This window comes from Electrona antarctica (genome assembly GCF_951216825.1).
Source record: "Electrona antarctica genome assembly, chromosome: 10".
In the NCBI taxonomy this organism is placed as follows: Eukaryota; Metazoa; Chordata; class Actinopteri; order Myctophiformes; family Myctophidae; genus Electrona; species Electrona antarctica.
Genome location: NC_136791.1, coordinates 55641156 through 55713244, shown reverse-complemented (window position 1 = coordinate 55713244; position 72089 = coordinate 55641156). Strand labels below are relative to the sequence as shown.

Here is a 72089-nt window from a genome sequence, read left to right as displayed (position 1 = left end):
CCACCTCCACCCCAGCTACCACCTGTCGTTTTGGATCTACTGTTTAGGTACGGGGGATTCAGAGTCCCTATGGTCGGGACTGATGCGCTTGATCTAAGTACCTAAAAAGCAGATCCAATACATCGCCAAACCATAATAAATATACTGTATTGCTCATCTATATTCAATAAATATATCTTACATCCTTCTTGAGTTGTCTGACTGAACTATCAGTGTGGTAGGACAGAACTGAGCACAATCACAGAACTTGAACAGTACAAAGTGAACACTGCACAACATCCATTGCACATCACTACTATACCTCACAGTGTAGTTGGACTGTCATTGAACTCACTCTCACATCCATCCATATGTGGTTCATATTGGGTTCATTGACTGAAATGTGTGCATTGATGTATACTGTGTTTTGAATTGAAGGTAATTGTAATTTCATTCTGTATTGAGTTCATGGATCCATAGTTCATTAATATTCATACTTACCATACAGTTAAAAGGATATTTACAATTAAAAAGATATCTACAGTTAAAAATATACTAACTAAAAATATACTTACCAGGGTGCACCCAAGGATAAAAACCAGTAGATCATAAAAGTAGATTAAAACCCATAGGTTCAAACCCATAGGACCTGCAGCTAGATTAAAGGGTACTTCACCCAAAATATTTAAAGGGTTTAATTTAAGAGATCATAGTGATCTAATCACTGACGTCAAGAGGTGACTACAAGTTACACATGGTCTGAGCTCATTATTGTTGTTTACTGTTGTCAATCTGTCTGTTGTATGTGTGTTTTTGGTACCATTCCCTTTTATTTACTATTTTCTATAATACAAGCCGGCCGTTCTTTATTACATGCTACATATCTGTCTGGTCTCATAATCATTTACTTTTAAATGCTCCCAGAGCCGAACCTAATACTAGTCCAGATGTAATACTTTATATTGTTAGTGGTCACACGTCCATTATACAAAGGTATTACCGGTAGGCTACACGTGTTAGACGTGGGTTCCACAATACACAGATACAGAAATGAGTTGTAGGTTCGGAAGCTCAAGCAGGCGTTAGACCTGCAGGGGTCCTCTTCCTGTCACTCGAGGTTTGAGTTTGTGGAAACATGTATAGGTATATGCATATGTCTGTAATCTGCTTGCACATCAGTAAACTGACGCAACACTTAGGCCCAATAGTTGCAACACTTCTGCCTCTCTGTCAACCACAGCGCGGCCCACTGTAGATAAGGATCATCATGTTTTAAGTTCTATTATGGCAGGGAATGCAAATAGTCAGTAAAGATGAACTGCATTATATTATTATATAATGTAATGTTAAGTTTACAACAGACTTTTGCTATAAAAGTCTCCCTGCATGGAGACTGGAGCGATGCCCTCTCATCGTTCTAAGGTAAAACAATTACCCAAATACCTACAAAAATGATTTACTATTTGGGGGCTCTGATGGCCTATAGTGGTTAAGGCGCATACAAGGAGAGACAGTGAGATCAGTTGGATCTCGCCCCTCCTGGAGAGATCAGAGCCAGACAACCTTTGCTGCAACTGTGCAGGTTACTATCCAAATAAAGGCAGAAAAGCTAAAATGATATACTGATATAAAAATTATTTACTTTTACATTCAGCTCATCAGACATTTTAACTCATCTGATTGTTCTAATCAGCTAGGACATTTGCTGTGTATAGGCTTGAACTTGTGAGAAGCAACTAATACTATAATGTAACTACTTCCAACTCCTTGCTGCAAGGTGTTTCGACTAGTTGCATTGGTGTGGTCTGGCCTTTTAAGGGCTGAGTTACCAGCTTTCCGTTTCCTGAACAGATATAAGTGTTAACAAACTTGCAGCTGACGATGCAGTCAGCAAGAAAACCTCAGTGATTAAGATGGATTCCTTTTTCATCTTAAGACTCTGCTTCTTCTGTCTTGTAGGCCTACAGACAATACAGGGTCTTCAGTCATCTGGTAATTATGGAATGAATAATACTAACGCTACTACTACTACTACTACTACTAATAGGCCGCCTACTACTACTACTACTACTAATTTATATAGCGCTTTTCAAGGTACCCAAAGTCACCTCATGATAAATGATGTAGTTGGTGATAGTGATATAGTTGGCCGTGTGATGTATCTAAAGTGTATTTTTTATAGCAGGAAATGTATGTCAATAGCAGTCATACCTTGTCATGTGCTTAAAATGATCTATAGTTTAGTAGGCCTAACTTTGCTCACATTAAATGGTTTTATTTATTTTTTATTCAGTTAAAGATAGACTAAGTGATTTTCTTTGGTTAAAATAAGTGTTAAAAAGCTCTATATTGTGTGGCCTACTCATTGCTATAGATAGAGTGTTTGTTCAGTAACAAGAGTCTCCGGGCTCCATCTTGCGCCACTTATCCCTAAACTTATTTGCCATTTTTTACTATTTTGAAAATAATTGTCTCCACCAGGCCGAAGGCATGGGGAGAGAGTATGTTTTGCACTCCGTCCGTCCGTCCGTGTGTCCGTGTGTCCGTCCGTCCGTCCGTGTGTCCCAGGCCGAAGGCATGGGGAGAGAGTATGTTTTGCACTCCGTCCGTCCGTCCGTGTGTCCGTCCGTCCGTCCGTCCGTGTGTCCGTCCGCGTGTCCGTCCGTCCGTCTGTGAACAGCTAATCTCTGGCACTGTTGGCTTGATCGCAGCCATACTCTGCACACACACTCCCTGAATGCCAGAGCTGAACCTCTGCCCCAAAGTTTTCACATTGGCCTGTTATAGCGCCACCAGGAGGCCGCTTTGTGCAAAACAAATGTTTTGACAGTACACCTACAGATTTTGTCCAAACATTACGCAAATTGGTACACAGTCTCTCTAGAGCCATTCAACGAAACGTGTCTTTCAGATTTTTCAAACTCCATCCTGATTGGCTAAGATTGGCTTCCAAAGTTCGCAGGAGTGCTCCGTTTCAAACAAAATGCTGCAAATCATGAACACATGGTGTGATTTCCGTGAAATTTTGCACGCACATTCCCACTAGGTCGAGGAAGAAATGCCACTTGAATATTTTCAACTCAGCCTCATGGTGGCGCTATAACTGGCCGATTTGTGTTTTACCTATAACTGCACCGATCTGTGTAAAACCATGTATGCACACTCCCTAGAGGCCAAGGAAAAACCTTTGCCTGGAATTTTTCACATCTGCTCTTTATAGCGCCACCAGGAGGCCGACATATGTAAAACACATTTTCTAATATTACTCCTTCAGATTTTATCCAAATTTCACGCAAATCGGTACACATGCTCTCCATAGTCATGTAATCATGTGATTTGTTTGATTTCTCATAATTATCCATCCTGATTGCCTACGATTGGCTTCTAAAGTTTTCAGGAGTAGCCCGTTTTGTACCCGTTTTGTACAAATTGCCACAACTGCGCAACGCAGCGTCCGATTGCGGTGAAACTGTGCATGCCTATTCCCACTACTAGGCTGAGGAAGAAATGCCACTTGACAGTTTTCAAATCAGCCTCATGGTGGCGCTACAACAGGCCAAGTCGCGTCACACACACACACACACACACACACACACACACACACACACACACACACACACACACACACACACACACACACACACACGTTTATATTACTCCTAAACATTTTGCCAAACATCACACACAATCCTATCCTCCTGGTGGAGACCTGTGCCCAGAAGGGCACTTTTTCTAGTATAAGATTCTTTTTTTGGCCTCAAACCTTTTAAAAATCCTGGGTGTGTCACTTGAAAGGTTTTCCCTCTTTAGAAAAAGTCCACAAGTGACGTATCCGTTTCCAGGAAGTGTCACTAATTATATAATGGTTAATCCCAGATGGAGCAATACACTGCATGTGTAACTGTGTGGTTTGTTTCACACCATTTTGTAATCTTTATCTTGACACTGTAATTTGTAGTCATCATGGTTGTATATTAACTTAACCAGGATAGGACTTATCTTGATATAATGTGTTCATAATTCACTATCAAACACTCAGGGGTTTTCATCAGGTAGAGATGAGAGGGTGTAAAGCATTATTCATAGTCTGGATTTCCGGTGGTGAGGTGCCCACCGAACTACAACATGACGTCACAAGCCGCGGTGAAGAGCAAACCACCGCCACCGCCCCAGCCCTTCTCTCTGTTTTTACTCACCACCGCTCAACGCTATTTCAGCTCCGGTGGTCAGCTCACCACCAGAGCGGTAAATCCAGACTATGAATGAGCCTTAAGATTTGATATTATGAATTATAGTGACGATCATTAACATCCTCACATGAATGTATTCACAAACAACATGAAAAAGTTGTCTCACTATCGTCCCAGTGTTCCTTTCCACAGTGTTTACTGTTTAGTGACAGTGGGAACATTCTCACACCTCCTCGAACTCGGCTCAAGACAGAAAGAGTGAAAATGCTCTTCAGTCTTATCTTGCCTGTCCTCGTTTACGTTCGCGCAGTTCAGGCATTCAAATGCTAATCTGGTGGTTTTGTTTTAACCTGCCAGGTAGAGGTAGGGTATAAAAGATCGATGCATCTACTATCTACTGCAAATCAGAAAAGGTAGCTACTGTAGTACAGTAGTGTGGTAAATGATCGACTAAATGTAGTCATAGGTCATTAAACCAAACCCTGTATGTATGCAAGATGCATACAGTACTTTACCGTGCTCAGTGCTCACTTGTTCACAATGAAACCACTAACAGCCAAGAAGAGATTTCCCCGCTGCAGGGGGACAATTATAAGAACTCTTTGGCCCTCATTTATCAACCGTGCGTACGCCAAAATATGGGTGTACGCCGAAATTACCGCAATTTTCGGCATTTACGATTTGCGCCAAAGATTGAAAATGATCTTGTGCCAAGACAAAACTCACGTCTGGTCGGGAGCTGTCGTACGCTTTGTCCTCACCTGTTTTTTGTCGTAGAACAGCGGAGCAGCATTGTTTGACCAGCTGAGAGGCTGTCACAGGCATCTAAACATATGTATTCACTCCTAAAATGTTTATATAAAACTGTATGTAGGTATATATGGGCTAAATACATATAAGATGTGTCTTTGTGTCATATGAAATTTGTAGGAGATTTCCAACTTTACAAGTAATTAAAATCGCGCAATTAAAAACAATGTTGCAAGTCAGATGCTTAAGCCATTTAAACAGTGTTTTGCATGAGCGCATACATGCGAGGATTTGGGCTGTCTGTGCTGAAATATTTCCATGACGGGACGTTGGAGAGTATTATAGGCTAGTGCAGTGCTGCAGCTGCGGAGAGTCCCAACGTGGGTAGCCTACTGTAGCCTAATCTACAGCAGGCCGATGTCTTTCTGGAGTTACGGTATGTGCAATCTCCTCCTCGTTTAATAAACCCGACGCGTCGCTCGAATGCCAAATGTACCGTGCCAGCGCACGTGGGAACCGCATCGGAGATATAGGTAGGCTACCCAGCCAGCCCACCACCACCAGTGCCCAGCCACTGCAGCGACTGCGAGGCAATCTAAATAGTCTGTCGAACGTGCGGCCGGTGCATGGTCAGTTGGTCACGGTCACGGACGGACCACAGTGATAGAGAGAGACAGACAGACAGGACAGGAGGAGCACCTATGCAAAACAGCAGCGTGTGTGTGCCTATTTGTTATTTAATTCATGGTTCACAGGTTCAGGTTTTCGTTCACTAATATATCTTGTTGTATATTAAATTAAAAAGACTTTAATAATTTAATATACAACTAACAACACAGTGACAGTTGCTTGCAAATTGCGATATGTGCGTGCGTGCGTGCGGGGGGGGTGATGCGGGCAGCAAGGGAAGCGAAGCGAGAGGAGAAACAGACAGGGTAGTCCTACAGCTTTATTTAATTCATGCAGGTTTATTTATTTAAGATACAACAAGTTGCGTGCGTCTGTGTGTGTGTATGGGAGGGGGCAGCAAGGCAACTTAGGTGACATTCACACCAGAAAGCTTTGCTGCGATTCAAACGAATCCTGCGCATTGTCAGAAAGTGCACTTCGTTTGGCAGGTGAAACTTTTTTTCCCCTGTAACCATGGTTTCCAGGTCGTATTGCAGTTGTTAATGTCGCAAAAACGAGGGCGAGGCTAGATTTTATAGGGCGTGCCAGATTGATTTCAGCCGTCACATTTATTACTGCTAGGAATGAAATTAGGAAGGAACAGCTGTCTGCGATCACTTTGTAAATGCCGACCCGACGTGGGTGTACTACGAATCCTACACTCGAATTTGGGGCAGAATTTACACTCAATTGATAAATGAGGGCCTTTGTCTCTGCTCTCTGTCTCTCTTTGTGATTACCTGGAGGGTATTGGTGAGCGTCTATATGAGCGTGCCGTGTATGTGCACTCACTAGGTGCGGTTCCATTAAGCCTTTGCGAAAAAAGGAAGCGTATGTTCATTAAGTCGAAAAAGAAAAGCGAATTGTCGGTGTTTCCATTAAACTGATAAAATGCGCATATGAAATAAGTTCATTAAATATGCAGTAGTTGGCACTGTTTGCCAGTAAAGTGAGGCTCATGTAAAGTAGTCCTAATCCATGTTCACACCATTGATTTAGGGATTTGATGCGCTTGTGCGTGCTCTCAATTTTCGGACGGGACCCCATATACAGATATACTGCGCTGTAATCTGATCCCTGGTCAGCGGCTGACCGACCGTCAGCAAGTCTACAGCAAGCCAGCGGGCATCTGCTGCTTTCACAGTATTGACACCTATACAGTCAAAGAACGTACAAAGAACGATTTGTTGTGTAATGCTTGTCTTAATATATTCGGGGCACATGTAGCCATGTCGCGGGACTCGATTGGAGCATACTGGTCGTTTATACTGTAAATTGATTGATCGCAGCTGCAAACAGTTGTAAATAACTTAGCCTACACGTTTAGGTTGCTTATCTTATACAATGAATATATAAGAATAGATGAAGCATATGCATGGATCGAAATCGAATAGCCTGCAGGGACCCAGGCAGCTAGGTTATATAAAAGTTTAGTCTACTACACCGTGTGTGTGTGTGTGTGTGTGTGTGTGTGTGTGTGTGTGTGTGTGTGTGTGTGTGTGTGTGTGTGTGTGTGTGTGTGTGTGTGTGTGCATCCATACAGTAGGCCTAGCGATCCAGATATCAAAATGATCGGAGCGCCCCGATCAACTCGGGAGGATTCAGACTTCATATGGAGTCGGGTTGGGGATCTTTGAACACACTACACAATTATTAATCGGACGGGTCGGGTAGTAGTAAATTGGGACCTTATATGTATCCACAACATCACTCCCTCTCCCTCTAGCCACCCTCCCATGCACCGTTCACTCCACTGCCTCCCCATCGGTTTTTATTTTATTTTCCAACTGTTCAAAAGCGATATAATGCGAGTTCAATGCTTTCTAATTAAAAACCTTTTCCGCAAGTGTTTCCATACACTATTTGCGCATTTCCCTTTTTTCGAAAAAGCCTAAATCCGCAACCTCCAAGCGAAAAAGTGTTTTTGCGAAAAATGGAGACTTATTCGCACTTTGATGTGTTTCCATCCAGGAGATTTTGCGCAAGAGCCTTAATGCGCAAAAAAACGGCTTTATGGAAACGCACCTACTGTCATGTACTTACCTTTCATGCTGTGTCGAGGAATGTTCTGTTGAGATTCATGTGTAGACTGAAGCAGTCAAAGAATGTGTTAATCAGGGCCTTAACAGGGTAGGGATCACACAGGGTTATGCAAGGCTTTCCTTGCTTCTGGACTCTGGAGGCAACACTGGAGGCAATGTTTATATGTTTTTAAATTATCTCAGCCTTATGGAGTGAAAATAGTCTGGTACACATACAGTAGGCTATCTGTGTTTTATTGTCTGTTTTGTTTATGGACCTATTGTGAACACTGTATTTTCTTATACATAGATGGAGCAACATGCGACTCACGGCAGTTTCGCTGTGGAAATTCCAAGTGCATCAACAACAGATGGGTGTGTGATGAAAGTGACGACTGTGGCGATGGAACTGATGAGCTGCCTACTAGCTGCTGTAAATATAATGCATACAGTACTTCATTTTGAATTTTAGTTCATTTTGTATTGAAGTGTAAATGCACATTTAAAAAAAGACTGTCCTCCTTTTATTTGAATGTTTGACATAAACAGAACTAGGGCGGAAGCTGTCAGTTGATTAACATAATCATTTGAATGCCAGTCTACTGCAAATCACAAAAGGTAGCTACTGTAGTACAGTAGTGTGTGGTAAATGATCGACTAAATGTACACCCTAAAAGTAGTCATACTGTAGGTCATTAACCCATTTTGACCTGAGATCAGATTCTAAAAATGTCTTCTACATCCTGACAGCTTTCTGAAAAAGCTATGTTTCTATGTCAGTCGTTCTTCGATTTTTCGCTTGTAGATCTGCTATTTTTCAATAGCTAAAGCATAACATAATGCTAACACCTAAAGGGGTTCCCGCCCAAAATGGGTTAAACCAAACCCTGTATGTACAGGGTTTGCCTTATCGGCTCTGCAAATATGTGAAAGAAAAAGCAGAGAAAGGAATTCCGTTATTGATCAATAATGGATGAGTCACGTTTCCTCCTGTTTCTCCCATCAGCGGCCAGGAGCTGTCTGTCTACTGAGTTCAACTGTGGGATGAGCGGGACAACCAGGAGACAGTGCGTTCCAGCAGGCTGGACATGTGATGGCAAGGCTGACTGTCTCAATGCAGCTGATGAACAGAACTGCAGTAAGATATTATTTATTATAGTATCTTATCTACTAGTAGGGTAGAAAGTAATGCACTTAAGCCCTCTTTTAAAAAATAGAACAGCAGATCTCTGAATTTCCTTCTTAAAATATCAAACATTTTCACCTACAGCATAATGACATGCCAACAATAGGGACATCACGTAGTGGTTAATCCAGAAGAAAAGCAAGGGCTCGCAACTCACTTTATAATGCTCCAAGTATTTATTCACAATCACAGCAGGCAGGACATACAGCGTTTCGACCGGTATTGGTCTTTCTCAAGTATATAAGACCAATACCGGTCGAAACGCTGTATGTCCTGCCTGCTGTGATTGTGAATAAATACTTGGAGCATTATACAGTGAGTTGCGAGCCCTTGCTTTTCTGTTACAGTTTGGCTCGGCACCAAGATCGGAGGTTGTGCGCTGTTTATGTTTTATTATGCTTATTCTGTAATCCATGAATCCAATAGATGGATAGTTTATTGATCCCAAAGGTAATTCCAGTGTAGGGGCCAATAAAAAAAGACAAAGATGAATTCTAAATAATGATAAAGGGCAGTTTAAAAAAAAAAAAAAAAATAGGCAGGAGATTCATATATACTCTGTACACCCTCAGCGGCTAAGACATGCTCCCTTGACGAGTTCCGCTGCACCAACGGGCAGTGCGTGTCTTCGTCCTTCGTGTGCGACGAGGACAACGACTGCACGGACGGCTCGGACGAGTCCGCCTGTCCCGCCGCCACCTGCAGCGTGGGCACGTTCCAGTGCAACAACACGGTGTGCGTGTCCGCCCTGTGTGCGTGTCCGCCCTGTGGGCGTGCGATGGAGACCGGGACTGCGCCGACGGCTCCGACGAGTGGCCCGAGAACTGCGTGGGTCGGCCGCAGAAGACGGAGAGGCCGTGTGGCGCCCAAGAGTTCCACTGTGGCAGCGGGGAGTGTGTCCATGGCTCCTGGCGCTGTGACGGCGGCATGGACTGCCGGGATCAGTCGGACGAAGCAAACTGCAGTAAGCAATCCTCGTTTTGAGCATTTACATTTTTTGAGTGGTGCTAGCCACTCCTATACGTATGTGTGTATGTCTGTGTCTGAGCACGGATATGTCTGAGCATGGAAATACACCACCAAGTGTCACTGTTGTGAGACACACACACACACACACACACACACACACACACACACACACACACACACACACACACACACACACACACACACACACACACACACACATATACAGTACACCACCACTCAGTTCCTAAAGGGTCTGATTTTTAGAACCTTTTTCACGACCCCACTGAATTGCTGGTATCGTGGTGACTCTCGAATTCTTGAACTGCATGCAATGAGTTTTCAGTCCATTTTAACTGAAAAGATCTTTCAACAAATACATTAAAACGGCGACAACGTCCTGTTTTTCTTGCAGCTCGTCCTACCTGCCGACCAGATGAGTTCCAGTGCAACGATGGTCACTGTATCCATGGCAGCCGGCAGTGTGACAAAGAATATGACTGCGGCGACCACAGTGACGAGATTGACTGTCGCAATGGTGATTCTCATATCCAACACCGATATATTATAAGCAGTTAAGACCCAGATGAAAGTGCCTGATGCGGTGCCAATGTGTTATGTCTGCGTATGAGGCATCTATCTAACGCAGATGTATCTGTCTACTCTCCTCCTCAGTGAATGTGTGTGAAGGCCCATCTAAGTTCCAGTGTCACAGTGGGGAGTGTATTGGCATCGAGAAGGTGTGCGATAAACGGAGAGACTGTGAAGACTGGTCAGATGAACCTATCAAAGAGTGTAGTAAGTAAAATATCATATTATAACCTTGTATAGGAACACGGCTTTCCTTCCTTTTTTATTTTTTTCCTTACTTGGTTAGTAAATATTGTGTAATTCAAGCACTCTGTATACCCTGTGTGATTTGAGAAGAGTTCCAAGAATTGGGAATACACTCACTCGGTTCTTCTGCTCCACATACCATCATTCGGGGGGAAAAGAAAAAACATATCTTGGCTTGGAAAATATGACAAGAATATAGCAAGCCAAGTAGTCAGGGATTACTGCCCAAGATAGTTAGCGGTTTGAAAGAGGTAGCTGCCATATGGAAAAGGTTTGTCATGAACCCTACCATTGACTGGTCTTATACTTTTATATTTGATTTCTCATAGACAAGAATGAGTGCTCGACTGGCAACGGAGGCTGCTCTCACTTCTGTAACGACCTAAAGCTCGGTTTCAACTGCTCCTGCCCTGCTGGATACAGCCTGACAATGGACAAGAAAACCTGTGAAGGTAAGAGGACTGACTCCATTGTTCATGACCATTTAAACGGGCGGTGAAATGGAGACCCAAATGAGACATGTACACTAGTGGAAGCCCTGTCGCAACACAACAACAAAATTACATGATGTTAATGGTTGTTTGAGGTTTCAACCCATAGTAAAGGGTGTAACTTTTGTTCCACTCTCCTAAACGCCCACACAAGAGGATCCCATTCAAAGGAATGGAAATGTAATTTACTACTAAACGCGGCTACCATTGAGACTTACATTCTGATGATCTTTTCTCCCACTACCTGACAGACATCGACGAGTGCATCGATCCAGATATTTGCAGTCAGATTTGCATCAACCTGCCTGGAAGCTACAAGTGTGACTGCAGGGAGGGCTATGACGTAGACCCTGCTACAAAGACCTGCAAGGCTGAATCAGGTATTGTTTGACTTCATTGTCTTAAACACATGATGCACCCTAGTGTCCCTCCCTGTTCTGGGCGTGTTATAATAGGCAAACTGCAATGGGGAAAACAGCCGATCTACAAGCTCATTGTGAGCTTGCTTCTTTCAGCGAGGAGATTAGGTGTAGACTTTAGAGCAGCTGTGTCCAAAGTGTGGCCTGCGGGCCAAATGTGGCCCTGGAGTGAAATTTTATACGGCCCGCAGCTCCATACCTGAATTGTATTATGAAGGGCCCGCCCAACATTATGGGACATTTTTACATGAACGTTTTTTAACCTGGGCATTTCCCAGAGTATAATTTGTCAGTGTTCCTTGTATTTATTTATATATTTTTTCTTTTTGACCTTGCTTGGTTACATTTGGTAATGTGACATAAGGCTGACAAAAAGGCTGAGATACACTTTTTGTTCACAGCACACACCTGACAAAAAAGAACACTGATATTACAAATGGCTGATAGTTAAATAGAATCGTTTAAATCCGAAGGTACATTATGTAGTTGGCCCTTGGGTGTTTTAATATTTAATAATATGGCCCCCTTTGAAAAAAGTTTGGACACCCCTGGATAAAAGGAGGGACCCAAACTTAAACTTAAAAGGCACGGTATAATTAGCTTTTTGTCTCCACCAGGACGAAGGCATGGGGAGAGAGTATGTTTTTTTCCTCAACGGCCTGTTATAGCGCCACCATGAGGCCGATTTAGGCAAAACACATTTCTGTAGATTACTCGGACACATTTTATCCATACATCACACAATTCGGTATACACTATCTAGTGTATCATGTGATCAACACGGATCTGCACCATTTCCCATCTTCCATCCTGATTGGCTAAGATTGCCTTCCAAAGCTCACATGATTGGTCCGTTTCGAACAAAATGCCACAAATCACAAACACAGTGTGCAATTTCCGTGAAATTATACACGCACATTTCCACTAGGCCGAGGACGACATGCCACTCATTTCTTCCCCAAATCAGCCTCAAGGTGGCGCTATAACAGGCCAATTCCTGTTTTTAGCTATAACTGCATCGATCTGTATACAACTTATGTATGCGCACTCCCTAGAGGCCATGGAAAAACATTGTCCCTGCATCCCTCCACATCTGCCGGTTATAGCGCCACCATGAGGCCGATTTCTGCAAAACACATTGCTTATGTTAGTCGCACAGATCTCATCCAAATGTCACGCAAATCGGTACACATGATCTCTGTAGTCATGTGATCAAGACGAGTCTGTTGGATTTCTCAGATTCTACACTGATTGGCTAACATTGCCTTCCTAAGTTTTCAGGAGTGACCCGTTTTGTACGAAATGCTGCACATGTCCTGCTCATCCAGAATTCTATCCTCATGCTATGAGTGATCTGGCTCTGCATTTCCTCAACAAAATGAAGAAAATTGTTGCAAAAAAATAACAAACAAAAAAACATGTTTATATTACTCCTAAACATTTTGCCAAACATCTCACACAGTCCTATCCTACTGGTGGAGACCTGTGCCCAGAAGGGCACTTTTTCTAGTTTAAGATAGTTCTCAACTAGCCGATCTACATCGAGACATTGTGAGCTTGTAGATCGGCTATTTGAACTATTTTAAAATGTTTTTTAAAATAGTAAAAAAAATGGCAAATAAGTTTAGGGATAAGGTTTAAGGGGTGGCGCAAGATATAGCAGCATTTTACTGAAACACTAGAAAAATGAAGCTGATAAATGTAAATTTCTCCTGATTGGCTGAAGATGTGTCACCTATCCTGAAAATGTAATTTCTGTTTATTAAAGAGCTGGAGAGACAGGGAAACCCCTGTTATAGAATAAACACTATAGCAATAATTACTATCATGATATAGTGATTTAACCTTTTAACGGAAAAAAACTTGTGTTTTAATCAAACAAATATCACTTTAATACCCATGCCTTTAACTATATTTAAGGTTTCTGGTTTTACATACTGATTAGGTATTTTGGCACTCAACCATGAGTGACAAACACAAACATCTCTGACAGATCTCTGTCAGCGTATGCACAAAGTTAGACAAATGAGAAACTAACACAAATCAAATGCAAAAAAATAAACTGCAGGCTTAAAATATTTAAACCGTTTCAATTTGGATTTGTTGTTATAAAAAAAAAATACCCCACTACTCCGGGTTAACACTAGCTGTTGTTCTTGTATAGTGCTAGTTCTTGTTTGTTTTACTGTAATATCACAATGCTGCTTTCATTCATTCATAACTTTACCCATATGTTTGAGTATATGATTTCAGGGAGGGCAAGTCTAAAAGACAAAGGATTCATCCAATTTAGTGCTGTCAGTATCAACCAATTCAATATTTTGATCAAATTAAGTGTGATTATGATTTATCATAGAACAATCCCGCGTTTTACATACAGGACTCTACAAAATAGATTAAATTTTTAATTGAGCAGAGTATATGCCTACTAGCTGTCTAGCTCTCTTTTTAGAGTAGGCCTGTAGCTGAAGAAGTGATGTAGGCCTGCACTGTTTTCCTAATGAGTTGTGGGGAACAATTAGTCATGGTGATGTAACATCCACAATGACCTCTGAAATCTACAACACAGCAGCAACAGCTGTGTCCCAATTCCAAACCAGTAGTTCTCTAACCTTTTCAGGCCGCAACACCCCAACATATTAATAGGCTATATGTGAACGGGGAAGTGGAACCCCCACCCTGATAAACACGATCGGAATTGTAGGAGTTCCGGTATTACATTTAGTTTGATTCGGTTCCGCAGATAAATATTGTCAAAATAGCTGATACATGCCCACGTAAATCAGCTATTTTCTAAAAAGAATAAAGAATAAAGAATAAAATAAAAATACAAAATATAAAAAAAAGTCCTTAAATTGTCACTTTAGAAATGTGCAGATAACCATAGCCGTCTACCATAACCATAGCAGATAACCATAGAGTGAGAAAAAATGTGTAAGCCAATCACCTGGAGACGCCCCAAAATAATTTACATGTTGAGAACCGCTGTCCTAAACTATACGGGTAAGCTATACGATGTTGGCTGTACAGGCAGTGAATCAGAGCTTGCACGGTGCACACATAGAGGGTTGGCATCCCACAACTGTGATCACAAAGAAGATGCTGGTGTCATCTGTGGTGAAGGTAAACATGAATACAAAATGTGTCTTGAACAATCCTCCTCTCTCTCTCTCTCTCTCTCTCTCTCTCTCTCTCTCTCTCTCTCTCTCAGGAGAAGTCTAAAAGTCCACTGTCCTTGTTGTGTGTGTGAGTGTCTCTGTAGTTAATTAGATGTTATAGTTTTTGGTTGGCCCGACGTGAAATTGTATACAATACATCATTGTACCTTTCTTTTTGAGGGGCTAGCCTCTCCTATGCCCAGCGTTGAAGTTTTGTGTGAACACAAACATTGGCTGATGATTGGCTGATCATCCCATAGCGATGATTTGATTGGCTGAGCAAAGTACATATTGAGGATAAAAGTGAGGGCAGAAAAGTGAAGACGCCAAAAGAGATTTGCCGGAATGACATTTGTGATGATTCGATTGGCTCATGTGATGCATATGATAAGAGCGCCCATCACTTCACACAAGTATAATTATTTAAGATGTTTAAAGATGCGTTAAAAATCAGACCCTTCTGAACTGAGTGGTACTGTACTGTACTGTACTGTACTGTACTGTACTGTACTGTACTGTACTGTACTGTACTGTACTGTACTGTACTGTACTGTACTGTACTGTACTAGCCCTCTTCCCTGGCCTTTTTAATATATATATATCTTTTATTTTATTAATATTATTATTATATATATTTTTGTATTATTATTATATATATATTTTAGAGGCCCGGCCCAGTTCCGTCAAGTCTTCTCGCGTCCGAAACTGTCGAGAAATGGCAGAGTTTCCGTGTTGCAGCTTTCCGTGCTTGGACAGACATACACGTACACAGAAATACACGTACACATAGGGACACACATTGCTGGGCATTGGAGTGGCAGTGGCTGCACCACTCAAAAAACAGGGAACTGACACGTGATGGACAGTCCAGCAGACTGGTAGAGGAATTTTTCCTTTCATAGTCCAGTGTAGGCTGCATAGTAAAGTCCTCAGTGTTAAGGCCCAGTCACACCTGTACCTCAGACACATCAGACATTTGCCGTCTTCACTTCCATCCTTTAGTATTATATTATAACAAAGTTTGTTTTTGTTGAAGGTCTGAATGCTGTTTGTCCACTTTCTGCAGTAAACTCCATGACATTTCCAACACCACACATCACCACCACCACATCCCTTCCATGGTGGTTGACCGCTATGACCACTGCCATGACCACTGCCACCAGGACCACTGACATTCGACTGGTAAATGGAGGGAACACCTGCTCTGGCAGAGTGGAGATCTACTTCCGTAGACAGTGGGGGACAGTGTGTGATGATGACTGGGCCATGAATGATGCCAAGGTGGTGTGTAGACAGTTAGGATGTGGCGAAGCGCTGTCAGCACCACTCAGAGCACATTTTGGACCAGGCAGTGTGCAGATCTGGTTGGATGATGTCGGCTGCACAGGCAGTGAATCAGAGCTTGCACGGTGCACACACAGAGGGTTGGCATCCCACAACTGTCATCATGGTGAAGATGCTGGTGTTGTCTGTGATGAAGGTAAACATGAATTCATTATGCACCACCATATGTTCCTCTGGGCTATAGTGATTTTGTTTTTAATACTTAAAAATGTATATATAATCACTTTCTTTCTTTGTGTGTGTGTGTGTGTGTGTGTGTGTGTGTGTGATTGTGAAATGTGAATGAGTGAATGTAATGCACAATCATTGTAAAGAACATTGGACGTAGATGCCATATAAATGCACCATTTACCATGTAACTACTCCTCCATTCCTGTAATCATTGTTTTTAAAGTGTTTCCTATACCCTGATCTTCTCTCTTTGTCTCTGTCTGTCTGTGTCTGTCTCTCTCTCTCTCTCTCTCTGCCTGTCAGTCTCAGAAGATCAGAAGAAGTACTATGACGCCCGGAAGAAGTACTTCCTTGTGGTTGCGGTTTTGGTTGCGAGTTTGTGTGTAGCTGTGTTCTTGGTGTGTGCACTGCTCATGTACATATGGAAGACAAGGAGACATACTCGAGGTGAGTTAACAAACGTCATACAGAATTACACATGTACAGTATGTGTGTTGTTTAAGTCCATGCATGTGTTCTGTACCACTGTCATCATAGAGGTTGGTGTTAGTGTTTGGACTGGTAGAGTTGACATTCACATAGTGGCTCAAATGCCTAATATCTCCCCCTACCCTATTTCACTAAGAGTGACTTAGTTTAACTCTTTATGTGTGTGTTCCACAGGTTCCTACACCAGAGCAGACACCGGGAATTCTCTGCAGGTCTGTGTACTCTCAAACAACTATGGTTAATGCATTATTACTACTATTGATAGATAGATGGAGCACTTATACCACAGTTACTACTAGTGCTGATAGTAGTAGTTATCACTACAACTATACTATTACTAATGCAGGCAAATGAAGAGACAGAGGAGAGGAGGGGCTTTTTTGAATTGTTTTCTTTTGCTGTTGAAACGTAGAATGAAAACACGGATATATAACTACGTTGTATGTTTCCTCAGCTGCAGGTAAGCGTTGGCTATTCTGTGTGGCGTCCGCATGTGATCAATATACATATTATAAATGAATACCACGACGCAAATGGAGGCAGATAGGTGCTTGCAGCAAATGCATTTAGGCCTACGTGAAACTTTATTTGGCTGAGTCTCTGTCAACATGCTGATCAGCGAGTTACAGTGGTAATAATAATCATCATCAACAGCCTTTCTTGTCTGTCTGTCCGTCATGTTTGTGAACAAGCGCGAGTGGAGGTGAGCTGGCTTAAAACTATGATATGACTGGCCGACTTTCAAACACGCTGATGCCATTCATTCAAATAGGCTAATGTGGTCTTCTATTTTTTATATAGGGCTAATCCCCCCCCCCCCACACACACACACACACACACGCACCGGCAGTCAGACTGACTCAAAGGAGCTCCATAACGAAACAATTTAAATAGGCCTATACTGCAGACATTACTACACTAAACAACGTTGGATTCGTACAGTGCAGAATGCAGATAAGTGTATGTTCTTATTATAATTGTGAGTTTGTTTTTTAACATGCAGCGCGAGTCCGCGAGACTGCGAGAGCCGATCTACAAGCTCACAGCGCGTTGCACTGCGAGTAGAAAGCTGTCAAGTGAGCAGCGCAATCGCGAATGCTATAAATATCCTAATAAATCAATAAAAAAGGTGTCGGGCTTGCAGGGAAAGTTTCTGTATGGCACTCTAGGCTAACCTGCAGAATGCATGCATTTAGGCATACAAGTGATACTTGGCTTTTATATAGGCTATAATTTTTTTATGTGCGACATATGTTGGGGACACATGCCTACATATTTTATCTGAGATTTGGGGACTTTTAATTGATTCAGCATGAAGACTAAAGCCTTCTTAATAAATCTACGCAAGCCGTACACGACCATGAGAGGTGGCGCAGCTTTCAGCGGAATTTCCGACCAACCCACGTCACCGTCAAGTTCACGTTCAAGTTCATGAATTCCCACGTAATGTGGGAATCCACGTAAATGCCTGTCCGCTCACGCTCCGCTCACGTAACGTCACTTTATGAGCGTAAACGCCGTTGTGAATGAGGACCCTAGTGTACACTATGTACACACTGTGCTGTACAGTCATACCAACACACACATAGTGTACACTATGTACACACTGTGCTCTACAGTCATACCAACACACACATAGTGTACACTATGTACACACTGTGCTCTACAGTCATACCAACACACACACACACACACACACACACACACATAGTGTACACTATGTACACACTGTACTCTACAGTCATACCAACACACACATAGTGTACACTATATGTACACACTGCTCTACAGTCATACCAACACACACATAGTGTACACTAACTAAGTGCATACTGTACTCTTCAGTCATACCAACACACACACATAGTGTACACTATGTACATACTGTACTCTACAGTCATACCAACACACACTATGTACATTGTACAGTGTTGCTCATATAATAGAGTCTTCATTGATCTCCAACAACATTGAAAACGTACATCTTGATCATTTGTATTTTTATAGCCTTTCTACACCACTTATTGTACTTTTTAACAGACCTGCTGAGGGAAGTTATCCTTGCTCTTATTTCTTTGGGTGTGGACAACTTGTTTCTAAAGTCAGAGCTTCCTTTTCATACTTAGATAACACCTCCATGGTACAGTATGCACTAAGACAATTTACAATTTAAGCATTTAGCAGACGCTCTTAATCCAGAGCGATTTACATTAAGCAAGAACAAAAGCATGACAATATATCATATACATAAAAAAGTAACAGTGGAATATCTATATAATGAAACTATGCATATATACTATATAGTGCTATGTCTACATACAATGCTATAAGTCTACATAAAATGCTATCTAAGTTCAGCCTTTGCATACACCTGTAAGGTCGTCGGGGCTAGGGCCAAGACTACAGGCTCTGTGCATTGTTCATTATTATCTCAATACTGTTCAATATAGTGTGATAGTGTATATGCCTTACATATATATGTCTTACATACGTAAATAGTTTATTTTTACATAGTAATGTTGAATTACTGATATAATATATTGATAGTCACATTTAAGCTTGATTATTGTATCACCACTTACCTGTACGTCGATCACATCAGTATATTTAATATTTAATTCTTTAATGCCTTCTTTACTGTATCCTAACAAAATAGCCCTCAACTATCTTTGAAATATTACATATTTGGTTTAATATAACATGTAATTACCTCAAAAAAGATCCTCATATTCATCATAATGTGTGTGTATTCAGTGTAATCCTTTTTTACAGAGTCTGTATGTTGTGTTGCACTGTTGGCTCATAGGAGAAATGTGCTATTCTTGCATCCAGGTCGGAAGCATAACGTTTTGGTTGTTTGATTGATTATAAAACTTGTCAATAGGCCCGATTCTCTGTTTGAAGTGATGTAAACCACTCATACCCTGAAGAAGGCAGTTGTACTGCCGAAACGTTGGTTTTTACTCTTTTGTCTTTTTTTAAGACTTAACTCTTTTGAAGTGATGTAAACGTCAGGTGGTTGTGGGCGAGAGTCTTCGTAGCTGACACAATTATCCCAAGTCCAAGGGAAACCAGTGGACAGGTCCTTAACGAGACACACATACTGTATAGCTGTGTTATTATTTTAGGAACTTTTCTGAACACTGAACACTTTTCTATATTTATTATAGTTTAGATACCAATCTCTTCACTTTTTAAACTTTTTTTTTTACATGAATATTTATTAGAAACCTAATCTTCTTGTGCAACACTTATTCCAAAATAAAAAGCACTTTGTAGCTTTTTAATTATGGAAATACACTGAATTGCACTGCCGCTGTTTACAATGTGCTGTATGTTAATCCTACAGCGAATATTGTAATCTAAACACCCCATTCTGGTTTTAATAACGATTTATTTTAAATAATGTGTATATTGGTTTTTGAGCGGTATTGCCTTATAGAGGAGTAACATTGTTATGCCTTCATGAGACAATGACAGGTCTTGGTTTTTCATAAATAAACAAAATCAAACACCTTTGGAAGTGATGGGTCATAAACAAATAAAATAATGAAACAGTGCCCACACCCGAGGCGGGGTTGGCGAAAGGGCATTTCTGTGTGGAGTTTGCATGTTCTCCCCGTGTCCCCTAGGGTAGGTATACCCTCACAACAAACATGCAGTAATCCTGGTCTCTAAACTACCTCTCCCTGGCTAGCCTGATGGAGGGAAAAGGTGAAAAAATGAGTTGCAAAGATGAGTTGCAAACATTAGTAACTTCCTCCTGGGGGATCCTGAGGCATTCCGAGGCCAGTGAGTTGATGTGATTCCTCCAACTGCGCCTTGGTCTGCCTCGGGGTCTCCTCCCAGTGGGACGTGCCTCGAGGACCTCCCTAGGGAAACGCCCGAGAGGCATCCTAACCAGATACCCGAACCACCTAAGCTGGCTCCTTTCCTAGTGAAGAAGTAGGACTCTACTCCGAGTCTCTCTTGTGTGACTGAACTTCTCACCCTATCTCTAAGGGAGATGCCAGCCACCCGTTGAAGAACACTCATTTCGGCCGCTTGTATTCGCGACCTTATTCTTTCGGTCATGACCCACACTTCATGACCATAGGTAAGAGTAGGAACAAAGATTGCTCGGTAGACAGAGACCTTTTGCCTTCTGGCTCAGCTCTCTTTTTGTCACAACATTGCGGTACATGGACTGCTGCTCCGATTTTCCGGCTGATCTCCTTCTCCGTCCTCCCCTCACTCGTGAACAAGAGCCCGAGATAATTACACTCCTTCACCTGCATGGGGCAATGTATACCCGGACTGCACAATCCATCGGTTTCCTGCTGAGAACCATGGCCTCAGATTTGGAGATGCTGATTAGTTTTCGTGCATAGTTAAGATCATAATTTTTAAAGATATTTTGTTTTTGGCTTTCGCCTTTTTATTGATAGAGGGATAGATGAAAGTAGGCTGACAGGAAATGGGGAGAGAGATGGGGAGGTGACACGCAGTACAGGCCGTCGGGATCGGGAGTCAAACCCGCGGCACACTGCCAGACTGGATTACCAGCCAAGGTGCCCAGACAAGCCACCCGGGCCAAGATCATCAGTTTTGTCATGTGTTCGCACAGCAACAACTGATTATGAGAGCTAAGATTTGGGTTTTTGGAACTGAGAAATTATAATACTATAGATGTCAAACTTGTTTTATACATTTTACCACTTGTATAAGTCACTTTGTGACTATTTCCCCCCTACCATTCCAGTTGACCAGCTGCGGTGACACTTGAAAGAATGTGAGAAACTATTTATAGACCAGAATGCAATGAAAGAGTAAAGTTTTACAGAGCTATATTAGGATGGGATGCATGGATCAAAATAGAGCTGTCATGAAGAGCTGACAGGGTCATATTCATGACACTGAGACGTAGAAGTGTGTGGGAGTTGCCTGCTTGTCATTTCCTGAATATACTGTAAGTGTTAAAAAAAGACAACCTTCAGTAAATTAAGATGGATTCCTTTCCTGTCTTAGGACTCTGTTTCTTCTGTCTTGTACAGGTGATACTTGGACTTCAGCCATCTGGTAATTATGAAAAACAATTGTTTGTTTGTTTGTTTGTTTGTTTGTTTGTTTGTTTGTTTATTTTCACTTACAAAATATTTAAAAATGTTACAAAGTCATTAAAACATGTGAAGGAGAAAGCCTAAAAACCCTCCAAGGGGCTTAAGAAGTGTCATTCTCCAAGAACATCTAAGATTACATCAACATTGGAAATGCAGATCTGTTACAAATAATAAAATAAAACACATCACACAGAGAAAAATAAAATAATGTAAGGACAAAATAAACAAGAAAACAGCAGAAGAAAATCTAAGTCACAAAACAGGTTAAATTGGCAGACCGTAAGGGAAGTATGTGGTGTTTAAGAGAAGTACGTGGTTTAGACCGTTCTTGAATTGATGATATGACAACTCCCTTAGATGTAGGCCTACAGGCAGACCATTCCATATTTTTATTAATAATAATGTAATAATATGAATATCATGTGATAGTTCGTAATATGTATTTATGTATGGTTTTCTACAGTGTGTATGCCGTCTCATATGTCTCTGTCTGAACTTAACTCCTAAACTAGTTTAGTTTCTGATTAGGTGTTTTGGTTTTCATGGTCAATGGAATTATTTGACCATTTCCACATCTCTGTACACATACAGCTTATAAGAATCACGTGTTTGTGGACAGTAGGTGACATGTCAAATTACATAGATGCATTAGGAATCAATGTGCTCCAGATTTATGTTGTTTACAAGTTAATAAGATAGTAGTCATGACCTGACAAAACATTGATAGACTACAATGAATGTTAATAGAGTAATGAGCAGTATGAGTTATTAACATTGTAGTCTATCAATGTCATTACTGTCATTCCCTCAATAATTCAGTTTTGCACCTGCATTACCATTTCCAGTTTGGTCTCCAGAGAAAATGTTTGACACTCCAATTCACAAGGAATGTTGAAACTGGATGTTTTTTGTACCCCCAAAATGTTGTGTCAGAGTTTCTACATGCTGACTATGTTGACTCAGACAGTCCTATAGATTTTGATGATGTGGCTCTGAAGTACATGGTGTTCTTGGTCTATGTACTTCAGCGCCACATCATAAACATGTATACTGTCATGGTCTGCCACTCCACAGACCATGTCTCCTCCCTGGCCACTCCCACTTTCCATTCCTTCACACTGCAGTCCCTGTTACTCACCTGTCTCCAACTCCCTCATCAGCCCAGCAGTGCTTCCCATTACAAACCTGTGAACACTTTGCCATTAACCACCCTCCCTATATAACTGGACTCCTTGCTTACACTCTTTGTCAGTACATATGTTGTTTTTCCCTGAGATGTCCTGTATGTTCCTGGTTCTTGGTTTTTGTGCTCCAGTCCTCTGAAGGTTTGATTTTTGGACTTTATGTTTTTCTGCACTTTGCATTGTGCTTGAAGTTCTAATGTTTTTGCAGTTTGGCATTTTGAGCATTTGGACATTTTTGGTTTTCCTGAGCTTGAAGCTAAGTCCTTGTTTGTCAGCTGCCTCATGCTTTAATAAATAAGTTTATTTTGAATCTACTGTCTTGAGACTCTGCATTTTGGGTTCAGTCATCCTAGGATCGTGACAGTATACAATACAACTGAGAATGTATTATTTTACTATTCTGTCAATATCGGTATGCAACTCAAATGGCTCTGAGTCAGCAGCAGAAGGCTTCACAGTCACATCATTTGCTCGGCTGAGTTTTCGTGAATCATGCACGAAAACGCACGCTACGTTCCTCAAGGGGGTCAAGACAACATTTCTTCTTTAGAAATGGCTATAAATGTCTTGATTTGCACGGGTTTTAACTGAAGGCATGTGTCGAGATTTAGAAAGACAGTACACATAATATTGTGTTTATATAACTAGGGAAAAATATGTTCAAAATATGTTATTAATATTTTTAAATACTAGCCCTTACCCGTTGTGAGATATTGCCCCCCCGCGTTTTCGCATTTTTAATTCACTAATAAATTCATTATACATTTATAATTTGTTAAATTGGAAAAAGGGCTTCGTTAAGACCTCCATATTATTATGGTCAATGCCTGTGTGAAAAGTGGGAGCGATTGGTGCAGGCGGTGAGGAGATACGGCGGTGTTTCTGACAGACAGACAGACACACATTCAGACAGACAGACATTGACTGAATTATAGTTTGATATATTTCAAAATCTTTTTTCCAACAGATCATTTGCCATTCTTTGCATCAGCTGGAGGTAGTATTGCTTTACCATGTGGTATACGTGATCTCAAATCCTGTTCCTACATCAACTGGAATATGACTGGATCATTTGGATTGGTGGAGCAGGTGGTTAGGGCAGGCAAAGTGATAGTCAATGACCCGAATGTCACAGTGGATAAACACTGTTCTCTGCAGATAAAGTATGTGGAAATGAATCATGCACGACATTACACTTGTGATGATGGGGCTGTGAGTTCAAGTGTTTCACTTGAAATTCTGCAAAGTAAGCTGCCATGCCTTACTCTTATACTGACTCAATAGATGGTTGATTCTGAAAACTCTATGTATTGTAACTAATTTGTTTCGAATTATTTCCTTTTCACCAGTTACTCAGAACAAAGCTGCATTGGGGGAGAACAAGATAGAGCTTCACTGTTTCCTGAACACATTTATAGGACTCACAATTTGTAGGCAGTACCACAGTGGAATACTACTAAAATGGCTGAATGAGGACAATATGCCATTAAAGGGAAGCAGATTTCACATTAGTCGTTCAGATAACTGCTTCTATAAACTTTGTTTTACGCAAAGAATTACAGACCACCGCATGGAATGGAGATGCCAGGTGACTGAGGGAGAAAGTGTGAAAGCTACTGTCAATTATAACACAACAATAAAAGGTAGGCTACTAAACTGAACACCCAGCCATGCATTTAATACTAGTGCATGAACATCAAGGTCAGTTGACAGGTTAAAAGTAATTGTTTTGGAGTGTCGTATGTTGTGCCCATGTGTCATAAGTTCATGTATTGTCCATGTCTTTTTTTTTCTGCTTAATAAAAAACATTGAAACACAAAGGTAATAGTTTTCTGTGCTGCCTGTTTTCTAGATGGTGTGGAGGAAGTGTTTGCTGTAGTGGGTGAGTCATTGTCACTCTCTTGTGGCAGCACTTCCTCTCTCAGAGTGGGGGACAAACTGCAGTGGTACCGAGGCAAATTACTGGTAAATGATGACTCTTCACTGGTCATAAGAGAAGTGGCTTCAGTGCATTCTGGGAACTATCAATGTTTGGAAGATGGGAAGGTGACCAATCAAGTGAGACTGCACACACTAGACAGTGAGTGTTGACAACAGTTTAAACAATATAATAAATACAGTAGTATAAGGTTGCAATCAGAACTGCAGCATCACTCCCAATCTTCCGCCGTAGTCTGAAGACTCCATGGCCCAAAGCACTTATCCTACCCCCTTAGATAGCACTTTTTAGACTTAGATAGCATTTGAAACAGACTTATAGCATGTCATGTAGACAGCACAATAATTGCATTGTATGCAGTCATAGCACATCATAGTACATATGTATAGCATAGTATAGTATATATGTATAGTTAATATGTATAGTGTCATTATATAGGTCATGTTCTAGTTACGTTCTTAGCTTACGCATGTTTCTTGATAAATGCATTTTATATATGTGATGTATTCCCATACTTTTGTTCTTGCCTAATGTAAGTCGCTCTGGATTAAGAGCGTCTGCTAAATGCCTACATTGTAAATTGTAAGGTATATAAATTACTGTGTTGCTGCTTTTCACATGCAGTTGCTGCAGAGTACGGACCAGAGGGCAAAAACATCACGTTGACCTGTTCACTTACCTGTGCTCTTGCAAAATGTGAAGAAGAATTCAATTTAACCTGGACTGACAGCAGCCAGCAGCATGTCCGGAAGAGTGTTTTAATGAATGATACAAACACACTGATCTCAAAGTTATTCCTCCCAGACCTAAAGGATCTAAGATATACGATTGCTTGTTCAGCTTCCAAAGGGGGGGTTGTAAAAGCTGTCAAGAGATGGCCTCCTACAAACAGTAAGTATGAGACACACTGGTTGTACAGTATGTATTCTTTAACCCACCTGCAGCATCCATGTCATTTTAGATGTTTACCGTGGCTATATATAAATAACATACTGTATATAAAACCTGTACATTCTGTATTTTTTTTACGAGGGGCGCTATCCCCTCCAATTCCTGGCTTTTAAAATTACGTCATATGGCAGCCAAGACTTTTAAATAAACCCCAGGGGGGTCCAGGGGGGAAAATCAAAAACATCAGAGTTGGAACCGGAGACCAATTGGGTCTCCATTTACCCGCTGAGAGCTGTTCATGAGGTGGACAGCCGCTGCCCCCGCCAGGGGGCAATGGGGCTCAAGACGTTAATGTTTGTTTAGAGCACTTGGGACCTAAATTGAATGGCAGCTAAGTCTATGGACTTTTAATGTTTGTTTAAGGCACTGACGTGATGACGTGAGACGTCATGTGGCCAATATAAATGCATCTTGTGACTGATTTCGTTTTATACAATAACACACTGCATTCATGTCTTGTAACGTAGTGGCAGAGAATCTGCAATGAATGAAAGTGACTCTATCTGACACATTTTTTTGAAAGTGTGAATACTACCGATTTAGGAGGCATTTGTAGAATCGGCCTATCAGGTCTGAATGGGTTAAAACAGCGTCCACACATGAGAAACTGAAGCCTAGTAATAATTGATGGTGATTTCAATAACTTTCTGATGGTTCTGCATCGACAGCTGCTCCAGTAGTTGCATGGGTAGGCCTGCCTCTGGTCCTCCTGCTGTGTGTGAGTGCTGCTGCTGGACTCTACATATGCTGGAGGAAACACAGACTAAGTGCAGGTACTGTGTACACCATACATACCAGTGTTGATTTCGTCGGCTACCTTTTTTAACTGACGAAAACGAAATACAAATGAAGCTATGATGACTAAAACTAGGATTAAATATATTGACAATTGACAAAATCTAAAACTGGACTCAAATTTTAGGGACTAGGGAGGGTTTGGTTGGTTGGTTTGGTTGCACTCGGGTGTCTGAACATAGCAGATCTACAAGCTCACAACACGTCGCACTGCGACGTGTTGTGAGCTTGTAAACCGGATGTTTTTTTGAGCGCAACCAAGTGTAAAATAAGGCATTACGACGCCGTCAAGACCTGCCAAAATAAAAACTGGTACATAGCCTACATATGACTATAGGATAATCTGCAGGATTATTTAATGATGTATTAATCATGCCCCCCCCCCCCCCCCCCCCCCATTCCAATTTCACAGGAACTGAAATGGCAGATATTGGAATGGTAAGATAACCACTGTGAAAGAGAAAGGAAACACATACAGTATGTATTAATCGTTTAAGCCTTTATTACTTAATATTGATTAATATTTATTATTAATGGAGATCACAATACAGTTTAATAATATCTGGAATTTATATAGCACTTTTCCACTAAAAGACGCCTGAGTTGAATTGTTGGTATGAATGTTCTCAGCTGCAGAAAGAAACAGCATAACAATATGAAATATACATGCAGCGCGTAATGAATAACATGCAGGGAGCATTGCATGTGAAACAAGTATAATTGCAATTATAATGTTGAAGATAACAACGTGGTGAACACAAACAAAGGCAATGTGTTGATAGCTGCCACAGGCGTCGTCTATGACAGTGTTGTATATGTAGAGCAGGTCGTCCAATGATCCATGAGTCGGCGGTTCGAATCCCGGCTCCTCCTGTCTACATGTCAAAGTGTCCTTGGGCAAGACACTGAACCCCAAATTGCTCCCGATGTGCTGGTATTACCTTGCATGGCTTCCGCCGCAATCGGTGTATGAATGTGTGTGTGAATGGGTGAATGTAATGCACAATCTATGTAAAGCACTTTGGATAAAGGCGCTATATAAATGCACCATTTACCATTTTATGGGGTGGAGGATGCTTTGCAGATATGTAGCAGTAGTAAACAGAGCGAGTGCAGTGTGAGTGTAAAGGCCTTTCAATAGATAACAAGTGCAGAGAGAGATACAAACACAGCAAAAGTCCTGCCACAACTTCTTTCTTTCTTTCTAAAGTAAACCATATAGTCAACCGGAGTCCCCCTGGGGTCTATACCAGGCACACTAAGTATCTTTGATGAAAATAGCCATACAATCTACCAAAGCCGATCTAATATCCATCGACAGCTACAAATAGAAAATAGCAGATCTACCTAAGCTAAGGTGTAATTGATGTATATTCATTATTTAAAGTAACAGCTTCAGTGTTGTTCTCCACAGACTCATGTCTATGATGACATTCTACTGGATTCAAATACAGAGGCAGAACCAGAGCAAAGACAAGAAGCCATAAGAGGAACACCTATAGCCAACGATGTGGTCTATTCTCTGGCACAGGCTGTCGATAGTACTACATTAAAATAAGAGACAAATTGTATCGATTTTATCCCCGACTTGTGGTCTTATAAGGCAAGTTCACATTAGCATCATATTCTTACTACTGTCTCTGCCACCATGACAATTGCGCAGATATTATGCAGATAATATTGGAGTGTCAATATTTGTTATTTAACAATTTTAATTGTATTTAAATGTCCTTTAAAATGTGTTAAAAGCACTTTGAATTGCCTTGTTGCTGAACAAGGCAATTGTGTGGGTGTGGGAAGTCCGATTATCGGACTTCCCACACCCACAGGCCATCATGCTTAGCACTTTCAATATCAAATGACACTGATCATTTCCTGTATCACTAGTTCGTTACTACTTCAACCTCATGCCAGCGGGACAAAGATACAGATCCTTGAAGTGGAAAAACGTCAGATTTAGCAGGAGTTTTGTCCCCTCAGCCATCGCGGCATCATACAAACTGCCCCGCCGATAGGATGGTTCTGTGTACAGTGGGGAACCTCAGGCCTACTGTTGGTGATATGTTGTTCTGTGCTATATGGTTTTGTGTTGTTTTTTGATGGTCTTCCTTGAACAGATTTGTGAAGACAAATTATTATTTGTTATTTGTATAAATATTTGGCTAGTGGAAATATTATTTTCACAATATATTTTTGATACACCATTGCCAATCAAAAATAAATACATATTATTTTTCATACATGTTTTGTCTAGTTATTATTAAAGTTAATAATACTATGCAACAGAAAGTCCACAGAGAACAGAAGCTACCATTTACAGCATGTACAGTCAGCAGCATTCACATTCTTCCTTTATAAGGGGATGGTCATCTTGGAATGTGAAGATGTCTCAAATCTTTACGACTGAACTGCAATTAATAAAAATAAAATGCGATTATTGACGTTCTTTTTTTTTTCTATAATTTTTATCCCACAATTTTGCAACCCAGTTTTTTTCACCCAGTGCCAATTATCTAATGTAATCCTGGGCGCTACACTTCCAGCAGACTGACCTCATGCCTGAGGAGTCCAAGCTGCTTCTTTTCACCTGACAGGGGGGAATTTCCTTGGCCGGACGTAGCGCGTGGAAGGAACACGTTATTCCGACCACGGCGACCAGTTCCTTTCCCCTCCATCAGGCTGGCCAGGGGAAGGTAGTTTAGAGACCAGGATTACTGCATGTTTTTGTGAGGGTACTACCTACCCTAGGGGACACGGGGAGAACATGCAAACTCCACACAGAAAGGCCCTTTCGCCAACCCCACCTCGGGTATGGGCACTGATGATGCGGAGGAGGGAACACGCCCCCAGCACCCACAGCGTCCCCAACGGGAATCGAACCCAGGACCTACTAGCTGTGAGGCGACAGGACTACAGACTGTGCCACTGTGCCCCGTGATTATTGAGGTTCTGAGGGACATTTAATCATGTGACTAATTATTAGAAAGTATAAAATGTGAAATACTTACAGGTGCACAGTCCCTCCTCTCCCACATCTTCATATAATGAGTCCATTTGTAGATCTGTGTGACATTTTAGTATAAAATGAGTGTTTATAGTGTTGATGAGGACAAACTATTACAAACTAAATCAGTGGTTCCCAAATGGGGGTCCGGGGACCTCCAGGAGTCCTTGTGGGGGTTCCAGGAGGCCCCCATCACAATTATTTGACCACATTATCCATGCTTTGAGCTTCTATTTTTGAACATATACAATTTTTTTCAAGTATTAAAATCTCTTCTGAGGCAAACATAAGGGTTCCATGGGCAAATACATATCAATGTGGGGGTCCTTAACATGAAAAGGTTTGAGGGGCTTATCCTTTAAAGGTATATTCAGTGATTTGACTTAATTCAAATATCACTTCTTTTTTCTTTTTTTCTGGATAATTCTCCCTACTATAGAGTGTGCTGACCATATAAGGAGTTCCTCCCTGTCCCCAGTGAGCCCCTGGGGTCAAAAAACCCTAGTTTCAGTTTGGGCTTTGGGTGGCAAAGCCTTCATCGAATCAGGATGAGAGGGGCCTTCCTCCAATCATGATCGAGTGGGGGCGGGCCTTGGTGCACATGCTGTTGGCCTGTTGCACTTCCCCCCACTGTAGAGCGTGCATGTGCACATTTTGTTACCGGGGCGGACTGGGTGGTTTTCCAAATCTCCCAAATCACTGAATGCTCCTTTAAAGAAAATTTCAATATATAAAACCACTGAAATAAATCAAGGAAATGCCACATCCTTACCTCTTGAGGAAGTTGAGGCTCTTTGCTGAAATCTATTGTCATAAGAGCTGTCAGCAGCCTGTATGTACAAATCTAATTGCAACATATGAAACCAGGTTATGATCATAATTCCTAGCATTTTACTCACAAACTGAATTGGCACAATTGCAATGCTTCAACTTAAACGTATGGTAACGTAACTTAAAAATAATAATAATAATAATAATTATATATATATATATATATATATATATATATATATATATATATATCTGTATGTCTCTATCTGTCTGTATCTCTCCTATCTCTCCTTCAAACAAATGTCATGATAATACATTGACTGGATAACTAAAACTGGTTTCACCATGCACAACCACATGACTCCAGACAGGTTGATGAGCTTGATCATGCTGACAATTAATGAAATGTTTGTTGTTTGATTTGGTGGTTTGATTTAATTAACCAGACAGTCCTTTATCAGACAGTAAAGGACTGTCTGATTTGTTGTATGCTTGTAGATAAGCTGCTTTGGTTATTTTGTAAGATTATGGTTATCAAGGTTATTTGGCCTTGTAGGCCTACAGGTTTGAAAGAAGATGGCGAGCAAAAGTCCAGAGACGGTAGGCCATTCCACCCCCTGATCACCCCCCCCCCCCATCTTTATTCCATACATCCACACACACTGCCCTTATAGTGGCCTCCCATACACCCTCACACTGACTGACTATGAAATGAGGAAAATGGAAAAAAGACTTGAGTGGGGTTGAATTTACTTTAGATTTTGTATATCTGAACTGTTTAAGCATAATTTACAGTCTCTTGGGTTATTTTATGTTTTCAATGTAATATTTCCTTCCACCATTACACCTACTTCTGAAAGTCCAAATATATTCTTTATCATTATCACTAAGTATATGCTACATGTGCAGACGGTGCCGTGCATGCGTGATTGAGTATGCGTGGCTGATCTTTACTACCAGCTGGTGTGAGTGGTGTCTGAATGTGAGTGGTTGACTATAGGTTGACCCTGTTACTGATTGGGTTCTGTGGTGGTGGACTCCACTATAAACATGTCTGTCTCCATTCATCTGACGTCTTCCTCCTAACCAGCCTCCTACCACACCAGTCGGCTGTGGGTGGCCTCCAAAATAGTGGTCCCTAGCTCTGGGCCTTGAGAACAACTACTCAACCACTGCTGGTTTTCTACAGTAGTATGTCTCTTAATTGTATGAATCAATGTACATTTGTCCCCCTTTTTTGTACTGTAGCCTATGTCTGCTAATGTGAAACATACCAGTGAAAGATTATCAAAACAAACTTTTGTTTCATTGAAAATGTTACACAGTACAGGTAGTCCTAGGCTACTATAGCCCACTGCAATGTACTGAATAACACTACACCGGTCTAGACGTGTCATTACTTATTATACCTGAATGATGCATCAGTCTCCGTCTCTGGGTATTCTGTTTGTGGTAAATTGCCACTCCCACTACCAGTGCAATCGTCACGGTAACCGAGGTGACGACCGAAGCCACCAGGATAGGATGGTGGTGCTGGTGCTGGGGGACTCTCCACCGGTAACTTCCCCTTCACGTTCCTGGTGCTGGGGGACTCTCCACCGGTAACTTCCCCTTCACGTTCCTGTACATTCTGTGTTGTAGCTTCTGGTGTAACTGTTGAGTTCAGAGCCCACAACAAGAAAGACAGTCATCATTTCTGAACAACAGTCTCTAATCTTTGTTATTAATGAGATCAATGAGTTATTTAAGTACACAATTTAAAACAAATCCTGTTTTCATTTATCCAATTAGTTAAAGCTGCAATCCAGAACTTTTTGCAATGAACAAAACATTGTTTTAACCAATCTGTGTATGGTACAGCTTGTTAACACAATATAACTAGTGCATCTGCAGTGGTTGGAGGTCGTCTTCCTTCTCTTCCATGGATAAATGTAGACTCTGGTGGCGGGTAGGACACTTATATTAACAAGTTCTGCCTGAACATAATAAGCGTCTAGTTTTTCGGGGGAGGGGGTCTCATACAGCAGACCGGGGTTCGAATCCTGTGTAAGTTACAAATTGCAGCTTTAAATTGAGGATATTACAGTGTGAGATAACAATACAATAGGAACAGGGATTACAATACTGACCTTGAGGAGTCTCTGACACAAAAACTGTTGTTGTTGTGATAACCGTGATAAGAAGAAATCACTAATGACGCTCCAGCAGCTTGGAGACGTTTGTCTTCCTTGTCAAATATGCTGTCCTCTTTGTCCCCTTTCAAAAATTCCCAGGAGACAGTTTGGTTCTGCCCAGGTGTTGTGTCATATGGACAATGTAGAGTGACTGATGAATTGCTGCCTTGAATTGCTACCTTCACTGGGTCAAGAATATTGCACTCTGAAAGAGAACATTCAGCAAAAAATGTGAAATCTTAGTCTTAAGATCACCTACTGTACTATACTGGTTTTCTGTATATAATAGTCTAAAATTAATTCCAGAGAATAGACATCAGCAGTACTGGGATTCCCCCCTGGACCAATGATCTAACCCATTTTGGGCGGGAACCCCTTTTGGTGTTAGCATTATGTTATGCTTTAGCTATTGAAAAATAGCAGATCTACAAGCTCATAGCGCGCCACCGAATGGCGCGCTACGAGCTTGTAGGTCTGCTATTTTTAAAAAAAACGAAGAACCACTGACATAGAAACATAGCTTTTTCAGAAAACTGTCAGGATGTAGAAGACATTTTTAGAATCTGATCTCAGGTCAAAATGATCTAGAATAGATAGCATCCAGATAATCAAACCAACTTTGCACTAGCTGGAGAACAAGTATGTATAGGCTAGACTTGAAAATACACAAGGGGCGATTGTATAGTTGGTAGTTACCTTTCACTTTTAGAGTGATATTTTGGTCCAAGACAACAGTCCATCCTTTCCATTTCTGACAGCGGTACAGACCCTCATCAGATCTGTCCACTGCTGTCAGAAAAGCAGACATGTCTCCTTTCTCATCGGCTCTCCATTTCACATTCTTTCCATCTGGGAATTCGGATGCCTTGTAGTCGGGCCCCCTGGACAGGATGACCATGGGCTGAGCAGAATGAGCTCCAGTGTGTTTTGTTAGTTCTAATCTGTCCAGGCCTGCGGAACAGTTAGGTAGACGTACGTCTTCTCCTTGAGTTGCAGTTACAACTGCTTCTTGCAAAGACACAGATCCTGGACATAAAGTTGAGAAACAGAGTTTTTAAAAATGAAGTCTAGTTTTTGAGACCTGATTTATACTTTGTTATGTGATGCTGTCACTGCACCAAAAAATGTCGGACAGTGAAACCGTCATATGACAAAGTATACATTGATTAGCCTACACCACACAAAAGTATTGAATTGTGTGTTTATGGTGCATAAGACAAATAGACAATACTGTACGAGATATTAAGCATCAAATAGAAAAACGTTCAGTTTGATTAAACGCAGTTGTTATATTACCCATTCACCATAAAACAGGAAAAAGAACATCTGAACGATCCAATTTGGTAAAGAAAACTCAAAAACCTACTCACCTCTGCATTCAGATATGATTATTATCAGCTGAATTAATACTGAGAGATCCCAAACATTAAAATGAGCCATTATCTGTTCATATGGAAGCCTGTGTGTCTCACTGTTCCCACAGCAATTTAATTCAGAAACTAAACTGTTACCTGCTCATCCCATATTTTCAGTTCCCTTTTAGTTCTCGCATTAGTTTCTACATGATTATACCTGAAAATTAATTGTTCTTTTTTGTTTTGTTGACACCCACTATCAAACAGCTGTAATGTTGTTTTCTCTTAAAGATTTTAGCCTATAAACTGAAAGAAATGTTGGCCATAGACAGACTACAACTCATACAAAACTCTGCTGCTAGATTATTAACGAAAACAAAGAAAAGAGAACACATCACACCAGTCTTGCACACCCTCCACTGGCTTCCGGTCTCCCATAGAATAGATTTTAAGGTACTACTCATAGTTTACAAAGCACTCAACAGCCAAGGCCCTGCATACATAACAGATTTCTTACCATCATACACTCCATCCAGAACATTAAGATCCTCAACAGCAGGTTTACTAACCACAAAAGAAAAAAAGAAACCACGAAAGAAAATAGGAGAGGCCGCATTCTCTTTTTATGCACCAAAATTATGGAACACAATTCCGCAGGAAATCAGAGAGGCCAACTCCACCAACATTTTCAAACAAAAACTAAAAACACACCTCTTCAGATTAGCCTTCTGAACCCTACCGTAGCACTTTATTGAGGCTTCCCATCATGTATTCTATTTTTATTAATTATTATTATTTTTTCTCTAACAAATACCTTAAATGCTTGACCTTCTCATGCCTATTTTTATCTCGATGTCTGACTTTATGCACATTCACTGTCTTGTCTTGTCTTGTCTTGCATTGTGTTTGATATAACCTATGACCTAACTGTAAAGCACTTGATGTATGTCCTGCCTGTGGAGCACTTTGAACGGCAACCCTGTATGAAAGGTGCTATATAAATAAAGCTTATTATTATTATTATTATTATTAAATATCAGCCTGAGTATGAACAGTGTGTGTTAACAGTGAGTGTAAATAGTGTGCCTGCTTTTATTTGCAGTCATGCAGTGCATGTTGTCAAATAATTCGGAGATGTAACCATTTAATATAATGTACTATGCTATATATCGTTTTTGAGGTTTTAGATTTGTTTTTGCATAACAGTGCTATTGAACACCCTTTGTCTGTGTGTTGGTTTAAAAATATTGAACCAATGAAAAGTAGTAAAAAGCACTTCAGACAAATTAAACCCCTTAACTCCATTCAACCCTCAAACTGTCTAAAGCAACTAACTCCACCACCTCTCCCCCTCTCATGAAAGTATTGACAGTATAGTCACAACGTGCCAACTTTGTCTTTGAGGGAGTATTGCTTTGTTTTCAATGTATAAGGTTTTCTTGTTTCATTTCCTGAAAAATTTACATTTTGGAGTTTCTTCCTGACAGCAGATATATGCAGGGCTGGCTCGTATATATAGGCCACATACAGTAGGCCATGGCCTATAGGGCGGCAGATTGCCCAAGGCGGCTGTTAGGGCCCCTTCCCCCCGCCACAGTTCACGGAGAACAGTGAGAACAGTGCGAGACACATCTACGAACAGCGCGAAAAATCCGGCCAAATTGTTTAGGGCCGGCCCTGGATATATGCTATAATATTATTTATAATATGACTTTAGAGATGTCTTTCTCTACCTATAACTTTGGAATGATTGTGAGATCTGCATCTCGACTCGACTTGAAGGCATGGCATGTACTGTTTGCTCACTGTAGATGTGTCTCGCACTGTTCTCCCAGCTCTTTATCTGTCCTAATCAATCATGTGCAGAACTACAAAAAGGGAACTTCACAAGTGGTCACATGCTGGCCTTAACTTCCAGCTAAGCATCACTCCTAGTTCCTTTTCTTGCACCATTTACAATACCACAGACTCTACCATAATTTCACTTTTGATTTCTTACTGAAGTTTAGACTCTTTTTATTCACTTAGTTGTGAGACATGGCGAAAAATGTTCAAGGTAAGTGTCTTCTGCCTAATTGTATTTTTGGATGCTTATACTGTAGCTGACAGCCTCAGCTATCAGGCTATTTTGTACTTGTTTTATATATAATGTCAAGTGGTTTCTTTCCTTTCCATATTGAAAAGGCTAAAGAAATGTGGTGCTTTGTCCAACAGGCGGCAAAACATATGGCCTTTTGAAGTCTCAGCAAGAAGAAAAGCTTAACTTGGTTAATGAGGTGTGTGGAATATTATGCTTAACTATTCTGGTGAAAATAGCCGATCTAGAAGATCACAACGCATCACAGATGCAACTGTGGTGTGAGCTTGTAGATCGGCTATTTTCATCGCACGACCCCGGCGTGCAACATCAGGTTTTAGTCATGTCATTAGGCCTTATGAGAATACAGGAAGATGTACTGTAACTGTATGAGTAACTTATAGTTTTCTATCATTTTCTGTTCCTTAGAGCTTTCTGTCAGATCCTCTGTATGGAGAAGTGGAAGAGCTTGCCTCCAACCTTGAAATGTCTAAAAGTGAGGATAAACTAAACATGTGATTTTGATACACTGTAATATTAAGTTCATAATATCCTTCTGTCAAACTGACACGTCGATCTTCTCTTACTGCAGAAAAATTCCTGGAGTTTGATCTCAATGACCAAGGAGAGTTAGGTAAACAAATGATCACTGTCTTTACTTACAGATAAGGGACTTCTAGCCCTGATGTATCCTTATTGTCAACTAATCAACTTATTATGGATAAGATCATGCCATATTGTCCTTTTAAACTAAAGCAATGACAGATCATAATAATCTGTTCTCAGATATAGTTCCAATTAACTGCACTTAATTTGAAATCATTTATTCATTTATTACTCTGAGAGTATAAATGTTAATGTAATCCGTACGGGTCCATTTGGTTACATTTGTACACTCTCAGAGTTAAATTAACACTGAGGATTTTGCTGTGTAGACATGATGGGTCTGAAACGGATGCTGGAGAAGATGGGCGTGGCCAAAACCCACTTGGAACTGAAAAAGATGATGGCGGAGGTGGTTGGCGGGTCAGCCCAGGACACTAAACCCCGACCCATCAACTACACCGACTTCCTGAAAATGATGCTGGGGAAGAGGAACGCCATACTCAAACTGTGAGTCCAACAACACTTTTTTTCCCCACTTTTGTTTATCAGAGACTGAGTGGTGACCCACAGAGTTGGGTCATGTTAAACTGAGGCCCTAAGATGATAAAAAGCTGATGGTTATTAACTTGAAAAGCTCCAAAACTGCTCCCAGTATGGGTTAATTGCAGAGGACACATTTCACATACAGTACATGTATTGTACTGCGAAAAGAGATCCCCTTTTCCTGATCAGTCGACTTGCTTTCCTTTTTAATATACATTTTTGGCAATGTTTAAGTTTAAGAAAGGTCAGTATAGAGAGAGGCATACAACATGTTGACATGTTTTCTGTGTGAAGGATCCTGATGTTTGAAGGCTTGGGGAAAGACAATGAGCCCAAAGAGACTGGGCCAGCTCGCCGCAAGACCTTTGGAGACCTACCCTGAAGGAGAAGGACACGTGGAACGGAACCCCAAATGACTGCTCCACTTGAAACTTACTTGATGGACTGCTTTTTACTCAGTTAATCATATTTATTTTATTTTCCAATATACAGTAGTTACTGTATCCTGGTGGAGCAGTGGTTCATCAAATTATTGGCTAAGGAATGTGACAAAAACGAATAAATATCCACTACTTTTGGGAGTGAACTATCCCTTTAAGCAACGATCGCACTGATATGATAAGCCAAGTTTGGTCATCATCACTGGACAATGCAATCATGGGCAAACCTGTGATTGAATCAATCATGCCCCCTACAGTAGGGTAGGGGCTCGAAGGACAGACCTCGGGTCTGTACTTGGCCCTTTTGGCTACCTCCTTTTTGCTCTCAACGTAGCAAGTTAACACCTATATCTGCACACCTATTTTGTCATTCCCAGATTAAGAACACTAAAGGTTCATAGCATATACTGGATTCTGGTGGAGGAAAGAGCCAACGATATTTTCTACAGAGCTCTCAAGGAACATGAAATGTTTCTTGTCAATGACCTGACATAATGTGATTTCTTCCAAGTTCTGAACTTCTGACCCATCACCAACGTCGACGACAGAGTACAGCATCTTGCAATGGGTCTGGTCCACAAGATTCGATACACCACCAAGATACCCATGTACCTGTCTAGATACTTCCTTAATGTTAACGAAGTCCACACCCATAACACCAGAGGAAGTGCAACGAACCATGTACAACAAAATTCGGCACAAACAAGGGACTAAATTATTTTTGCTCCTATGCCACCAAAATGTGGAACGCCCTACCAACAGTCATTAAGACATGCAAATCCCTTGACTCCTTCAAAACCGCTCTCAAAGGGCACCTACGGACGGCTGCAATTCGAAACTGGCCTCCGTAAAATCTGAATCCCCCCCCCCACCGCCCACCCCTTTTTCCCCTTACTGTATATGTTTATTTTCCCTTTTTACCTCCATTATGATGAATTCCTATGTTCTGTTCTTTGACTATATATAGAAGTGTCTATTTGTACGTCTCTAAATGTTTTGATGAATTGAACAAGGTGGACCCTCTTGTAAAGAAGTGTAATGCTTAATTGGGTTGACCACTCATGCACAGTTAACAGTCTTTGTATTGAGTTTGTGCTTGAAATGTACTGTAATTCTGCAAACTGTTAATAAATATTTCAATCAATCAATCAATCAACGTGTGTTAGCTGCCCCCTTGTGGCGTGACTTTGCAATAACCCCAAAAAGTGAACACAAAAAAACACCCATGCTGTCCTTACCTAAAATCACTTGGCCCACACAAACTGTTTGATGATGCAAAGATATGTTGTGTTGTGTGTCACAATTATCTGATGTCATATGACCTTGAGAAATGCAACATACCATGCCTAGACACGGGTCACCTCACCGCCATCATGCTTGCTTGTGGTGGACATTTTTGTAAAAAATTCAATTTTATAATAAAACATTTGAATTGAGTAAAAATAAGAACGAGAATTGAAACACTACCTGTCGCCTTGATGGGAAACATCTATTTGGAATTCATTCAGAGCAAAAAACAATATACGGTAAGGGCATTTGAATACAAGCAAAAATAAAAGTAAAAGTGAAGCATTGAGCATACAGTATATTATTACATACATGCATACAGTACATGGATACTGGTTAGATATGCCTGATGGAGGTGAATTACAAAATTCACTTTGATTTGAAGTGTGTGTAGAGAACAGACAGAACCTTGTAACATAAAATATTACATTTAATGTTAGTAAAGGCAGATATCTGAAGAAATCAGTGAGCTGGTAGTTTTAGTCATATTTCACTTTAACAACATGTTTGGGGTCATCTACTCAGGCTTTAGTGAGCACCCCGGACAGTTTTTAAGCTTCATTCAGTATTTAGATATATGATATCCATTTTATAACAATAATGGATTGCATTTTTATGTGCTTACTCAAAGCGCTTTACAATGGTCCATTCATTCATACACCTTGAATCGTTAGGCGGCGATCAGAGCAGCGCTGTGTTTGTCCAACCAGGTACTTACATCTGTACCAGCCAATGTCACTGTCATTGACAGAAGAAATCACTAATGACGCTCCAGCAGCATGGAGACGTTTGTCTTCCTTGTCCAATATGCTGTCCTCTTTGCCCCCTTTCAAAAATGCCCAGGAGACAGTTTGGTTCTGCCCAGGTGTTGTGTCATATGGACAATGTAGAGTGACTGATGAATTGCTGCCTTGAATTGCTACCTTCACTGGGTCAAGAATATTGCACTCTGAAAGAGAACATTCAGCAAAAAATGTACTCTAATGTGAAATCTTAGTCTTAAGATCACCTACTGTACTATACTGGTTTTCTGTATATAATAGTCTAAAATGAATTCCTGATACACAGAGAATAGACATCAGCAGTACTGGGATTCCCCCCTGGACCAATGATCTAACCCATTTTGGGCGGGAACCCCTTTTGGTGTTAGCATTATGTTATGCTTTAGCTATTGAAAAATAGCAGATCTACATGAAGCTCATAGCGCGCCACCGAGTGGCGCGCTACGAGCTTGTAGGTCTGCTATTTTTGAAAAAACGAAGAACCACTGACATAGAAACATAGCTTTTTCAGAAAACTGTCAGGATGTAGAAGACATTTTTAGAATCTGATCTCAGGTCAAAACTAGAAAAAGTGCCCTTCTGGGCACAAGTCTCCTAGCCTGGCTAATAAGCCAGACTAATATCACACAACACTGTCGCGGTATATCAGTCTGGGCTGGCTCCACTTGGATTTCATTTCCCGGGGGGCGGGTTCAAACATTCTCTCTTTGACGCAATTGGTCAGAGCTACTGTCAGTCAAAAGTCTCAAGCATTGAACGTCACTGTACCAAAGCCCGCCCATATTGCATACCGTGTCCCGATTGGTCCGACCTGTTCTCGATTGTAGGAAAGAGGCGTGCTACTGAGCCTCGCCAGACCGAAATCCGCTGGTAGGCAACTTTTTTTTGCCAACGGCTGATTCGGTCTGGTTTATTAACCAGGCTACAAGTCTCCACCAGGAGGATAGGACTGTGTGAGATGTTTGGCAAAATGTTTAGGAGTAATATAAACATGTTTGCCTTTGATGGTAATTGGATGACTTGAGGCATTTTGTTCCAAAAATGTGTTTTGCAAAAATCAACCTGTTGGTGGTGCTATAACAGGCCAATGTGAAAAGGGTGGGATATATTCATCAGCCTAGTAAGAAAATTTGTGAAAGATGCAGGTCAAAGGTGCAGGTCAAAGGTTTGTCCTTGGCCTCTAGGGAGTGTGCATGCAACGTTTCACGCAGATCGGTGCAGTTTTAGGTAAAAAATTTGAAAAGCTGCCTCATGGTGGCGCTATAACAGGCCGTTCTGGAAAATGCAGGGCAAAGGTTCATCGTTGGCATCCAGGGACTGTGTGTGCAAAGTTTGGCATCGACCGGGTTAACGGTGCCGGAGATTAGCTGGTAACAGACGGACGGAAGGACGGACGGACACAAGGACACACACGGACGGAGTGCAAAACATACTCTCTCCCCATGCCTTCGGCCTGGTGGAGACAATAATGTAATAATTGACCCGTTGAGAGCATACAGTATGTACTGTAACACATGTTAATGTGATCTTGACTGAGTGAATAAAGGCAATATTAAATGTCATACACATACAGTTTGTTGATAACTTCATGTGGGTAAAATTCACGTGCAATCACGTTTCACATTCTCACTTGACTGCCGTTTTAAAATTCACGTCTAATTCACGTTCTAATGAAACAAACTGAAAACACAAAGACCTGACACCTTGTTCACATCCAATGATCATTGATTTTCTGAACAAGCGGAGGCAAAATTAATCAATTTATTTACTTCACATTAATGGTCAACATTACATACAAACATTAAGACTTTAATATCTACTGTAAAAGAAAATACTTGATGCAGAATTATTTTAAAGACAATCTTCCATAGGTTAATTAAAACTGTATGCATAAAATTGGTAAAGATCTAAGTTTAAAATCTTTAAAGATTTGATCTGATATCTAATGAGATTTCTTTAAAACAGCTAGTCATTTAATTTGATCTTTCCCATATCTGTATTGCTCTACAATGAAGCAACTGTAAAATAGGCTGTTAACATTTTCTATAATGAATTGCATTTTTATAGCGCCTTTCCAAGTGCTCAAAGCGCTTTACAATGGTTCATTCATTCATACATTGGGAGGTGAAGCGGCGAACAGTCGACGCCAGCGTCCTCACTTCCCACATTCACACACCAGTGGTGGCGAGCTCACACCGACCGACTCATTGGAGGCAATGTAGGGTTCAGTGTCTTGCCCAAGGACACTTCGACATGTGGACAGGAGGAGCCGGGATTCAAACCGAGAGAGAGCTCCACTGCACAAGTGAGGTGTTGAGTTGTCCTACACAGCTGTATCTAAGGAGATGAAACAAAGTGTAAACAACAAACGTGCGTGCGTGCGTGCGTGCGTGCGTGCGTGCGTGCGTGCATGTGTGTGTGTGTGTGCGCATGCGTGTGCGCCAGAGAGAACTATAGAGAAAGAGAGATGCAAGCAGGAGAGAGGCAGACGATATTTAATTGCTCAAAACAATGTGCTAAACATTGCAGGACTCAGCTGCTTCATACATATCAGCAATTGCGAATTCAATTATATATTTAAATAAATATTTAAAACGTGTATACTGTACCATTTTCATAGTCTGGATTTTGGATTACGCCATAGACACTTGTGTCACCTATAAGGAAACCAACAATCATTAATGTGGTGCTTATTTGTGTTAATTCATAAATGTTTCACATTAATCATTCTGCTAATTAGGAACAGGTCAGTTCAGAACAGGTCGGTTCTGGACAACCGTAGGTCTGACCGACTCGACACCGGCCACTGCACCCCCTGCGGTGGTGTGGAACGCGTGTGTCGAATTTGAAGTCGGTGGAGCGAACAGTTCTCAAATTACGTGGATTACACACATGCAGACAGACGTACAGACAGACGTACGTATAGAGACTTGGTGCATTTATAATTAGATGTTACCAGCAACATGATTGGTTCAAACACTGACCGTGCTGCAGTGCGCTGTACACATCATCAGGAGACCCACTTTGATTGGTCCTGTGAGCTGTAACTGAGCCCTGATTGGTTGCCTGAGACTGAACCGGTCTGTAATTAAGAGATAATTATATTGAACAGGAATGAAATAGAAAACAAGATGCAAACTATACTGCTGTTGATGAATAAGACAGAGTTAATACTGTACTAACCTGGCACAACATGGAGCTGTAAAAAAAAGCAAAAGGCACATACCCGGTAAGTGGTACTGTACAAAAATCATTGATTCTGAATTACTCAGCGATTGTATCTATGCAATACATCTAATAGTATGTCTCACCTTTAGATGTAGTGTATCGACACAGCAGGAGCAGAAGGATGGTCAGCAGAATCCCAACAACAAGTCCTACGATCAACCACACTACATGTTGAGAACTCACTGGAGGTTGAGTAGATCCAGTCACTGGAGGTTTGGACACAGTGAAAAAAAACAGTGAAAATGTAATTTGAATTTAACATTAATTAGGCATAATAGTTCCATCAACATGTGACCGGTCATGTCAATATGGATGCTTTAGGGATACTGACACAGCTGCAAAACACCCGCGGCAAGCGGTAGTGTTTCTCGGCGGCATCAGTCCAACACTACTCCAAAATTAAATTCAAGTCCCGCGGAAGCGAGTGGCAGTCGAGTGTCAAAATCCCCCCAGGCAGTGCCGCCCCTTCTCCCGGCAGTGCTGCACCTTATCTACACATGTGCACCTGCCGCTGTTTTAACCTTAACCTTATTCTGGGTGCCTGCCATGCAATGGCAGAAACACAGGTTGAAATCTAAAACGCATACTTAATTCTGGGTGCCTGCCATGCAATGGCAGAAACACAGGTTGAAATCTAAAACGCATACTTAATCGTAGTAATAATAATAATCACCAATACGCGAAACTTCGACGTCTATGGCCGGCCGCACGGTTTACCAAAGCCCCGCAATATATACATCAAAACGTGCGGCTCGGCCGGGAATGGTGTGCTTGTGCTTTTCTTTCCGATTCGTGTTACCGTGCTGACGTAATTCGCAATAAACGACGCGAAAAATGCCCCATTCAAAGTCGATGGGGAAACGCGTGGAAAAACAGAAAACGACACGTTACTTTGGAGCCACATTGCTCTGGCATACTGTTACGTAGAAACACGATTTAAACGTCAAACAGCACACGAGGCCATCGACTTTGTGGTGGTTCAGACGGAATTCGAATACGTTGCACGGTTTGCCCGCTATCGCAGTTCAAAGTGTGTGTGGTCTGAGCAATAATCTCGACTCAGAGTGTCGCACGCCCAGAGAGAGAGCTGGTTAGAGTGAGAAGCCAATGTGAAGACTGTACCGAAATTCTCCGAACAAATTGTCCTCACGGCCAAAATATTCACTTTACACGCATGGGTTTCGGTAATTTTGTAGCCACACTCGTCCTCTTTCACCCAATGTCACAACCATAGCCCAGATACATACAGTACGTGAACTACAGCCCTGAAAGCGACAGGTGTACCATCATACTGTGTCATAAACTCCATGTTAAATACCTGAATGAGTCAGCAATTTTTTCATCACAAGCACAATTCTTAACTCGCTCTTATAACCACGTTTTTTTATCGTACCAATACCACGATCGCACGCGGCGTACCTCAATGCCTCGGGTCACTCACGGCAAAAACAAAAATCGCATTCGACTTTTACTTTTTGCGATAGAGCAATTTGTTCGGACATACGTTCTGTCATTGACAGTCAGTGGGCATATAACTTTCAATACTGTTTGCGTTTGCATAGACTAGCCCAGGTGAAAATGATACTTTGTTAATGATTCAAGGTCACCTGACCAACTCTCACACACGCGCGCACACACGCACATGCACGCACATGCACACATGTGCACGCACACACACACATTGAAAGTCAATAGAGAAATTCGGTGAAACACGTAACTCTGTCATTTCTCAACCGTTTCGGACGCGGGGCGGCTCGCCAGAACCGGGTCGCCACCCTGAGCGAAACCAAATGGACCCCTTATCATGTTAGCATTAGCATGTTAGCATTAGCATGTTAACATTAGCATGTTAGCATGTTAGCATTAGCATGTTAGCATTAGCATGTTAGCATGTTAGCATTAGCATGTTAGCATTAGCATATTAGCATGTCAGCATTAGCATGTTAGCATTAGCATGTTAGCATGTTAGCATTAGCATGTTAGCATTAGCATGCTAGCATGTTAGCATTAGCATGTTAGCATTAGCATGTTAGCATGTTAGCATGTTAGCATTTGCATGTTAGCATCTTAGCATGTTAGCATTAGCATGTTAGCATTAGCATATTAGCATGTTAGCATTAGCATATTAGCATTAGCATATTAGCATTAGCATTTTAGCATGTTAGCATTAGCATGTTAGTATTAGCATGTTAGCATGTTAGCATTAGAATGTTGGTGGCAACGTAATGTGCAATAAACTTAGACAAAATACCCCATTGAAAGTCAACCAAATGGACCCTTACAGGGTCTGAGAGGCTAAATGTCATCAAATGGTGGTCCGTGGCTCAAATGCTGCACAGACTTGGCGATCTGCAGGCACCCAGTCAAATTTCCTGAAATTTGTTTCTAGTTCTGGGTGCCTGCCATGCAATGGCAGAAACACAGGTTGAAATCTAACACGCATACTTAATAATAATAATCGTAATAGATGTTCCGGAACTTCGACGTCTATGGCCGGCCGCACGGTTTGCCAAAGCCCCGCAATATATACATCAAAACGTGCGGCTCGGCCGGGAATGGTGTGCTTGTGCTTTTCTTTCCGATTCGTGTTACCGTGCCCGCGTAATTCGCAATAAACGACGCGAAAAATGCCCCATTCAAAGTCGATGCGGAAACGCGTGGAAAAACAGAAAACGACACGTTACTTTGGAGCCACATTGCTCTGGCATACTGTTACGTAGAAACACGATTTAAACGTCAAACAGCACACGAGGCCATCGACTTTGTGGTGGTTCAGACGGAATTCGAATACGTTGCACGGTTTGCCCGCTATCGCAGTTCAAAGTGTGTGTGGTCTGAGCAATATTCTCGACTCAGAGTGTCGCACGCCCAGAGAGAGAGCGGATCAGAGTGAGAAGCCAATGTGAAGACTATACCGAAATTCTCCGAACAAATCGTCCTCACGGCCAAAATATTCACTTTACACGCATGGGTTTCGGTAGTTTTGTAGCCACACTCGTCCTCTTTCACCCAATGTCACAACCAAAGCCCAGATACATACAGTACGTGAACTACAGCCCTGAAAGCGACAGGTGTACCATCATAATGTGTCATCAACTCCATGTTAAATACCTGAATGAGTCAGCAATTTTTTCATCACAAGCACAATTCTTAACTCGCTCTTATAACCACGTTTTTTATCGTACCAATACCACGATCGCACACGGCGTACCTCAATGCCTCGGGTCACTCACGGGGAAAACAAAAATCGCATTCGACTTTAACTTTTTGCGATAGAGCAATTTGTTCGGACATACGTTCTCTCATAGAGAGTCAGTGGGCTTTTAACTTGCAATACTGTTTGCATTTGCATAGACTAGCCCAGGTGAAAATGATACTTTGTTAATGATTCAAGGTCACCTGACCAACTCTCACACACGCGCGCACACATGCACATGCACGCACATGCACACATGTGCACGCACACACACATTGAAAGTCAATAGAGAAATTCGGGGAAACACGTAACTCTGTCATTTCTCAACCGTTTCGGATGCGGGGCGGCTCGCCAGAACCGGGCCGCCCCCCTGAGCGAAACCAAATGGACCCCTTAGCATGTTAGCATTAGCATGTTAGCATTAGCATGTTAGCATGTTAGCATTAGCATGTTAGCATGTTAGCATGTTAGCATGTTAGCATTAGCATGTTAGCATGTTAGCATTAGCATGTTAGCATGTTTGCATTAGCATGTTAGCATTAGCATATTAGCATGTTAGCATTAGCATGTTAGCATGTTAGCATTAGCATGTTAGCATTATCATGTTAGCATGTTAGCATTAGCATGTTAGCATTAGCATGTTAGCATTAGCATGTTAGCATGTTAGCATTAGCATGTTAGCATTAGCATATTAGCATTAGCATGTTAGCATTAGCATTTTAGCATGTTAGCATGTTAGCATTAGCATGTTAGCATTAGCATGTTAGTATTAGCATGTTAGCATGTTAGCATTAGAATGTTGGTGGCAACGTAATGTGCAATAAACTTAGACAAAATACCCCATTGAAAGTCAACCAAATGGACCCTTACAGGGTCTGAGAGGCTAAATGTCATCAAATGGTGGTCCGTGGCTCAAATGCTGCACAGACTTGGCGAGCTGTAGGCACCCAGTCAAATTTCCTGAAATTTGTTTCTAGTTAATGTTCCTTATTTCCTTTAACCTCATGTACATACTGTACCTGCTATACTATACGCATGGCATAATATAATATATAATGCATTACCGTATATGTTTTTCATGTGATTATTTGACCAGTTTCTACCTTTTTCTATATCTTTATTTTCTGGCTCTGCCTCCTAGCTATTCTTCCTCTCATTTCTGAAAACAACCACTAAATAAAAGAATAAAAATAAATAAATGGCTCCCGAGCCCGACACGGCCTTTACTGCATGTCTTCCCCCATCTCTCTCCCGTTTCCTGTCAGCCTACTGTCTGTCCCTTCAAAAACCAATAAAAGGCGTAAGCCGCAAAAAAAATATCTTTAAAAAAATAAAAAATAAAAAAATAAATGAAACCTTTGGTTTAATGATAAATACACTATACTCACATGTCACTGCCATCCAGCTCTGTGGTGACTCTCCTCCAGAATAGTTACACTTGTAGAATCCCTCATCAGACTCAGATACAGCAGGTATGATCATCTCTCCATTGGTGTTAGTTTGGACCGGTTCTTCATTTCTATAAAAGTCCACGTTGGAGAGAGACGAGTGTGTTCTGTGTTTACATTGAAGAGTGACGTTGTGTCCCTCAGTCACAGGGTGAACAGGACTCACCAGGATGACAGGACCATCTGTAAGAAGTACAGGGTCGTTACAATATGTAATGAGTTTATGGAGTTTATGGAATTCAACAGTATTGTTAGGTATTGAATGAAGTAACTGGACTCACCATATACTGTGATGTTGACAGCATTGCTGTACTCTCCCAGTCCAGACTCACACCAGAACACTTTGGTGACACTTTGACCTGCACGTAATAGTTTGTTTTGATAACCGTAGTTCATCACTCTCCATTCAGTAGATGTAACCTCACATCTCACTGAGTAAGTAGAATTATGCTCAGAGAGGAAGTGTTGAGTTCTGTTAGAACTCACTGTGAGAGAACCTGAAGAAGGAGCATCTAAAACACAACACAGGGTCAGAGGTCAGTGGTTAAAAAACAGTGTTGCAATGACAGTAAACTAAACTCTGGAGAAATCTGAGAATGTGAGCGAAAATAGGAAAAGTAGTAAGTAAGTAAGTAAGCAAGTGCAGAGGCTGTCATGTGGGCTATCTAAAAATCTACCTAGAAGTTACAATATAAAACCAACTCACCACCAGACCACACAAACTGACGTTCACTGTATCTAGTGTAATGAACTGGGTCTCCTCTCCCAGCATTACACGCATATCCTCGTGTTCCTGTAGGATCATGAATGATGAAGGAACCTTCTACAGTCCCATGGAGGCTACCAGGTAAGAGCTCATACGTGTAGTTGTTGTGTGAAGGTTTAGGAACAGCTCTGTACCAGTAGAAGCTCCAGTCTGCAGATGATACGTTAACCTCACAGCTCAGAGTCACTGAGACTCCAGGACTCAACCATGGAGGAGACACACTGAGAACAGCATGAGGTTCTGTTGGAAAGCACATTTATCTGAAAAACAGCTCTCAAAGTCACTCTCAAAATTAAATTCAAGAATTATTTTCACAAATTCTAACACACATGTACATACCAATACTACGGTTAAAAATATATCAGTAAGACGCCCTAAATGGTGAGGTCGCGCTGAAACAACAGAGCTTCTTCATACGGCACAGTTAAGAAGCAGGAGTTAAACTATTAATCTGCTATCTGTGAGGTCAGATGTAGAGTTGCTGGCCGGCTCCATATATGCAGATGTAGGTGATGATCCAGTCTTCTCCATGACACACGCCGTATATAGAGCATGTCTTGCGTGTACAGGGTTTGATGAGGTCAGATCAACATATGGAATTAATTCTGTACTGGCCATATATGGAGCGTTTCACGAGGCGTGACGGGCGCAATTAAGATTCTTTTCATAGTAAACTCCGAACTACAGTAGCAACAATGTGAAAAGGGTGCCATTTCTTCATACGCCTTTGATGGCAATTGGATGATTTGAGGCATTTTGTTCCAAAAATGTGTTTTGCAAAAATAAACCTGTTGGTGGCGCTATAACAGGCCAATGTGAAAAGGGTGGGATATATTCCTCAGCCTAGTAAGAAAATGTGTGAAAGATTTCACGTAAATTGCACGCTGCGTTCATGATTTGAGGCTTTTGTTCAAAACGGGGCAATCTTGCAAACTGTGAAAGCCAATTATAGCCAATTAGCATGGAATATGAAATATCGGACAGATCCGACTTGAGCACATGGCCATAGAGATACTGTGTAACGATTTGTGAGATTTTTGGACAGAATCTGGAGTAATATCAAAAAATGTGTTTTACAAAAGTCAGCCTCCTGGTGGCGCTATAAAAGGCAGATGCGGAAAATGCAGGTCAAAGGTTTGTCCTTGGCCTCTAGGGAGTGTGCATGCAACGTTTCACGCAGATCTGTGCATTTTTAGGTAAAAAATGTGAAAAGCTGCCTCATGGTGGCGCTATAACAGGCCGTTCTGGAAAATGTGTGTGTGTGTGTGTGTGTACATAATCATAGAAAACATCTAAGAATACAGTGAACTGAGCAGTCAACAAGGTGGAAGAATGGACAGAAAGAACATAATTGCAATTTTAAACCATCAAAGCTATGCAGAGTATAGCTTTACCTTTAAAAGGTAAAGCTATGGTCTCTCCAAGGACATTCTCGGGCAAGTCAGGGTGTTTGCTGAGGACAGGCACCGGTTGCTCTGTAGAACACACACACACACACACACACACACACACACACACACACACACACACACACACACACACACACACACACACACACACACACACACACTCACACTAACAATGTATTTATGTCCACACAGAGGAAATTGAATAGGACATAATAGTTCACGTGCAGCAAAGTTACATCAACAAAATCAAGGCATATGTCCTCAGTGACGATACAACAAGCATGTCATGTCACCCAGCATTCCATGGGCACAAGTAGTGTAGGCATCCTAAGTTCGAAACCCCCTCCAACAACCAGTCCGCGGGTATGTCCCAGGCTGGACCACCAGAGGAAACAATTTCCCAGTCCACTCCTGCATTTCCACCCGGTGTCATATCGTTCTCCGTAGCGTGCCTGATCCCATGGGCCCAAAATCCACCCACTGTTGTTCCGCCAGTGGACGGACACACCGCTAGAAGGCCAGGTCCAATGCCTCTCTTCCCGGTGGCTGCTCATGGGAAGGGCCACCAAGCAGCACCGGCTGTCCGTATACGCCATCGGTGAGCAGTGCCTTGTAGTATGCAAGCTTGCGATCGTGTTGAAGCACACAGTCCACAGAGGTTGCAAATGCATCTTAAATCTGCACCCACTACATTAACGGTGGTAGTTACAACGGAGAAGTTTAACGTCATGCTCAGGACACACACACACACACACACACACACACACACACAGTCTCTACGACAGTTGGCACTATATCTATCCTCACATCTGCCTTTGCAATGCATATTCCCCCAGGCAGATTAAGTCAATTGTGGGAGGACTTCACGGCCGAAGTGGTGACGAGCCAACCAGATTTGGAACCAGGCAGGGCCCAGTATGCAAATATGGGGCGGAACATTGCAGAAAGAAATCTAATACTGAGAGGGACGAGACTATATATCCCACACAGTGATATTGGTTTTGCTACACGAGGCTACTACATATCTGGAGTTTTTCCGCACAATTTCAACACCAGTTTGCTCACTCGCTGGCTGTCAGAAACCGCTTTTATATTATTTTAGGATAGTTAATAGCAGCCACTGAGATGCACTTGGGCCAGATCCAAAAGGCCCACCCTTGGTCCAGAGTATAGACTGGGATCAACAAGTTCAGCAATTTTCTGATCCAGTAGATCCAGAAACAGGAGATACGGATATAGCCTGTGCTTCCAAAAATAATTAGATTTGAAACAAGGGGTGTCTTAGAGCTTCCCAGTCTGTAGACAGTATAGACACTTCTAAACTTCTGGCCTTTGAGCACAACTGAAACTGGCACCCCAGGACCATAGACCCTACCTCACTGTTTTCGGCTGTGTGTTTTTGAATTTGTTGTATTTTAAAGATTTGTTGTGTTAATTTGTTGTATATTTTGCTCTGTTAACTGTTGTTCTTTTGGTCTATAGCACACTTTACGTTTAAAACCAGGCTTTTCAGCCATGTGTAACATTCTGCTGACCATCCTTCTGCTCCTGCTGTGTAAACCATACTCAGAAAACTCCACACTCTTGAGGCAGCAGTGCTATCCACGTATCCACTGTTCCATGCACAGAATAACAATGGTTACATTTAGTTAAAATACATGCATAAAACTAAATATATAAAACTAAATTCACATTTGAATTACACAACTAAATGCTGAAGTTTACAGGTGTGAGTATAGACCATAACTAGAAAAAGTGCCCTTCTGGGCACAGGTCTCCACCAGGAGGATAGGAGTGTGTGTGTGATGTTTGGCAAAATGTTTAGGAGCTGTGTGTGTGTGTGTGTGTGTGTGTGTGTGTGTGTGTGTGTGTGTGTGTGTGTGTGTGTGTGTGTGTGTGACGCGGCTTGGCCTGTTGTAGCGCCACCATGAGGCTGATTTGAAAACTGTCAAGTCAAGTGGCATTTCTTCCAAAGCCTAGTGGGAATATGCATGCACAGTTTCACCACAATCGATCGAATCGACAAAAGTTGTGGCGATTTGTACAAAGCGGGCTACTCCTGAAAAGTTTAGAAGCCAATTGTAGCCAATGAGGGTGGATTATGAGAAATCAAACAAACCCGTCTCATTTGCGTTAAATTTGGATAAAATCTGAAGGAGTAATATTAGAAAATGTGTTTTACATATGTCGGCCTCCTGGTGGCGCTATAAAGAGCAGATGTGAAAAATTCCAGGCAAAGGTTTTTCCTTGGCCTCTAGGGAGTTGGCATACAAAGTTATCCACAGATCTGTGCAGTTAGAGGTAAAAACACTTTTCAGCCAGTTATAGCGCCACCATTAGGCTGAGTTGAAAATGTTCATGTGGCATTTCTTCCTCGGCCTAGTGGGAATGTGCGTGCACAATTTCACGGATGATGATTTGCAGCATTTTGTTTGAAACTGAGCACTCCTGCGAACTTTGGAAGCCAATCTTAGCCAATCAGGATGGAGTCTGAGAAATCTGAAAGACCCGTTTCGTTGAATGGCTCTAGAGAGACTGTGTACCAATTTGCGTGATGTTTGGACCAAATCTATAGGTGTACTGTCCAAAAACTTGTTTTGAACAAAGCGGTCTCCTGGTGGCGCTATAACAGGCCGTTCTGGAAATTTTGGGGCAGAGGTTCATCGTTGGCATCCAGGGAGTGTGTGTGCAAAATCTGGCATCGACCAGGTTAACACTGTTAACAGATTAGCTGTTCACAGACGGAAGGACGGACGGACGGACGGACGGATGGACACACACACGGACACACGGACGGACGGAGTGCAAAACATACTCTCTCCCCATGCCTTCGGCCTGGTGGAGACAATGATCTAGAATAGATAGCATCCAGAGAATACTGGACAACTCACCCCGGTGAGTTGTCTTCACTTTTTGACATGTCGGGGTGAGTTGTCTGTACTTTCCGCTGGGGCGAGTTGGGCGAGAAAGTACGGACAGCTCACCCCGAAAGTCCGGACAACTCACCCCGGTGAGTTGTCTTCACTTTCTGACATTGCGGGGTGAGTTGTCTGTACTTTCCGTGGCACCCATTACAGTAGGCCTAATTCAATTTCGGATCTAACTATCGGTTCCTATACAGACGTGCGCAGTCACGGCTAATTATTGATTTATTTAACAGTAAAATCCGGTGAAACACTTGTAAGTAAGGAGTAGAGCGTCTCTCTCTCTCACTCTCTATGCAGCATTGAGGGGGGGGTCGTTTGTGGATAATGTTTGCGCTTCAAAGGCAGAGTCTCACGGCTGTACAAAGTTACTAATTAGACTGTACTCCCAACGCACGCATGATCAATCAATCACAGTTCTAATAGGCCTACTTATACTGACTGAATTACATCTGAATAGCAAAGCAATATAGAGCGTCGCAGTCCCGCCCCCTACCATGGACCAGGAAATGAATCCCAATGCATTATTCCCATAGACATTTCTTAAAGTATTTATTTAAAGACGGTTACGCCGCGGACAAAGCCAACTCGAGTCGTGACAACTCATGACAACACAAACAATATTTTGGACCAAACAAATAATTACAAAGAAGAAAAACAACAAAAAAAGTGTTGTAACCTGCCGTTTTTTTCTTCTTTCTAATTATTTTTTCGGCCCCAAAAATTGTGTTTGTTGTCATGATTTGTCACGACTGGAGTTGGCTTTGTCCGCGGCGTAAACGTCTTTAAATAAATACTTTCTGAAATGTCTATGAGGAAAATGAACGGAGAATCATTTCCTGGTCCATGGTAAGGGGCGGGACTGCGACGCTCTATTGACCCCCCCCCCACCAACAACGATGATGATATGGCTACTGCTAGTTATACATTAGCGTGTGAGAAATTACAAGTGACCTTATATAACCATTCAGCCATCTGGAGTAACCAAATTAGGAGGGGTTCAGTTCACATTTCTTCAGAAGTTTAAAACACACACACACACACACACACACACACACACACACACACACACACACACACACACACACACACACACACACACACACACACACACACACACATTAATTCAGGAAGATAAGGTTGAATTAATCTAGATTATATTAAGGATAAATGGGATAAATAATTCAGATTATACAAGGAAATGAGTGGAATCAGAGGTTTAAAGACATTTTCAACAATTTAAGATCTCCATTTTGGCAGGAATATGCTTGGAAGATGGAAACAATGTTGCACATTCATCTAATCATATGGGTAGCCTACATACAAACAATAATGTTTGTATTTGTAAGGTTTATTAAATGTATGAATTTGACCTTGACATACTTAAAGGGGAATAGCACTCATTTTCAACATTTTACTGTGTCATAAATATATTTACATCTGTAGCTATCATGCCTTGACTTAATTATACTGAATAGCACTCATTTTCGACATTTTACTGTGTCATAAATATATTTACATCTGTAGCTATCATGTCTTGACTTAATTGTACTTATATATTATTGTAGAAATTGTTGTTGTTGTTGTGAAGTTCTGAAAATAGACTACTTCAATATCCAATAGGAACTATGTCACCATTAGTTCTAAATTCACGCCTTTTTTCCATTACTGGATACATTTTTCCCTTTATTTATTTAGTTCTTTATATGATGATTTCCTGTTTTCATTTCATAGAAGTGTATATCTTTACGTCTGTAAATGTTCTGATAAATTGAAACCGAAAGACCCTAATGTAAACAAGTCTTAGTGCTTTTTGGTCTGCTTTTGTTTGAAATGTACCCTAGTGTGAAATAACATCATAATAATGTATGATCAATCAATCACAGTTCTAATAGGCCTACTTACTGACTGAATTACATCTGAATAGCAAAGCTATTGACCTACATATTCAGTCAGACAACTCACCCCGAAAGTGAAGACAACTCACCCCGAAAGTGGCCGAAAGTGAAGACATCTCACCCCTGAAAGTGAAGACATCTCACCCCTGGTGAGTTGTCTTCACGTTCGGGGTGAGTTGTCCTGACAACTCACCAAAAGAGGCAAAAGGGGTGAGTTGTCTTGTTACCCATCCGAATAATCAAACCAACTTTGCACTAGCTGGAGAACAAGTATGTATAGGCTAGACTTGAAAATACACAAGGGGCGATTGTATAGTTAGTAGTTACCTTTCACTTTTAGAGTGATATTTTGGTCCAAGACAACAGTCCATCCTTTCCATTTCTGATGTAATAAATGAATGTTGTTATGAATTACTGATTGAAACAGCAACAAGTCACAGTTTATGAGTCTCACCTTGAATCGTTAGGCGGCGATCAGAGCAGCGCTGTGTTTGTCCAACCAGGTACTTACATCTGTACCAGCCAATGTCACTGTCATTGACAGAAGAAATCACTAATGACGCTCCAGCAGCTTGGAGACGTTTGTCTTCCTTATCCAATATGCTGTCCTCTTTGCCCCCTATCAAAAATGCCCAGGAGACAGTTTGGTTCTGCCCAGGTGTTGTGTCATATGGACAATGTAGAGTGACTGATGAATTGCTGCCTTGAATTGCTACCTTCACTGGGTCAAGAATATTGCACTCTGAAAGAGAACATTCAGCAAAAAATGTCTTAGTCTTAGTCTTAAGATCACCTACTGTACTATACTGGTTTTCTGTATATAATAGTCTAAAATGAATTCCTGATACACAGAGAATAGACATCAGCAGTACTGGGATTCCCCCCTGGACCAATGATCTAACCCATTTTGGGCGGGAACCCCTTTTGGTGTTAGCATTATGTTATGCTTTAGCTATTGAAAAATAACAGATCTACAAGCTCATAGCGCGCCACCGAGTGGCGCGCTACGAGCTTGTAGGTCTGCTATTTTTGAAAAAACGAAGAACCACTGACATAGAAACATAGCTTTTTCAGAAAACTGTCAGGATGTAGAAGACATTTTTAGAATCTGATCTCAGGTCAAAATGATCTAGAATAGATAGCATCCAGATAATCAAACCAACTTTGCACTAGCTGGAGAACAAGTATGTATAGGCTAGACTTGAAAATACACAAGGGGCGATTGTATAGTTGGTAGTTACCTTTCACTTTTAGAGTGATATTTTGGTCCAAGACAACAGTCCATCCTTTCCATTTCTGACAGCGGTACAGACCCTCATCAGATCTGTCCACTGCTGTCAGAAAAGCAGACATGTCTCCTTTCTCATCGGCTCTCCATTTCACATTCTTTCCATCTGGGAATTCGGATGCCTTGTAGTCGGGCCCCCTGGACAGGATGACCATGGGCTGAGCAGAATGAGCTCCAGTGTGTTTTGTTAGTTCTAATCTGTCCAGGCCTGCGGAACAGTTAGGTAGACGTACGTCTTCTCCTTGAGTTGCAGTTACAACTGCTTCTTGCAAAGACACAGATCCTGGACATAAAGTTGAGAAACAGAGTTTTTAAAAATGAAGTCTAGTTTTTGAGACCTGATTTATACTTTGTTATGTGATGCTGTCACTGCACCAAAAAATGTCGGACAGTGAAACCGTCATATGACAAAGTATACATTGATTAGCCTACACCACACAAAAGTATTGAATTGTGTGTTTATGGTGCATAAGACAAATAGACAATACTGTACGAGATATTAAGCATCAAATAGAAAAACGTTCAGTTTGATTAAACGCAGTTGTTATATTACCCATTCACCATAAAACAGGAAAAAGAACATCTGAACGATCCAATTTGGTAAAGAAAACTCAAAAACCTACTCACCTCTGCATTCAGATATGATTATTATCAGCTGAATTAATACTGAGAGATCCCAAACATTAAAATGAGCCATTATCTGTTCATATGGAAGCCTGTGTGTCTCACTGTTCCCACAGCAATTTAATTCAGAAACTAAACTGTTACCCGCTCATCCCATATTTTCAGTTCCCTTTTAGTTCTCGCATTAGTTTCTACATGATTATACCTGAAAATGAATTGTTCTTTTTTGTTTTGTTGACACCCACTATCAAACAGCTGTAATGTTGTTTTCTCTTAAAGATTTTAGCCTATAAACTGAAAGAAATGTTGGCCATAGACAGACTACAACTCATACAAAACTCTGCTGCTAGATTATTAACGAAAACAAAGAAAAGAGAACACATCACACCAGTCTTGCACACCCTCCACTGGCTTCCGGTCTCCCATAGAATAGATTTTAAGGTACTACTCATAGTTTACAAAGCACTCAACAGCCAAGGCCCTGCATACATAACAGATTTCTTACCATCATACACTCCATCCAGAACATTAAGATCCTCAACAGCAGGTTTACTAACCACAAAAGAAAAAAAGAAACCACGAAAGAAAATAGGAGAGGCCGCATTCTCTTTTTATGCACCAAAATTATGGAACACAATTCCGCAGGAAATCAGAGAGGCCAACTCCACCAACATTTTCAAACAAAAACTAAAAACACACCTCTTCAGATTAGCCTTCTCCACCCTACCGTAGCACTTTATTGAGGCTTCCCATCATGTATTCTATTTTTATTAATTATTATTATTTTTTCTCTAACAAATACCTTAAATGCTTGACCTTCTCATGCCTATTTTTATCTCGATGTCTGACTTTATGCACATTCACTGTCTTGTCTTGTCTTGTCTTGCATTGTGTTTGATATAACCTATGACCTAACTGTAAAGCACTTGATGTATGTCCTGCCTGTGAAGCACTTTGAACTGCAACCCTGTATGAAAGGTGCTATATAAATAAAGCTTATTATTATTATTATTATTAAATATCAGCCTGAGTATGAACAGTGTGTGTTAACAGTGAGTGTAAATAGTGTGCCTGCTTTTATTTGCAGTCATGCAGTGCTGTTTGCATAACAGTGCTATTGAACACCCTTTGTCTGTGTGTTGGTTGAAAAATATTGAACCAATGAAAAGTAGTAAAAGCACAAACTCCACCACCTCTCCCCCTCTCATGAAAGTATTGACAGTATAGTCACAACGTGCCAACTTTGTCTTTGAGGGAGTATTGCTTTGTTTTCAATGTATAAGGTTTTCTTGTTTCATTTCCTGAAAAATGTACATTTTGTAGTTTCTTCCTGACAGCAGATATATGCAGGGCTGGCTCGTATATATAGGCCACATACAGTAGGCCATGGCCTAGGGCGGCAGATTGCCCAAGGCGGCTGTTAGGGCCCCTTCCCCCCGCCACAGTTCACGGAGAACAGCGAGAACAGTGCGAGACACATCTACGAACAGCGCGAAAAATCCGGCCTAGGGCGCCAAATTGTTTAGGGCCGGCCCTGGATATATGCTATAATATAATATAATATAATATATATTTATAATATGACTTTAGAGATGTCTTTCTCTACCTATAACTTTGGAATGATTGTGAGATCTGCATCTCGACTCGACTTGAAGGCATGGCATGTACTGTTTGCTCACTGTAGATGTGTCTCGCACTGTTCTCCCAGCTCTTTATCTGTCCTAATCAATCATGTGCAGAACTACAAAAAGGGAACTTCACAAGTGGTCACATGCTGGCCTTAACTTCCAGCTAAGCATCACTCCTAGTTCCTTTTCTTGCACCATTTACAATACCACAGACTCTACCATAATTTCACTTTTGATTTCTTACTGAAGTTTAGACTCTTTTTATTCACTTAGTTGTGAGACATGGCGAAAAATGTTCAAGGTAAGTGTCTTCTGCCTAATTGTATTTTTGGATGCTTATACTGTAGCTGACAGCCTCAGCTATCAGGCTATTTTGTACTTGTTTTATATATAATGTCAAGTGGTTTCTTTCCTTTCCATATTGAAAAGGCTAAAGAAATGTGGTGCTTTGTCCAACAGGCGGCAAAACATATGGCCTTTTGAAGTCTCAGCAAGAAGAAAAGCTTAACTTGGTTAATGAGGTGTGTGGAATATTATGCTTAACTATTCTGGTGAAAATAGCCGATCTAGAAGATCACAACGCATCACAGATGCAACTGTGGTGTGAGCTTGTAGATCGGCTATTTTCATCGCACGACCCCGGCGTGCAACATCAGGTTTTAGTCATGTCATTAGGCCTTATGAGAATACAGGAAGATGTACTGTAACTGTATGAGTAACTTATAGTTTTCTATCATTTTCTGTTCCTTAGAGCTTTCTGTCAGATCCTCTATATGGAGAAGTGGAAGAGCTTGCCTCCAACCTTGAAATGTCTAAAAGTGAGGATAAACTAAACATGTGATTTTGATACACTGTAATATTAAGTTCATAATATCCTTCTGTCAAACTGACACGTCGATACATCTTCTCTTACTGCAGAAAAATTCCTGGAGTTTGATCTCAATGACCAAGGAGAGTTAGGTAAACAAATGATCACTGTCTTTACTTACAGATAAGGGACTTCTAGGCCTGATGTATCCTTATTGTCAACTAATCAACTTATTATGGATAAGATCATGCCATATTGTCCTTTTAAACTAAAGCAATGACAGATCATAATAATCTGTTCTCAGATATAGTTCCAAATAACTGCACTTAATTTGAAATCATTTATTAATTTATTACTCTGAGAGTATAAATGTTAATGTAATCCGTACGGGTCCATTTTATTACATTTATACACTCTCAGAGTTAAATTAACACTGAGGATTTTGCTGTGTAGACATGATGGGTCTGAAACGGATGCTGGAGAAGATGGGCGTGGCCAAAACCCACTTGGAACTGAAAAAGATGATGGCGGAGGTGGTTGGCGGGTCAGCCTGTTAAGGAAATTATGAGGTCCCATCATTGGCAATCAGCAGAGGGAGGCGAAGGCATGACACAGCACAAGGAGTCCGGCATATTGTCAATCATCGTTCTTTATTCGTTTCCATCATCTCAGTACAGCAGAATGGTTTAACAGTCCAACAGCACTCTCCCATCGCTCTCCCCATCAATGACATACAACCCCCTTTTATTCTCAAGCAAGCCCCAGTATACAGGAAATAGATAGTCAACAACAGGTGGTACAACATCTCCGTTTATGGTCGGAGTTAAGCGAGCAGGAAACATCCTATTCCAAGTGATCTAAGATGAGAGCACTATTAGTAAGTGGGCATGGGACCTCCAGCTGTCATTAGTGGCAGCTCCTGCCAGGAAGCCATCGTTGCTATTCTGATTGGTGACCAATACCCACGAATAGGTAATAGTAACAGCTGTCAGATTGACAGCTGTTGGTTGGTTGTTTGGGAGAGGAGGTTAAGGTGTAATGGGCAGGAAACAAACTTATTCTAATCTGTTCTATTGCGAGGACAACACACTATGACACCTTAACTGACAGACAGGAAACTACTCTAAATGGGATATTTACACAAATACATGTATGACTCCAGCTTGTCGACAGTAACTTGGAGATGACAGCTGTCAGATTGACAGCTGCATGAATTAGACTGAGCACATTGGTGAAGGAAGGGACTTAATGGAATAGATCAATACACAATAATGTATATTATATGTATCGATCTATTTGGCATTCTAATAATTCCATTACAATTCCATCGCTTTCCATTTGGAAATGTGATCATATCAATTTCCATGGCCCAGGCGATTTTTAGAATGACAAATATTGATGATTAAAACTGTATGGCTAGATTCATGTTTGATGACAGTGGTCAGATAAAGAAGGTTTCGCTATTAAGAAATTTAAAAATTACTGGACACATCTAGAATCAAGAAAAAACACATCTATAGTTAAATTAGGAGATAGTGAACACATCTAGTTAAATTTAGGAAGATAGGCACATCTAGAATCAAGAAAAAACACATCTATAGTTAAATTAGGAGATAGTGAACACATCTAGTTAAATTTAGGAAGATAGGCACATCTAGAAGATCTTGTAGATCTGCTAATTTTCGAAAAGGTAGTTATTCTTTGCTCCGTTTCCAATACTATTTGTTGGTAAAGTGTAATTCCACACTACACGTACCTATAATAGTTTAGTTAAGAACAAAATTAACTGAAATGATTAAACTTACAATTAGGGTAGGATTTACATTCAAATGGAAAGAATTAAAATGGATTCTATTAGGATAGAATGTAAACACTTCAACAATAAAATAATTGAATATGGCCACGTTTAATTCACCTCTCAGGCTGTTTTCACACCCGAAAATAAATAAATAAATAAACTGACCGTGACCAAATCCTGCAGTTTAGGCTCTCTGCTACTTTTAACTCAGTTACCCACAAACACACAAATACCTTTCCTCCCCCCCCCCATTCTGCCAGCTGGACAGAGAAAGAGAGAGAAAGGAAGCTGTAAATCAGACATTTGTTTTTTCCAATATCGAATTAATTCAAATTAAACTGTTGCTAATGTGAACAAGGTGAGGTTTTCTCTGTCTAAATATTATCTCCATTCGTTCAACATTTTCTGTATTATATTACTTAAGTTAGCGTTCAATAAATATTGACGAGGGACTGTCACCAGCTCGGAGTATTTACCATACACTAGATTCGATTTTTTGCTTTCAAATATTGACGAGGGACTTTCACCTGCTCGGAGTATTTAAGAGAAAGGAACTATACTAAAGGCCTAGTGCTACCTAGTAAATACCAGAATAATTGACAGGAGATAAAATAATATTAGACGTTTAACCTTGTTAAACCATCATAAATGATTGATTTCACACTATTGATTTTAACACCTTGAAACACTCACTTTTGAATAATTACTTAGATCCATATTAATTTATTTGCAAAACTATAAATGTATTCCTTTTAACTAACCCACACATAGGCTGTACCAATGACCCCTCCCCCTCTTGCCATTTTGGGGACGGGGTGTTAAATGAGGAGTTCCTTTAGTACAGTATATGTGCGTGGAAATGAATTCCAATATCTTATCATCCTATTTTAGGATTTTCTAACATTGTTGTTCTTGCCTACACTTTTACAAATTTTAGATTGGAGTCTAGTTAGATTAAAATTTAGATTAGATTTTTAGTAGTTTATCAAAACTCTTGTAGTTCACTACTTGCACATGTAAGACTAAATAGATTAAATCACATAGGGTAAATTACAAACTAAAGATCTAGTTATTTTCAATTGTATTTACCCTTTCGTAGTTTGTTTTCTTTAGCCAAAATTGATTTGCTGGCCCGTCGTTGCTGTGCGGCGTAATACAGCAGCATGGTTCAGTGGACACCAACGTTTCATATGACCTGTCTGGCCGCAGTAATAGCACAAGTCGTTGACAGGAATGGTGTTGGCTGCGCTGGCTTCATCCTCTCCCATGTGGCGTGCGTGGTTTAGTTGCCGTCTTCTTCTGTCCTTCCTTTCCTGGAGTACAGCATCAACCCTGGCTCGGGTTTGTACTTGTCCTCTCACTGGTCGGCTGTGGTATGGTCCTGGGTTGCCAGGCTGGTTACGCCAGGCTTCCCACGGCGGTGGGTGTTGTCTTGGTCTTGGGGTAGGCTTGCTGATGTGGTCTAGCTGGAAGCCGCTCAGTTGATTGGTCATTTCTTTTCCTCTGTGTTTGGTCATTTGAAAGTCTGGTTCTGGCTGGTCTCTGTTGTGGTTGCGGTCGGCATAATAGTTGTTGTTTGGTAGGGACACGTGGAGTTGTGTGTCTCTTCTTTGGTCGTTGTAGTAGCTATCATCTTCATCGTTGACAGGAATGGTTGTTTCGGCGTAGTTGGCTTGGTCCGGGTGGTTGGTTGTGTTGGCGTGTAGTAGTAACGCCGCAGTTTGAAGTTCTTGTTCCAGGAGTGTCACACGTGACTCTGCCTGGTCGATTAGCTTTTTCTGGTCCTCTAGTTGGAGTCGAAGTATCACCTCCCTTTGCTGTGCGTCGCTCATTTCTTGTCGAAGTTTCTTTCGGCTCTGCTTTGCCCCCATCTTTAAAATCGTCGGGTTTTTTTTCCAAGTACTCATCTATGGTGAAGACGAAATATCGGCCCTGCGTCACTGCGTCATTTGTTAATGACCCGTCTGGCCAACGCTGATGCCATTTTTCTGAAATACCCTGCTCACACAGCGTCATTTGTTAAGGAAATTATGAGGTCCCATCATTGGCAATCAGCAGAGGGAGGCGAAGGCATGACACAGCACAAGGAGTCCGGCATATTGTCAATCATCGTTCTTTATTCGTTTCCATCATCTCAGTACAGCAGAATGGTTTAACAGTCCAACAGCACTCTCCCATCGCTCTCCCCATCAATGACATACAACCCCCTTTTATTCTCAAGCAAGCCCCAGTATACAGGAAATAGATAGTCAACAACAGGTGGTACAACATCTCCGTTTATGGTCGGAGTTAAGCGAGCAGGAAACATCCTATTCCAAGTGATCTAAGATGAGAGCACTATTAGTAAGTGGGCATGGGACCTCCAGCTTGTCATTAGTGGCAGCTCCTGCCAGGAAGCCATCGTTGCTATTCTGATTGGTGACCAATACCCACGAATAGGTAATAGTAACAGCTGTCAGATTGACAGCTGTTGGTTGGTTGTTTGGGAGAGGAGGTTAAGGTGTAATGGGCAGGAAACAAACTTATTCTAATCTGTTCTATTGCGAGGACAACACACTATGACACCTTAACTGACAGACAGGAAACTACTCTAAATGGGATATTTACACAAATACATGTATGACTCCAGCTTGTCGACAGTAACTTGGAGATGACAGCTGTCAGATTGACAGCTGCATGAATTAGACTGAGCACATTGGTGAAGGAAGGGACTTAATGGAATAGATCAATACACAATAATGTATATTATATGTATCGATCTATTTGGCATTCTAATAATTCCATTACAAGCCCAGGACACTAAACCCCGACCCATCAACTACACCGACTTCCTGAAAATGATGCTGGGGAAGAGGAACGCCATACTCAAACTGTGAGTCCAACAACACTTTTTTTCCCCACTTTTGTTTGTCAGAGACTGAGTGGTGACCCACAGAGTTGGGTCATGTTAAACTGAGGCCCTAAGATGATAAAAAGCTGATGGTTATTAACTTGAAAAGCGTTGAACCCCCTAACTGCTCCCAGTATGGGTTAATTGCAGAGGACACATTTCACATACATGTATTGTACTGCGAAAAGAGATCCCCTTTTCCTGATCAGTCGACTTGCTTTCCTTTTTAATATACATTTTTGGCAATGTTTAAGTTTAAGAAAGGTCAGTATAGAGAGAGGCATACAACATGTTGACATGTTTTCTGTGTGAAGGATCCTGATGTTTGAAGGCTTGGGGAAAGACAATGAGCCCAAAGAGACTGGGCCAGCTCGCCGCAAGACCTTTGGAGACCTACCCTGAAGGAGAAGGACACGTGGAACGGAACCCCAAATGACTGCTCCACTTGAAACTTACTTGATGGACTGCTTTTTACTCAGTTAATCATATTTATTTTATTTTCCAATATACAGTAGTTACTGTATCCTGGTGGAGCAGTGGTTCATCAAATTATTGGCTAAGGAATGTGACAAAAACGAATAAATATCCACTACTTTTGGGAGTGAACTATCCCTTTAAGCAACGATCGCACTGATATGATAAGCCAAGTTTGGTCATCATCACTGGACAATGCAATCATGGGCAAACCTGTGATTGAATCAATCATGCCCCCTACAGTAGGGTAGGGGCTCGAAGGACAGACCTCGGGTCTGTACTTGGCCCTTTTGGCTACCTCCTTTTTGCTCTCAACGTAGCAAGTTAACACCTATATCTGCACACCTATTTTGTCATTCCCAGATTAAGAACACTAAAGGTTCATAGCATATACTGGATTCTGGTGGAGGAAAGAGCCAACGATATTTTCTACAGAGCTCTCAAGGAACATGAAATGTTTCTTGTCAATGACCTGACATAATGTGATTTCTTCCAAGTTCTGAACTTCTGACCCATCACCAACGTCGACGACAGAGTACAGCATCTTGCAATGGGTCTGGTCCACAAGATTCGATACACCACCAAGATACCCATGTACCTGTCTAGATACTTCCTTAATGTTAACGAAGTCCACACCCATAACACCAGAGGAAGTGCAACGAACCATGTACAACAAAATTCGGCACAAACAAGGGACTAAATTATTTTTGCTCCTATGCCACCAAAATGTGGAACGCCCTACCAACAGTCATTAAGACATGCAAATCCCTTGACTCCTTCAAAACCGCTCTCAAAGGGCACCTACGGACGGCTGCAATTCGAAACTGGCCTCCGTAAAATCTGAATCCCCCCCCCCACCGCCCACCCCTTTTTCCCCTTACTGTATATGTTTCTTTTCCCTTTTTACCTCCATTATGATGAATTCCTATGTTCTGTTCTTTGACTATATATAGAAGTGTCTATTTGTACGTCTCTAAATGTTTTGATGAATTGAACAAGGTGGACCCTCTTGTAAAGAAGTGTAATGCTTAATTGGGTTGACCACTCATGCACAGTTAACAGTCTTTGTATTGAGTTTGTGCTTGAAATGTACTGTAATTCTGCAAACTGTTAATAAATATTTCAATCAATCAATCAATCAACGTGTGTTAGCTGCCCCCTTGTGGCGTGACTTTGCAATAACCCCAAAAAGTGAACACAAAAAAACACCCATGCTGTCCTTACCTAAAATCACTTGGCCCACACAAACTGTTTGATGATGCAAAGATATGTTGTGTTGTGTGTCACAATTATCTGATGTCATATGACCTTGAGAAATGCAACATACCATGCCTAGACACGGGTCACCTCACCGCCATCATGCTTGCTTGTGGTGGACATTTTTGTAAAAAATTCAATTTTATAATAAAACATTTGAATTGAGTAAAAATAAGAACGAGAATTGAAACACTACCTGTCGCCTTGATGGGAAACATCTATTTGGAATTCATTCAGAGCAAAAAACAATATACGGTAAGGGCATTTGAATACAAGCAAAAATAAAAGTAAAAGTGAAGCATTGAGCATACAGTATATTATTACATACATGCATACAGTACATGGATACTGGTTAGATATGCCTGATGGAGGTGAATTACAAAATTCACTTTGATTTGAAGTGTGTGTAGAGAACAGACAGAACCTTGTAACATAAAATATTACATTTAATGTTAGTAAAGGCAGATATCTGAAGAAATCAGTGAGCTGGTAGTTTTAGTCATATTTCACTTTAACAACATGTTTGGGGTCATCTACTCAGGCTTTAGTGAGCACCCCGGACAGTTTTTAAGCTTCATTCAGTATTTAGATATATGATATCCATTTTATAACAATAATGGATTGCATTTTTATGTGCTTACTCAAAGCGCTTTACAATGGTCCATTCATTCATACACCTTGAATCGTTAGGCGGCGATCAGAGCAGCGCTGTGTTTGTCCAACCAGGTACTTACATCTGTACCAGCCAATGTCACTGTCATTGACAGAAGAAATCACTAATGACGCTCCAGCAGCATGGAGACGTTTGTCTTCCTTGTCCAATATGCTGTCCTCTTTGCCCCCTTTCAAAAATGCCCAGGAGACAGTTTGGTTCTGCCCAGGTGTTGTGTCATATGGACAATGTAGAGTGACTGATGAATTGCTGCCTTGAATTGCTACCTTCACTGGGTCAAGAATATTGCACTCTGAAAGAGAACATTCAGCAAAAAATGTGAAATCTTAGTCTTAAGATCACCTACTGTACTATACTGGTTTTCTGTATATAATAGTCTAAAATGAATTCCTGATACACAGAGAATAGACATCAGCAGTACTGGGATTCCCCCCTGGACCAATGATCTAACCCATTTTGGGCAGGAACCCCTTTTGGTGTTAGCATTATGTTATGCTTTAGCTATTGAAAAATAACAGACCTACAAGCTCATAGCGCGCCACCGAGTGGCGCGTTACGAGCTTGTAGGTCTGCTATTTTTGAAAAAACGAAGAACCACTGACATAGAAACATAGCTTTTTCAGAAAACTTTCAGGATGTAGAAGACATTTTTAGAATCTGATCTCAGGTCAAAACTAGAAAAAGTGCCCTTCTGGGCACAAGTCTCCACCAGGAGGATAGGACTGTGTGAGATGTTTGGCAAAATGTTTAGGAGTAATATAAACATGTTTGCCTTTGATGGTAATTGGATGACTTGAGGCATTTTGTTCCAAAAATGTGTTTTGCAAAAATCAACCTGTTGGTGGCGCTATAACAGGCCAATGTGAAAAGGGTGGGATATATTCATCAGCCTAGTAAGAAAATCTGTGAAAGATTTCACGTAAATTGCATGCTGCATTCATGATTTGAGGCTTTTGTGCAAAACGGGGCAATCTTGCAAACTGTGAAAGCCAATTATAGCCAATTAGGATGGAATATGAAATATCGGACAGATCCGACTTGAGCACATGACCATAGAGATACTGTGTAACGATTTGTGAGATTTTTGGACAGATTCTGGAGGAGTAATATCAAAAAATTTGTTTTACAAAAGTCGGCCTCCTGGTGGCGCTATAAAAGGCAGATGCGGAAAATGCAGGTCAAAGGTTTGTCCTTGGCCTCTAGGGAGTGTGCATGCAACGTTTCACGCAGATCGGTGCAGTTTTAGGTAAAAAATGTGAAAAGCTGCCTCATGGTGGCGCTATAACAGGCCGTTCTGGAACATGCAGGGCAAAGGTTCATCGTTGGCATCCAGGGACTGTGTGTGCAAAGTTTGGCATCGACCGGGTTAACTCTATCTGTGCCGCCAATTTTCCCAATAACTGAGTTAACCTATGCCACCATTGACCCCAATTCATTTCATTACATTTTTTTGTAATTCTCTGTTGGACCTATATGAACACGAAATATATCAAAATGAACTTTAGAATGTATGGATTCATCGAAAAAATAAACTGAGTTGATAACATCTTTTGTTATGTAGATATCAACAGATAAATAAAGCTTGTTCTCCATGTGTACCCTTGTCTGAAAACTACTATTAGCGTGAGACGCTGTTGAATGTTTCAAACACCTCTAGTCTAGGTTCTACTATAGCGACATGCCATATATCAAATTAAACCTGAGGTTGTCGAGTGCAATTGTAAAAAGAAATATTTCAAAAAAACAAATTGCATTATCAAAATATCAGCCTCTACAATGCAGCATGCATGTAAACATACTGGTGTATTTTGTGGCCCAAATCCGGCTACGACTACTGAGAACTCTGAAATGGCACATGGTAGAAACTTACATTTTTTTTGGCTGGAAGTGGACATTCTACGCTGTATTTCGTTATACATTATGTTCACATAGCAATAGAAGTACAATGTCTAGGGATGCATGTTTCTCAAAAATATGTTTCTCTCAAAAAAGGATCGCACGATACAATATAAAATAATTGAGTGCATGCCTGATACGATACATACAGTATACTGCATAGTATACAGTAGCCTACACATTTATCGTAGCATGCTTTTTTTTCTCCACATCCGACATGTTGACTTTGTTGCAAGAAAAAACAGCGACCGACCGCGACCACATTACTACTACACTTCAGGTCAGATCGCCTATAAGGCACGTTCAATATGAAATAATTGTACTGCCATCATGCCATCATGAGTGCATGACTGCTACTACACATGTGTACTTTGTAAAAGTACACATGTATCGTAGCAAAATTTCGCTCTGTCGGTTAGCCAGCAGCAGCAGCAGGAAAGCTGCTGCTGGCTAACCGACCGACCGAACGTCAACGAATGTTTATGCCATATGCATCGTCAAACAAATTGTAGTTTCTCACCTGTCATTGTGAAGATGCCAATCCAAATGTTCATGTTGCGTCCTCCTATCATGGTGACTTCACTCCTTGGTCCCCCACATTTCTTCTCCTCACTCCTGGATTTCTTAGAAGCCCAGATCCCCATCCCCAGGATCAAGGCATAGAAGAATAACGTCGCTACCAACCCAGCTATGTTTAGAGCCATCGTGAAACTGTAACACACAATTGCAAGCAGACAGGATGCGTTAATATATTGAAATGTCCTTGAGTAAGTAAGTAAGTAAGTAAGTAAGTAAGTAAGTAAGAGTAAGTCACAAATATATGGGGGTGCCTGACCTTGAGCAAGATATTGAATCCATAACTGCTCCTGTTGCTGCCATGCAAGCATCCACCAGGTGAGTGTAATGATACAATTGATTATTTATCACAGAAATGACATAATGAATGCTGATAAAAGCAGTAGGCTACTGTACATTCCATGTCTATTCACTGGTTAAATAACCAGTGAATCCCCTCATGGGCAAAAGGACCATATCTGGAGAATGCATGGGACTGTTGTTAAACTGAACTGCCACTGAATCTAAATTACACTAGATCATGCACTCTGTCGAGGTGCCAACTTGCGCATTGCACACAACTTGTGTGCAAGCAGAGTGTGAAAGTACTGTCGACCTCTACGAACTTACGATCAGCCCCTCTATAAAATATATATACCTACCTTGAAGCGTACCATACGTTACCTTTTACCCACCCAACATTGAAACATATCTTAATTACGTCACCATCAAGAGCCAAGTATAACCACGCACACCATGCTTACCACTTTTGATCCAGCCGGACCACAGTACTTGCGTGCTCTGCTTGTGCGAGTAATAACTGTATTTTTTGAGTGGCGCTATAGCCCCTCCAACGTCTGGTTTTCGGACATGACATAATGTGGCAACCAAGTCTATGGACATTTATTCAGGCTCCCCCAAAAATCATCAAGCCCCCCAAAATCATATGCCAGCCAAGTCTATGGACTTTTCCCTTCACTTCACACAAGTGTGATTTTTTAGCTGCTGTGAAGCAGGCTGGTCAATAATCGATCTTCAGTGCTTTTACGCCCACTTTCTGTACTTGAGAGCTACAGTATCTTTCTCATTGGCTGCCTCGTCTCTAGGCGACATCTAAGCCAATGGGACAGCATCGCAAGCCAACAACAACCTTAGAGGCACATCATGGTGCACACATGCACACACAAACACACTCCGACAGTACTTTCTATTAGATGATACAACTACCAAAGGTTTTTTTTGTGAAATATCCCTTTAACTTTAAACCAACAATACAACAATTAAAAAGATTATTAAATAATCAATGCTTTTATTTCAATACATCTACGAGCTCTTATAAGGGAAACATTCGTTGCAATACTTAGCCTTGCTTAACATTTTTAATGCCGTGATTAAACAATCGTGTTCCAGATCTCCCTGCCAAGTTTTCACTATTACTATCATTTTTGTATACCATGTGATTCTGCATTGTGTGTCATATTTTGCTTTGTGTGCTACTGTGAATCTGGCAACTATCATCAGATTGTGAGGGAAGAGAGATGGCTCACTACTCTTTAGTTTAGTTACACTTAACACTGGATAAACACCCATGATTATTTGCCGATTTGATTAATCGATTACTAAATTAGTTTGACAACTAATTGAACAATCGATTCGATTACGATTAATCGATGCAGCCTTAATTACTAGTGGGTTGTATAAAGATGTGTTCCTCTGATTTCACCTTCAGTGTGAAGGCCTTGTGCTTGAAATGTCACAGTCACTGTAGTGGTGCAATAAAAGGCTCGCTGAATGACATGACAGAAGTCAGTGGAGAGCACCTGGTGCTGAAATAGCAAACAAGCAGTGTGGTGTGAAAGAAAACTCACTAGTTCAGTTAATCATTCAAACGTTTATCTTTACTTCAGGCCTAAATGTGACTCTGACGGCACCAGAAATGTGAACAGTACCAATGCAATTATCCAATTAATAATTAAAATCGGATAAAAAATATCCGCTTGATATCTGGTGTTATGGTTTAATCCGCAGGCAGTTCTCAAGGTTTGTGTGTGTCAAACGATTCCTCTCATGCGTCTTCATTGCATTCATTGATGAAAAGGCGGACTCGCACACATAAGTGGATGGGAACATTGTGAGCACATTGTGAGGCAGCAGATCATCATGGGCAACATCTTCTGACTCAGACACAAGTTGTCAGAATAGCCGATGCTGGGTGCTTGACGTAGCCCTGACGAAATTAATGACTTTAATCACTTTATCCATAACGCTCTTCAGCTCGCCATTGAGCCTGGCGCAGAGAACACTTTGGTGAATGAGACAATGCAGGCCGTTCATTTGGGGGGCGTGTACTTTCAACCTGCTGTCATAGCTGGCTCATGCTATGGCAACGATTGGGAGACAGGAGACAGCGCAACAGTATAAGAAACTGTATTTATTCACAAGTAGGCCTATACATACACTTGGAGTACAACATAACCAGGCAACGGATCCTATGAGGTGTGGAGTCAGCAATCAGTGGTGTGGTGGTGATGGATGTGTGGCACATGGTGTGGTGTGTGTGTGGATGGAAAGAATAAGGTAAACATAGTTCTATAAGGGCATGGAGGCAAGCAGGCAGTGGAGGCACAGACAGCAGGTCTGCCTCTTCTGGATCTCTCTGTGAGAATGGCAGGGGGATTGCTTTTATAGAGGCACCGGGCCCAGGTGCTCTCCAATGAGCAATCCAGATGGAATGGAATGCCCCACCCAGGCTCACCTATAGGGAGATAATTAGGCAGGTACTCCCTGACCACTTCACAGTCTGTGTATCTATGTGTGGGGCATCACACTGCTAACTAGACCCCTGTTCTTCCCAATCATAGCAGGAGCCCCGTCTGTCACGACTAGGTTAACCCTCTCAAATGACAAAGAATGCAGCTTAAACAACTCTTCCATTTTCCTAAATATAACGTCTGCAGTGGTGTGCCCTTCTAATGGGATAATAAGAGACAGCGGGCTCAATTATATAGGTCATATAATATTACATATAATATTACAATTTTAAGAGGTGGAGGCGTGTCATATTGCAATTATAAGCACGGTAAGATACACTTTCGACACCCGTGGCATGCGCAAAACGGCCTTGAATTAGTCATGGGAGTGTTTAAGGCGTCGCCGCCATCTACCCTTAGAGTACCCAATCAACATGTCCCTACTATTCCTAACACACAGCGTGCGTACGACTCCCGCAAACGGATTACCGGGTACGCTACGATGATAGCATTGGACGACCAACCTTTTCCTAGGCCGACATTAAATGTTCTCTTATAGCGAGAATCACACAGCATACCTCAAAATAAAGTGTAAAAAATGATTTTAACATTCTGGAGATATGTACCTTTATGTAACACCTGCTTTTGTAGTAACCAACTAGCCGAGTTCACCTGCTGTTTTTTCCTCCGAGGTGGAAAGACTGTTGTGAGGGTTAGTGTTGCTGCCCGCCTGCCCACCTCTCGTAACACAACACAGCGCATTTGCAATGTTCCATCTGACCGGCGTTGATCATCATGATAAAGAAATAACCGCTCGCCGAGGGACGATACAATCCGTGAGTTTTTTTGTTTGAGTATGAAGAAAAATGGAGACAGAAATCTGACCGACAGACATAGCGCG

General features: G+C 41.2%; 3 protein-coding genes, 2 long non-coding RNA genes and 1 pseudogene across 8 annotated transcripts; 4 read left to right on the top strand and 2 right to left on the bottom strand.

Moving 5' to 3' along the window:
- The first annotated feature begins 7924 nt into the window (after positions 1-7924).
- Positions 7925-16912, top strand: LOC306930886 (annotated as a pseudogene). The gene is made up of 9 exons (XR_013792545.1): positions 7925-8042; positions 8616-8747; positions 9368-9759; positions 10177-10299; positions 10437-10559; positions 10928-11050; positions 11341-11469; positions 15733-16146; positions 16845-16912. The product of XR_013792545.1 is annotated as an uncharacterized misc_RNA (transcript).
- Positions 16913-22982: 6070 nt separating this feature from the next.
- Positions 22983-28877, top strand: LOC306931757 (uncharacterized protein). Of its 3 annotated transcripts, none has more exons than XR_013791057.1 (9): positions 22983-23094; positions 23921-24199; positions 24303-24596; positions 24807-25034; positions 25518-25784; positions 26513-26617; positions 27052-27116; positions 28054-28242; positions 28527-28877. XR_013791057.1 is itself a non-coding variant. In XM_079513365.1 (9 exons), the coding sequence occupies exons 2-8, from the start codon at positions 24013-24015 to the stop codon at positions 28195-28197; spliced, it is 1071 nt and encodes a 356-aa protein (XP_079369491.1). In that variant the 5' UTR covers positions 22989-23094; positions 23921-24012; the 3' UTR covers positions 28198-28242; positions 28527-28877. The 3 variants fall into 3 exon arrangements, 2 of the variants coding, with proteins under 2 accessions (XP_079369491.1, XP_079369490.1); XM_079513365.1 differs by having other exon boundaries at positions 22989-23094; positions 25698-25784; positions 27052-27077; XM_079513364.1 differs by having other exon boundaries at positions 22989-23094; positions 27052-27077.
- A 2-nt stretch (positions 28878-28879) lies between these two features.
- LOC306931760 lies at positions 28880-31909 on the bottom strand. Its single transcript, XR_013791058.1, has 4 exons — positions 31824-31909; positions 30416-30487; positions 29648-29701; positions 28880-29047 (listed from the first exon to the last, which is right to left on the bottom strand). It is a non-coding gene; the product is annotated as an uncharacterized lncRNA (long non-coding RNA).
- Positions 31910-35918: 4009 nt separating this feature from the next.
- On the top strand, positions 35919-37686 carry LOC306931759 (allograft inflammatory factor 1-like). Its single transcript, XM_079513367.1, has 6 exons — positions 35919-35999; positions 36158-36219; positions 36450-36516; positions 36613-36654; positions 36956-37133; positions 37464-37686. Exons 1-6 carry the CDS (start codon positions 35981-35983, stop codon positions 37549-37551), a joined length of 456 nt encoding a protein of 151 aa, XP_079369493.1. The 5' UTR covers positions 35919-35980; the 3' UTR covers positions 37552-37686.
- A 3839-nt stretch (positions 37687-41525) lies between these two features.
- Positions 41526-42763, bottom strand: LOC306931762. Its single transcript, XR_013791059.1, has 3 exons — positions 42663-42763; positions 42288-42335; positions 41526-42015 (listed from the first exon to the last, which is right to left on the bottom strand). It is a non-coding gene; the product is annotated as an uncharacterized lncRNA (long non-coding RNA).
- Positions 42764-58369: 15606 nt separating this feature from the next.
- LOC306930885 (allograft inflammatory factor 1-like) lies at positions 58370-64120 on the top strand (the record flags this gene model as incomplete). The annotated part of the gene is made up of 7 exons (XM_079511982.1): positions 58370-58388; positions 58547-58608; positions 58839-58905; positions 59006-59047; positions 59349-59447; positions 63499-63565; positions 63898-64120. The coding sequence occupies 7 exons, from the start codon at positions 58370-58372 to the stop codon at positions 63983-63985; spliced, it is 444 nt and encodes a 147-aa protein (XP_079368108.1). The 3' UTR covers positions 63986-64120.
- Between the last annotated feature and the right edge of the window lie 7969 nt (positions 64121-72089).

Bases quoted from the DNA above. Each gene is read 5' to 3' on its own strand.
- LOC306931759 (XM_079513367.1), top strand. The intron at 36,220-36,449 runs GTGTGTGGAATA...TCTGTTCCTTAG, and splicing joins AGCTTAACTTGGTTAATGAG to AGCTTTCTGTCAGATCCTCT. The intron at 36,517-36,612 runs GTGAGGATAAAC...CTCTTACTGCAG, and splicing joins CAACCTTGAAATGTCTAAAA to AAAAATTCCTGGAGTTTGAT.
- LOC306931757 (XM_079513364.1), top strand. From the start codon at position 24,013: ATGACTGGATCATTTGGATTGGTGGAGCAGGTGGTTAGGGCAGGCAAA. The intron at 25,035-25,517 runs GTGAGTGTTGAC...TTTCACATGCAG, and splicing joins GAGACTGCACACACTAGACA to TTGCTGCAGAGTACGGACCA. The intron at 26,618-27,051 runs GTACTGTGTACA...CCAATTTCACAG, and splicing joins GAAACACAGACTAAGTGCAG to GAACTGAAATGGCAGATATT.